The 70,227-nt window shown below is 46.3% G+C and overlaps 4 protein-coding genes across 7 annotated transcripts; 1 reads left to right on the plus strand and 3 right to left on the minus strand.

Moving 5' to 3' along the window:
- Positions 1-8,126: 8,126 nt before the first annotated feature.
- On the minus strand, positions 8,127-10,347 carry FOXL1 (forkhead box L1; the record flags this gene model as incomplete). The annotated part of the gene is made up of 1 exon (XM_081963496.1): positions 8,127-10,347. The coding sequence occupies one exon, from the start codon at positions 10,345-10,347 to the stop codon at positions 9,202-9,204; it is 1,146 nt and encodes a 381-aa protein (XP_081819622.1). The 3' UTR covers positions 8,127-9,201.
- A 2,256-nt stretch (positions 10,348-12,603) lies between these two features.
- Positions 12,604-40,767, plus strand: MTHFSD (methenyltetrahydrofolate synthetase domain containing). 4 transcript variants are annotated; one of them, XM_081963495.1, is made up of 8 exons: positions 12,604-12,709; positions 30,631-30,734; positions 31,294-31,407; positions 32,317-32,430; positions 33,342-33,432; positions 33,685-33,797; positions 35,803-35,928; positions 37,982-40,767. In XM_081963495.1, exons 2-8 carry the CDS (start codon positions 30,672-30,674, stop codon positions 38,477-38,479), a joined length of 1,119 nt encoding a protein of 372 aa, XP_081819621.1. In that variant the 5' UTR covers positions 12,604-12,709; positions 30,631-30,671; the 3' UTR covers positions 38,480-40,767. The 4 variants fall into 4 exon arrangements, with proteins under 4 accessions (XP_081819621.1, XP_081819619.1, XP_081819618.1 ...); XM_081963493.1 differs by lacking the exons at positions 12,604-12,709; positions 31,294-31,407 and adding exons at positions 29,561-29,690; positions 31,153-31,266; XM_081963492.1 differs by lacking the exon at positions 12,604-12,709 and adding an exon at positions 29,561-29,690.
- On the minus strand, positions 22,415-25,245 carry FOXC2 (forkhead box C2). The gene has a single exon (XM_081963474.1). The coding sequence runs from the start codon at positions 25,101-25,103 to the stop codon at positions 23,505-23,507; it is 1,599 nt and encodes a 532-aa protein (XP_081819600.1). The 5' UTR covers positions 25,104-25,245; the 3' UTR covers positions 22,415-23,504.
- An 8,755-nt stretch (positions 40,768-49,522) lies between the features above and the next one.
- Positions 49,523-59,489, minus strand: FOXF1 (forkhead box F1). Its single transcript, XM_081963491.1, has 2 exons — positions 57,758-59,489; positions 49,523-50,629 (listed from the first exon to the last, which is right to left on the minus strand). Exons 1-2 carry the CDS (start codon positions 58,827-58,829, stop codon positions 50,472-50,474), a joined length of 1,230 nt encoding a protein of 409 aa, XP_081819617.1. The 5' UTR covers positions 58,830-59,489; the 3' UTR covers positions 49,523-50,471.
- Positions 59,490-70,227: the final 10,738 nt, after the last annotated feature.

A 70,227-nucleotide genomic window follows, 5' to 3' on the forward strand; every position in this document is an offset into this window, starting at 1 on the left:
TTGGGCTCAATTGTAGTTGTAAATTGAAGACCACCTGTATATTACTTTGTTCATCACCTTGCTCAAATACCTTGTGTGTCCAATCACACCTGGCCAATAAAGAATTCTATTCTATTCTATTCAACTCTATTCTATTCCATATGCTATGCTATGCTATGCTATGCTATGGTTCTCTGCTCTACTCTATTCCAATCCACACCATGCCATGCCATTCTATATTCTATATTCTATGTTCTATGTTCTATGTTCTATGTTCTATATTCTATATTCTATATTCTATATTCTATATTCTATATTCTATATTCTATATTCTATATTCTATATTCTATATTCTATATTCTATATTCTATATTCTATATTCTATATTCTCTTCTACTCTACTCTATTCCATATTCTATTCTATTCTATTCTATTCTATTCTATGCTATGCTATGCTATGCTATGCTGTTCTATGCTATGCTACGCTACGCTACTCTACTCTATTCCAATCCACAGCATGCCGTGCCATTCTATATTCTCTTCTCTTCTATTCATTATGCCAGAATAATACATAGATTTAACAGTTTACTTTATCTCTTCAATGGGAATGGAATTACTTAACTCCATTCATGTTGCCAGTCCCTTTCTCTCCTCCCCCATCCACCCTTCTTCCCTCCCTTCATGGAAATCCACATTTTTCAAAACAAAACATTGTGTGCTTTCTCTCTTTCTAAGCAAATGTTGACACTTTTTTTCTTTCTCTCTCCCTCCCTCCCTCCCTCCCTCCCAAAAAGAACAAAGTGATTTTTCTTTTGAAGTCTTTTTATTGATGAAGGAGTTCTTAAAAAGACATCTCTCTTGAGTAGCTGCTTGGTCTCCACGCATATTCTGGACCACTTGTGGTGATGTGAAAAAAAAAAAAGGAGCCTTGTGTTTTGAAATGTATGGTTGCCTGACATGATATCTGTTGAATGTCTTTGTCTTCTTCTCCTTCATCTCAACAGATGGAAATGTTAAAAAAAAAAAGTGAGGGCTCCAACTTCTGCTGATTGCAGGTTGTAGGGAGGAAGGCTTGGGAGGCTTGCAACTCTTGTTGCTCAGACGTGGAAGGGCTTGGATGGAATCACTTTCTTGGATTCACAAAAGACGCTGGATGGAGTCCCCAGTTTTCCAGAATGGGATACAGCCTTAGGCATGGAACTCAGACGTGACAAAACTAGGCATCTGTGTGATTTCAGAATCCAGAAATATGGAACTGAACACAATATTTATGGTTATGCAAAATTCCAGCCTTGTTTTTTTTTAAAAAAAAATGGAAAGTACTACTTTTTCTAGAGAAAGTTGCTATAAAGTTGAAGCTCCCACAGTGCTATGCTTGTACATACCTGTATATTTCACCTGTATAGACCTATATATCTTACCTGTACCTTTCATATGTATAGACCTATTTCACCTGCACATACCTGCATATTCCACCTGTATAGTTCTTCTGTATAGATTTATACATTTCACCTGCATATACCTGTATATTTTACCTGCAAAGGCTTGTATTTTTCATCTGTATAGATCTGTGCATTTCACCTGCATTTACCAGCATATTTCATTTGTATAAACCTGTTTATTGCACCTGTCTGTATAAATGCATATAGACCAAGAACAATAATTTAGAAGATTCAGAAATTAAACAAGCATGGTACTTAAGTAAAGTACCATGGAACTACAACAAGCAACTCATATAATTACTTCATGTGTTTTAATGTTCAGAACATTAAAATTCTGCTTTCATATTATTGAAGCCTTCAAACATTGCACATTGGTTCTCCCAATCGGATGCCAAGTTTCTCCACCATTTTTCCTAGTGTATGCAAGAAAGACAGGAATATTTTTTTTAAAGTATCTTGCGCAAAATAAAACAGCAATATATATATTTTGACCTGGTTTCCAGAAATGTGGGAAAGTTTATTTATTTCTCCACGCATTCCTGATTTGCAATGTGCACTCTAAAAATGTCGATTAGATTTAGGCTGAGTGAGCTCATGCTAAATTTAGCAATGATCTTTTAAACAAACATTCTTTATGCTTTGCTGAATGGGCATTGAAGCTAGATTAAAAGTCAACTGTGTTTGCCTGGATGTTATTCACAAAGTTTCCTTTTTTTCTCTCTCTTTGCACTTGCCTCACTGGTTTGTAATCTGATGGAAACAAAGGAATATATGCCAGAAAAATCCACGTGACTTTAATCTTATACAGGTAAAAGGACATTTTAATCAAAATTGGCTGTCAAGCTTAGACAGCTCACATCAATCTGTAAATGTTTGTATCAAGAACTAGATGTTAGTCTTCTACACAGATAAACCTCCAAGTACTTCAATGACCCTCTAAAAGGATGCAAATGACCAGCTGTCTGCAAGGAATATCAATCCTTCCATTCCCTGCCATCCAGTCAGAGCTGAAGAAGCTTCTTGGATGAGAAGCGAAACGTCTTCAAAGAAAAAAAAATAAAGGTCCAGTTGCCTCCTGAAAAAAAGCCCCTTTAGGTTAGTCTTCTACAGTAGATCTTCAAAAGTAGCAACTTGAAGACTTGTGGATTTCAACTCCCAGAATTCCCCACCAGCTGGCTGGGGAATTCTGAGAGTTGAAGTCTACAAGTGTTAAAGTTGCCGTGTTTGAAGATCTAGTTGGCAACTCTGCTTCCATATTATGATGATCTTCCAGACCAGGAAGGGTTTGGACAATTTTCATTCTCCATTCTCTTCCTAACCCAATGATCAAAAATATGAACGACTGAAGTCTCCACTCAGTCTTGCTCAATTCTTAACTTTTATATTCCACCTCTCTTCAATTTCACTCTGAGCTCATTCTCTTAACCCTGTTTTATCTTCAGAAAAGTTCTGGAGATGATTAGGATGGTTGTGATGATTAACCAAGTCACCCAAAGGACTACCATGGTCAAATGAGAACCAAGGTCTCCACCATTCTACCATAGTCACAACTCTAGTCTTCCAATACATCCGCTCACCTCCTTTGTAGGATGATAGGTTACCACAGCTTGTGACCTCATAACCAGGCACAATCCAGCTACAATCAACACCCAATATTTCACATCTGAAAAACGGGGATGCTATTGTGCTGGTGAGACCTCACATCTTGCCTTTCTTCCTGCTGTTGCACATGTCCAATGGTTCTCCACCACCAACTGTCCTTTGTCTTCAGCGGGGGGACAGCTGCTGCTTTTCAAAAGTGGAGCACATTCATAGTCCAAAGAAACAGCTGAGGTTTTATTTTTAAGAAGATCCCAGCATGCATCCAGTGGTGTTTATTTTGGGGAAGTTAGAATTAAAACACTTTAAGGTAGCATTCGGCTTGTGCATTTTTCATTCTTTATGTGTATTAAAATAAAGAACATGCTGTTTTTTTTTCTTTTCCAGATAAGACTTAATTTTTGCAGAGGGAAAGGGAAGGAAGGAAGAAGGAAGGGAGGGAAGGGAGGAGGGAGGGAGGGAAGGAAGGAAGGAAGGAAGGAAGGAAGGAGGGGGAGGGAAGGAAGGAAGGAGGGGGAGGGAAAGGGAAGGAGGGAGGGAGGGAAGGAAGAAGGGAGAGAGAAAGGGGAAGGAAAGATGGAGGGAAGGAAGAAGGGAGGGAGGAAGGGAGGGAGGAAGGAAGGAAGGATACTAACAATAAGAACATACAATTTTGCAAACATATTCTAGCAATGTAAATATAATAATACATCCTCATTTTGAGTTCTGGCACCATCACACAATACACAGTGTTCTAATCCAAAGGAGAGAGAAAACCTAAGAGGCAAGGGATTATATTTTAAATTACATTTAAAGGAGATTTGTAATTGTCCAAAACCTCAGAGCACAAACTCTTCCCATCATCCGCTCACGCCTTGAGGTCCATGGGAGGATCTGGTCGATAGTAAAGCATTGAGCAACATCTCTGGATGGAGCACTTGAGACCTGGGAATAATGTAGATTAGCAGGAACAGACGAGACCACAGGCAGAGGGAAAACAAACTGGAACACAATTTTCCTTTATGCAACATTTCTTACTCACCGATTATCTCTTTTTTGCTCTTTCGGATAAGATCAAATGACTTGCCAGACTAACATCCTTAGTCCTAACAACTCAAGGGGAAAAGGTGGATTTGTGGCTCCTTCCTGGCCTATTTGCACAAATCTGATAATATAGTAAAATATTCTCTTGTAAAAAAAAATCCTACATATGAAGATTGGAAAAGGGAGAACAGGTCCAGGGAAAAAAATGATGGTCCTTTTCTTTGGAAAGGAACATGTTTTCCTTCGTATTTTTCATCCTTCAGAGGGTTTTTGGGGAGAAAGGGGAATGGGGAAGGCTACAGTTTTTCACTCTAAAGAGGTAGATGGTTTTCCCCCCACAGAGAAAGCAAGTTCAATTCTGGTAAAGGAACCTGCTGTTAAATTTAAGGGCACCTTATATTCTCAAGTATGTGTGATACCTTTTCATGGGATTTAAGTTGAACAGACTAACAAGAGTTGGAAGGGACCTTGGGGGTCTTCTAGTCCAACTCCCCATGCAGGAGTCCCTATATCATTCCAGACAAGGGGCTGTCCAGTCTCTTCCTAAAGGCCTTCAGTGATGGAGCAGCACAACTTCTAGAGGCAAGCTGTTCCACTGGCTAATTGTTCTCACTATCAGGAATTTTCTCCTTAGTTCTAAGTTGCTTCTCTCCTTGATTAGTTTCCATCCTTTGCTTCTTGTCCTGCCCTCAGGTGCTTTGGAGAATAGTTGACCCCTCCTCTTCTTTGTGGCAGCCCCTGAGATATTGGAACACTGCTATCATGTCACCCCTACTCCTTCTCCTCATTAGACAAACTTAGTTCCTGCAACTGTTCTTGATATGTTTCAGCCTCCAGTCCCCTCATCGTCTTTCTTGCTCTTCTCTGCACTCTTTCCAGAGTCTCTACATCTTTTTTTATAATATGGTGACCAAAACCAAATGAAGTACTCCTAGTGTGGCCTTACCAAGGCATTGTAAAGTAGTATTAATACTTCACATGCTCTTTGATTCTACCTGTCATGCCTGCAAACCATCTTTTCTTTTTGGACTTCAGGCCTGTCACACTTTCTACTGTGGGAAAATTGGAGAGTGATATGTAGCCATAACAGCATTCTTCTTAGAAAGCCAAGGTCATCTTTACCTGGTGTCTCTGCACCTGGCCGGATCTGGTTGGGAGGTATCTGTTTTTGTGGCAGTGGGAGATTGGACCATGGATGGACTTGTGGGTGTGGGGGCAGGATCTTGAAACTTTCAACTGGGTGGGGGAAACTGGAAGCTTTCAGATTCGGGTTTTCCCAGATGTGCCAACATGACATCTCTAATAAAGTGGAACTTTGAGGAAACACAAACCTCAGAGTTTTATTTCATCGGGGGTGTTTTTTGGAACCCTGACACTATCCCCGTTAATGGGACCTTGAATTTCATTGACTTTTTTGGCTGCTGCCATAAAAAAAGATACTAAAGGATTCCTTGAACCTACCAAGGTGTTCTCCTTCAGGACACTAGAATCACTCAATAAGAAGGTCCTTCAGAAATGAGATGAGGTTGAATACAAGATCATCTGAAGAAGATCTATCTGTCTGGTTGCTAAGAGCCAATAGCTGCTTGATGGCACCTAATCCACCAGGGGCTTGAAGAAGACATTCGAAACATGGACCCGTTGAGTCCTTAAAACACCTTAGAGTCTTGTTGTCTCCTAAGCTTCAGATGGGCTAGCCAAGCTCTGCTTCTAATCAGCTCAATCTGTATATTAGTAAATAAACACAAATCTCAGCAAGGCAAATATGCAACAACAATAAACTTTCGGTGGCCTTGTGACCACAGAAACCAAACCAAACCTTATAACACACACAGACACAGAGAGCAAGTTTCCACTGTTTAGAGACGTGGAGTAACCCGTCAATAATTTCTTCTGCTTTCTTTGTAGAGTGAGTCCAACTTTCTGGCAACTCCAGATGTTGCATGCATCACCAAGAGATGTCCCACCCACTCGTTTCTCTCTGAAAATACCACCTCCATCTTTACTCAAAGATCAGCCACCTGTCAACCGTCTTCTAGAAATCGGATTGGACCCAACACTTCCGCACGGCCATATTTCTTTGCTGTGAGTGTCATTTGGAAATGTCCGGGAAGAAATCCCCCTACTCACCTGTAGAATGGGAAAGGTAGCAGGAACAGATGGGCTCTGTTGCTGAGTGGGAGGTCTATATACAGAGAATGGCAGGAAGAAAAGATGGGATTGGGTTGCAAATCCAGCTGTTCCTCCATATGCAGATGTGTCCCCTGGGATCTCCCCTTTGCCTGCATGGTGGGTGGGCAAGCAGAATGCAGGCTCAACCTCTGACTCATGCCCTTCATCTTAGGTTATGGAAGGAGTGATGGATGATCCTTGAGGCAGCATCCTTTTCTCATTGCTGCCCTATCATCAGGCAGCAGACGGGAAGACTTCATAAAACATAGTCTATAGTTAGGTTGTTTCCTCCCTATCACTTTATAACAGCTTTTAATGTCATCTGACTGTGGCCATCCCTGTGGTACTTTGACTGTCAAAAGGACAGAGAAGTGGCTGGATGGCTCAGGAAGAAGTCATTGGTCAGGGAACAGCCTCACCTCTTTTGAGCTTTGCTGTTCTTTGGTAATCAGAGGTAGTGGAGCCAAGGACCTTCAGAGGTGGAGGAAATGGAGGAGGAGGAGGAAAGGAAACTGGACAAGTCTGGATAAGGAGAAGAAGAAGAAAGAGAAGAAGGGGGAGACTGGAGAAAGAGGAGGAGGAGGAGAAGAAAGAGAAGGAAACTGCAGAAGGAGAAGGAGACTGAAGACGTAGAAAGAGAAGGAGGAGGAGACTGGAGAAAGAGGAGGAGGGAGAGAAAGAGGAGGAGGAGGAGGAGGAGGAGGAGGAGAATGTTTAGATGCTGTCAGCTTCTCTTCTTGGAGACAAATATGGCCAGCATAGGATTAGGTTGTGAGCTTCATAAACTCATATCATAGGAGTTTCCAATCTTTCAGGAAACTACTTTGATGGGTTGAACTAGGAGTTACAGGACTACTTTGGATCTGGAAACCTCTGGAACTACAGGGGAAAAAAGGTTAAGGGTCAGATTGTAGACCTAGGTTTATGTATACGAAGTGGGGCAGTTTAAGCAAACACATGGATGGATGGATGGATGGATGGATGGATGGATGGATGGATGGATCTAAATTTTGCTTAGGAAGCCATTTTCAAATTAGGTTTATTTATTCAACCAATTTATATGGCTGTCCATCTGCCAGAAGGAACTCTGAGTGAATATTAGCTTTTGTGCATCTGAAGCTTTCATACCTACTTTGTGGCAAACCAAACTTTCCCAGGAATTTTCCAGGCAAAGATGTCCAGTGAAGATAAACTTCGTTATCGCCGCTGCTACAGGTTGAGTAAGAAGGCGAGGAGGAATGCCCACTCCATTCAGAAGGTGTTTGCAAATTGGCTGGGTCATACAGAATAAGACCCTATTATATTATAGGTTATACATTTAAAATAGAATGGCAGCCCTTAGCAAACCTCTGTTGATCTCAAAATATGAAGCAGGCTAAGATCTGATTTATCTGGGATGAAAAAAAAAAACCATGCAGGTTAGAGTGGAAAGTTAAGAAAAACTTCCTGAAAAAAGTCAGTAGTGGAAATTCTTCCACTTTGTTGCCAAGAAAACTGGACAGCCGAGTCCCCATTGGTCACCTAAATTAATCAAGAGTCATTTGAAAGAGAGCTTAACCTTTTAATATGGGATTGGGGTGGAGAGAGAGGGGGTCTCTGATTGGCAAACCTTTCCTCTCTCCTAGGCCGTCAGTACTCCAGGAGCCAGTGACCAAGCCCTCTTAAAACCATGAGGACTATCAACTTGAAGCAGCAGTGAAGGTGAGGTCCTGAGGACAGAACCAACTAGCTCCTTGCTGCCTATATGTGGGCCCACATTTCCATGATTCCCATTGTTATCCTTGCTTCATTTGGCCCTTTTGTTATTCCCTGCCCATCCCCCCTTCCTCCAGTGGTCCCTTGTCTCTATCCCAGAGTTTATTGGCCTAGAGTTTTCTTGCCAACCAGAACCTTTTGAAAATAGATGTTTATTTTATTGTTTTTAAAAGTATAAGACACAGGTCAACTCATATACAAAAAAAAAGCGCCTCTGAATAAGATATTGGTTTTTATGTAGGTTAAAATAAAATATATATATATATTTTAGAAAAAGAGCGCAGCTTGCTATTATTGTAAAGCTGCCCTCCGAATCGCAAGTCCTTTAATGTGGTCAGTGGCTTAATTAATGGCTAGAATAAGGGCCCTAAGCCAGGAGGGTCATAATAGCCCCCCCCCCCCAAAAAGGCACCGGTAACAGATGTTTTCTCTCTAAGCAAAGACACTTTGTTGATCCGGATTGCAAATCAAAAGGGGGAGAGAAACGGTGTGAAAAGTTCACCCCTTCCAGAGTCCCAAAGCTTCAACTTCTGCAGAAAAGAACGCTCTAGGTTCCGATTTTGTAAAATCGGGATTTCTCCCCCCCACACACACACGCCTGTAACAGGTTTCCATTGCAAACAAACCGCCCTCCTTTTTAGACTCATAGCATTAAAGCGCTATTTTGTTTAAAATTCCAGAGATCATCCAGTCGGGCCCGTTCCAAATGTCAGAGGCCGCAGGAATGACACAATAATAATAATAATAATAATAAAGCAATGCATAGACAGGAGGGCAAAAAATGGGGAAAGTTGTAGCTACTCCAAACGTCCCAGAGAATTTGGAATCTACTGGTTACGGTTCACTTGGGCAAACGGTCTTCCCTGAGGGATCCACTCCCGAGCCGCCTTTTCACCCCGGATCGCATGGTTTAAGCAGGCTCGGAAGGAAGTTCCGAAGCGAAGTGGGCAAAGGCCGGACTTACAATCCCAGGAATTCTCGGACGGCAAAGCCTGAAGCCTCGAACTGGCTGATTTGGCTGCGCGATCCGCTTCTTTCCAGCCCAAGCAAAGACACTGCGACATTCAGGGCCGAATGGACGGTGGGTCAAATCTCGAAGATCAAGAAAAACCTGCCAAGTGACGAGTTGGGCTTGCACGTGGGAACCCCACTTCCAGCGGACTCGCGGGAAGAAAGGAGCTTCAATAGGTGGGCTGCGTCTTTCGTGGCTGCGCGCGGAGCTGCAAGCGCTTTAGAAGTGAAAAACCGTCTCCGGGAAGCGGAGGGGCAGGTAGGAGAGGAAGGGGATGCCCAGCTGGTAGAACCGGCCGGGGAAGTGGGAATCCAGCACCAGCGAGGCGTTGAAAGCCGGGCGCGCTTCGTTGGTCTCGCCGTGCCCGCCGCTGCCCACCAGCTGGTCCAGTTTGGAGATAGCCGCGCTGGGCTCGCCTTTGGGCGGCGCCGCCAGGACTTTCCGCGCAAGGATGCTCTCGATGCTGAAGCTGCGAGGCTTGGCCGAGCTCCGCGGGGGTCGGAGCGACTCTGCCCGGTTGACAGCCGGCGCCTCAGCCCGCGGGGGCGCCTCGGAGCTCTGGAGAAACCTGGCGGCCGAGGGCGCCCAGAAGCGCGCGGCGGGACCCTCTCCAAGGCGGGGCGCTCCATCCTCGGGGCGCGGTCGGGAGAGGCCAATTTGGGACCCTCGGAGGGGCAGCTCGGCCGGGCCCGGCTTGGAGGCTCGGTCGCCCGCCGCCGTAACCGCCAGCCGGCTCCGCGCGTCTTCCTCCTCCTCCTCCTCCTCCTCTTGCTCTCGGACGCCGGGATTCGGCTTCAGCTCCTCCTCTGCGCCGGGCTGGAGGGGGAGGCGGGGGCGCTGCTGCTGGCCGCCGGGGGGGCTGCAGAGGCGCCTCTTGGGGGCTTCTGCGGGGGCGCCCTCCCGGTCGAGCCCGGCCTCGTCCGGTGCCTGCGGGCCGCCGCGGGTTTTCCTCTTCCTCCGCCGGTAGTTGCCGTCCTCGAACATGTCGGTGCAGCGAGGATCCAGCGTCCAGTAGCTGCCCTTCCCCGGGCGGCCCTTCTCGCGGGGCACCTTGACGAAGCACTCGTTGAGCGAGAGGTTGTGGCGGATGGAATTCTGCCAGCCCTGCTTGTTGTCGTGGTAGAAGGGGAAGCGCTCCATGATGAACTGGTAGATGCCGTTGAGCGTGATCTTCTTCTCCGGCGCGTTCTGGATGGCCATGGCGATCAGCGCGATGTAGCTGTAGGGCGGCTTCTGCGGGGACTCCTGCCTGGGAAGCACCCCCGCCGCCGGCCCGAAGCCCAGCGCGCCCGACAAGGCTCCCCGCTCGGCCCCGTAGAGGTAAACCATCGAGGCGGGCAGCTGGCCGGGGTAGAGCTGGCTCATGGCCGATGCGGAGTCACTCCGGCGCAAGGGAGCGAAGTCCAAGGGGAGAGCGGGGGACCTCCCCAGGCCTGGCCGGAGCTGCCTGCGCTTGGCCCGCTGGCGATGGCGCGTCCTGGCCTCTGGCGCGCCTCCTCTCCTTCTGCCCCAGCTGCATTGCGCGCGTTTTTCCCCCCAGAAGTGGGGAGGGAGAAAAAAAAGAAGGGAAAAAAAGAGGAGGAAGAAGAAGAAGAGGAGAAAGGGGGGGAGAGAGGAAACGTGCGATGCTTGTTGTAAGTTTGCGACGCTGTGTTGACTTAGGGCTGGAAAAGAAACGGGCTGAGATAAACAGCCGCGGAGCGCGCCGCAGCCCACCCACATTAATTAACGTTTCCCTGCGAAGGCTGCAGCCCTTCCACGTGGCTCGGTTCGGAGCGACCGAGGGCCGGGGGGGAACCCTCCCCCCGCTTGCGCCCCTTCATTTGTTTATAGCATTAGTCTGTTGATAAGTCTGACCACCCAAGTCGAATCAAGCTGTGTTTATTTGGAAAAATTTCCGGGCACCCAATATATAAACGCACCGATCTGATGTTTGAAAATCTCACGTCCAACCCGCCTCCTCGGCCGGGCCCTCCCCTCCTTCCCCCTCCCCGGTCCTTCCCCGCGCACCGCCCACCGGCTGGGTCCTTCCAGCGCCCCCGCCGTCCTGGGAGGCTGGAAGGGAAAGAGGGAGTCAGAGGCGCAGCTGAGCGCGGGGAGAACGCGTGGATTAGGTCCTCCCTCTCTCCCTTCTTCCCTCCCTCCCTCTAGCCATCCCCTTTTCCTTTCCTTCCTCCCTCCCTTCCCATTTCCTTCCTTCCTTCTTCCCTCCATCCTCCTTTCCCCTCCTTTCCTTCCTTCCCTCCCTCCCTCTAGCCATCCTCCTTTTCCTTTCCTTCCTCCCTCCATTCCCATTTCCTTCCTTCCTTCTTCCTTCTTCCCTCCATCCTCCTTTCCTCTCCTTTCCCCTCCCTCCCTCCCTCCCAGAAAGCTTTGTGCATTCTATCCACCACCCTGATAGCAAAGGGCGGGAATGGCTGGCTGGCACCTTAAACCAAATCTCTTCAAGATCTCTGGATCTTCTGTTCAAAATAATCTCTCACCCAGCAGCCCCGCACTTTCTGAGAAGCCTTCTCTTGTAACCCCTCCCAAAAGAATACCTGTCCCAGTGCCAGTCCCATCAGGCCGCAGTGGTACCATCTTCGGCCATCTGTCTTGATCGGTGGGTACCAACATCCACAGCTGTATCCCAAGGATGTCCAGTTTTGTTGCTTGGAAGGACTTTCAGGGAATGATGACTAGATCCAGTCTTAAAAAGCTGGGGAAGGGGGACAGGAAATCGCCCTCTCTTCCATTTCTCGTTCCCCTCCCTGACCAGGATAAACTGGGTTAATTGCTAACACATCTCGCTTATTGAATTAGCAGTGGGATGGATGCCTTGATCTGGAATGAAATTGCACTTATTCCGATGGTCATTTGATTGCTTGTCATCTCCCCCCACCCCCCACCCCCAGTGCTTGGAGTTAGTTAATTATTTAATTAGCTTTGTTTATTTCTACAGGGAAACCCCCAATAAATGTTTTCACTTGTACACAACCCCAAAGATGTTAGCACAAGGTGCACACCAAGGCCCTGTCTGCTCTGGGTCTTTTCCAGATCCAATCAAGTCAGCAGCAAATTTGAGGGAGATTTTTTTCTGAGAAAGTCTCCCCATCTCCTACTTTCATGAATGCTAAAGGCTTCAGGCAAAAGCAGTAATTCTCAACCTTGGCGCCTTTAAAATGTGTGGATCTCATTCCCCAGTTGGCAGCTCATCCGTAGCCCATCCATTTTTCATTTTGTGAGTGTCTTTTGCTCCCAGGAGAAAGCATGCTAAGATCATACTCCTCCTCATTTCAATTTGGGCCGCTCTTGAGATTATAAACTCAGGTTTAACCTCTGTCACAAGTTCTGCTGAAGAACGATGAACAATTCTGAATAACATGCGTTCAGCTCGGTAAGCCAGCTTCATCTTGGACGTCAAGTGAGAATAAGGTAGCATTAAAAAGTGGTAGGTAGGCCTTGTGTAGTAGGCCTTGTGGTTGAGAAGATTTCAAGGCAACAAGGTTATGAGCAATGCAAGATCTCCCTCTTCATATTCTCCCTCAGCTTTGAGTGAGTCTCCATTCCCTCCCCACTAAAGGGAAAGGATACTGCAAATTCCCCATTTCCTCCCCACTGCAGGGGAAGGATACTGCAAAATCTCCATTCCCTTCCCACTCCAGGGGAAGGATACTGCAAAATCCCCATTTCAACCCCACTCCAGGGGAAGGATACTGCAGATTCCCCATTTCAACCCCACTCAAGGGTAAGGATACTGCAAAATCCCCATTCCCTCCCCACTCTGGGGCCAGCCAGAGGTGATATTTGCTGGTTCTCCGAACTACTCAACATTTCCTCTACTGGTTCTCCAGAACCTGTCAGAACCTGCTGGATTTCACCCCTACTCCTGGTCCAGTGGGAAAAATCCTTGCTTGGAGGACAAAATTAAAATCCAGCCAGTAAATGATCTCTAAGGGGTGTCTTGATTGCTGTCAGGGCTGAAAGCAACCAAGTTTCTCCTAACTTGGAGAAGAAGCCACATGGCCTTGTCTGCTTCCATCATGGCCACCCAGGAGGCAGTTTTCTCTCCTCCTTGCAAAGCAAACCCAAGCAAAGTGGTCTCGTATGTGTTTGACATTCAGCCTCCTGCTATAATCCAAAGCTTTTGTGTGGAGAGAAGAGGAAGGTATCCTTTGATGGCATTTGAGGACAGATCATTATTTTTTTATATAATTACCTCCATTCCGGGGTCATTCAGGGATGGGGACACACACACCCCCAAAGTCATTAGAAAGAGAACACTTAGCAATGTATGCCCCCCACCCCAAAAGCTTGAGTATTTGTGATCTCCAGCCAGTTGCTTTACATTATGTACTTTCCTGTTTACAAGGAGGGGGGGACGGGGTGGATTTACAACAACTTTACAAGAGCACACAGCTGGATGGTGATTATATAAAGCTTCGGGGATGGTTAGCTTTTGTATAAACGTTTGGTGGGTCTGATATTTATCTCTGTTTTTATTTACTGGCGTCATAGGTTACTTCAAAGATGGTTGCAGTTCAGGGAAAAAAGGTGTGTGTGTGTGATAAATATGAGCCAGTTGCTAAGCATAGAAATGTTGATCAGGTGACTATGGGGATGCTGCAATGGTCGTAAACTGTGAAAAAACGGTCCTAAGTCATTTTTTTAGTGTCATAACTTTGAGGAGTCACTAAATGAACTGTTGGAAGTCGAGGAGTATCTGCATAGGAAGCCAACTCACACGTTCCTCACAGTCCCTTAACAATTCAATGTGCTGAGGGGATCTCCAAGGGTAGGTTCAAAAAAGCCAGCATGGCCAGCCCAAGGTCCATCAGAATAGAGCTAGAAGGGACCTTGGAGGTCTTCTAGTCCAACCCCCTGCTCAAGCAGGAGATCCTGCACCATTTCAGCCAAGTGGCTGTCCAATCTCTTCTTGAAAACCTCCAGTGATGAAGCACCCACAACTTCTGGTGGCAAGCTGTTCCATCGATTAATTGTCCTCCCTGTTAGGAAGTTTCTCCTTAGTTCTAGGTTGCTTCTTTCTTTGAATAGTTTCCGTCCATTGTTTCTGATCTTGCCTTTTGGTGCTTTGGAGAATAATTTGACCCTCTCTTCTTTGGGGCAGCCCCTCAAATACTGGAATATTGCTATCCCGTCACCCCTAGTCCTCGTTTTCTCAAACCAGGTGAGCCATCAACCAGGTGGGCCTTCTCATCGCTGCCCTGTGCAGGTTTTTGAGCTATGCCCTGCAGGTAATTCCGAGGACGGGCTGGGCGAAGATGCAAAACGGGGAGAATGCAGACAACCAGCACCAATCATGGCTTAGCCGGCCGACCAGCCAATCCTGTTCTATCCACCCTTGGGAGGGGACATCGGAAATCGCGGGCTAGAAAGTGCAGGAGGGTTGCAAGAAGCTAAGCCCGGCCCCTTTAAAGACTAAGTTTCAGTAGGGACGTCCTCCCTGGGGAAATGTTTTACACACACACACACACACTCACACACACGTCTCTTTCTAAACGCGATAAATCCTGACTAAATGGCTCAGTGGCTAAGGCACTGAGCTTCTCGATCAGAAAGGTCGGCAGTTAGGCGGTTGGAATCCCTAGTACAGATCTCCTGCGAGAGCAGGGGGTTGGACTAGATGACCTCCAAGGTCCCTTCCAACTCTGTTACTGTTAAAGCAGAAAAGGGAAAGACGCGAGTTTTTTTTTGGGGGGGGAGCAGCCCAGCCAGCCAAGAGAAACCCCACCGAGCCCTTGATAAGAGGTTGATCTCTGGTGAGAGGGGGAAACCCACGATCGTCCCCCGCCCAGTGAAAACCCACGCCCAGTGAAAGCTCTTTCTGACCTTGAATTAAATGATGGGGATCCTCCCCCTCTTTGGGGATAAAGACTCCCCGATATTTGCCTCGGCTGAGCCGAATGCCTCCTCTCCCCCCCCCCCCCCCCCACAGCGCAGCTTCCAATGTTAATTCGGACCTTCGAGACCCAATTCGGATTCAAAGATCCGGGAAAGACTGTCCCGCTCTTTCCTCCTAACCTTTCGCGAGTGGAACATTGGGCTGGGAATCGCCCCGGCTCGCCTTCCTTCTTGGGAACGATTAAACAAAAGTCCCCCCCACAGACCTCCAAAGCCAACGGGGTTAAAAGAATAATCCGCATTAACAGAGGGGAAAATAAAAATAAGGAACCGCAGGAGGAGGAGGAGGAGGAGGAGGAGGAGGAGGAGGAGGAGGAGGAGGAGGAGGAGGAGGAGGAGGAGGAGGAGGAGGAGGAGGAGGAGGAGGAGGGGGAGAAGGAGGAGGAGGAGGAGGAGGAGGAGGAGGAGGAGAAGGAGAAGGAGAAGGAGAAGGAGAAGGAGAAGGAGAAGGAGAAGGAGAAGGAGAAGGAGAAGGAGAAAGACGACGAGTCCGGAACTGGCCAAGGAAAGAGAAGGCAACGCGCGACGGCCCCGCACTTAAGTGATATACGGTATTTTTAGAAGCCCCAATCAGAAGCTCGCGAGCTCTTGATTGACCCCTGGGGAGAACCTTCTTCTCCATCTCCGAAATCGTCCGGATCGTTTCGCGGCTGAAAAACGAGAGTCCGCAACTGCTTCGCTTTTCCTTATTATTTGCCCGATAACTTGCGCTCCGTCCTTGATCTCTGCCCCTTTAGGATCAAAGAATAAGGTTGGGAAAGGGGAGGAGAGAACAGCTCCTGGGAGAGAGATCTGTTCACACGCGCGACTCTGGCAGCAGAGAATCAAGAATCGAGTGAGTGGGTCGTGTGAACCCAGCCAAACTTGATGGACTTTCCATCAAGTTTGGAGCTGAGCTGTGATTGGAATTTCAGCCTCTCTTGATCCAGGACTTAACTGGGCTCTAAGATTAAGAAGGAAAATTAGTTTAAAAGCTGTAAATTGGGTGTTTTAAGAAGCTGCGGCATAAGATGACACAAGGTTTGGTTTATCCTTGAATTACCTTCTAGCTCAAGACTGCAAAAAAGGAGACCTCTGTGGGGGTTTTTTACAGCTTCACTTTCGCAGAGAAAAGGGGAAGATTTTAAAGAGGATTTTAAAGATCTTCGGATCTTGCAAATATCCCCCAATGGTACTAATCCTGATTTTTTGTTAAAAAAAAAAAAGTAGTGGCAGGTACGTGGTCTCCAGTGAACTTGGGTTCAGGTGTGCTGCTCGTGGGAGCGGTTCTAACAGCCGACAATGGAAACAGGAGTGAAAATGTATTTGGGTATATAATGTTGTCTGCATTAATAACAGACGGGATGATCAGAAGCCTCTCTTCAATCAATATCCAAAGAGAGCAAGAAGATTTCTTGGCAACTTTAAAATATGTGGTCTTTAGCTTCCACCTACCCATCAGGTGACTGAAAAAAGATTCATGTGTTCATGTAATAAACACACAAGTGTGTGTGAGAGAGAGAGAAGACACACACAGAGAGAGAGAGAGAGAGAGAGAGAGAGAGAGAGAGAGAGAGAGAGAGAGAGAGAGAGAGAGAGAGAGAGAGATCTACGTCATGATTTTCTTTAAAAGTCTAGAGCCGCAATTTTATTTTATTATTTTATTTTATTTATCTTGCCTCTATTATTTTTTATAAATAACTCACGGTAGTGAACATACCTAATACTCCTTCCTTCTCCTCCTATTCTTCCCCCAAAAAAACAACCCTGTGAGGTGGATTGGGTTGAGACATAGTAGTTTTAGCTAATCAGAGTTGGCTTGTTTAGGGATGAGAAACCACCAGGAAACTCCAGGGCTGTTGCCTTGATTGGAAAACTTTTGGCTTTGGGTATTTTTTTTTAAGCAAGCAATGAAAAACCACCTTCCTGATGCCAAGAAAAATGCATGGATGTGACCAACTCTCAAAAGAGGCTTACCTTAATCATTGTTATTAATGGCCTTTCTTTGCTTTTTTTAGTGGATCTGAATGGATATTATAACTGTATCCTGCCAACCATCCAGAGCTGTTGGAAGTGGAGGGCATATGAATTTTCTAATTTAATAAATAAACAGATTTGAACTCTGCTCCACGAATGGGTAAGCCACAGACCACAAATACTGCTCGGTGGCATCCCTCGCTGGCCTCCAAGATGTTCTTGCTTTGCGCCTTTTCCAAGCCACCTTTCAAAACCAGGCTGTGCTTGAGAAAATGGGCACAGACAAAGGATCGCATACACAGGCACACTTGCGTATTTTACACAAGTGCACGTGTGCCCCCCCCCAAACCTCCAACTGGCACTGGCTGTCTCTGGTTTGGTCCATCCTGGACACTTTTCAGGCATTTCCCCATCTGCCTGTCACTCCCTGTTAACGACTACATTTACTTCAACCACAGTAACACAAGGGCTACCAATAGATACAAACTAAATATAATCCACTCTAATCTAAATTGCAGGAAAAAACGATTTCAGCAGTAGAATAGTAAATGATGGAACACTCTACCTGATCCTGTTGTTAGATCTTCTAGCTCCGTATTTTCACTTTAAGCTGTCTACTGAGGACCTGATGCGTTTCTTAAAAGGTTCCTAAGGGATTGTGCATAAGCGCACCAGCTTGCCTACCCTCCCTGTCCTATTGTCCCCATTGACATGTACTCTTTTGATGTGCTATGTTTTATTTATTGATATGCACTTATTTGTGCCATTTTTTTTCATGTGTCCATGACAAGGTCTGTACTGGCACTTGTTTCCTTGTGCTTGTTGACAAATAAATAAAATAAAATATATATGCTCATGTACCAAACCGGATGATCAGATCGCAGGGCCAATGGCAGTTAATGGTCTCTACAAATAGCCTCTCTACGTTTGAGATACAAACAAGCCAGCTTCAAACCAGAAGAACACCAAAAGGAGAAGGTTAGAGAAGAAGGTTATTAAACCAAAGAAAGACCTAACAGCCGCATTCCCACAGCAGGTGGAATTTGGTTAATTGTCAACTCGGGTGTTTTGCATGCATCCCTTGGGATGTTGCTTAATTTATGATACGTTGTGCAGTGTGAATCCAGGAAATAGGTTACGGGTAGTTCCCAAGTTCTGACCATTCGCTGACAACAGCACTAAAAATGTGACTTACAATCAGACCTCACACTTACGACCATTGCAGCATCGTGATAAAAATGTGGGCGCTTGCTAACCAACATGCGCTTGTGAAGTTGTCACATCTGGGGCTCCCGATTCCCTTTTTTGAGAGTTTCCCAGCCAGCTTCGGAGGAGCGAAATCAATTAAAAGCCGGATTAGCATAAGCAGCCATTGTGTGATTCACTTAACAACGGCAATGATTTACATTAACAACCACAGCAGACAAGGTTATAAACCTGGGTTCAATTCACTGAGCAGCCTACTGATAGGAATTGGGATCCCAGGTGTGTCATAACTTAAGGACCGCTTGTCCTTAAGCATGATGTGTGACTGTAGTTTTCTTCTTGGAGATCAAGAGGTTAGTGGAACCCCTTTGGTAAATAGTTTGGCCCATTTTTAAAAAGTCAGCAGAGAGGGGGGGATTTAAGTTCACCTACAAGCTCTGGTGTTTTTTTTTTTCCTTTGGGTTCATAAAATGATAAAAAGGGCCATTTTGCATTTTTTTAAAAAATCAAGCGATCTCAAGGCAAGTCCTTCCTAAAAGGAAGCGTGTTCATTTAAATAGCTGAGTTTTATAGGCAACTGTTAAAAACAGGGCATGCCTTTCGAAACCCAAAATAACGGGAAATTAGTGTGAGGTTTTGGTCCTCTCCATCAGAGAACTAAACCAATTTTCTCCTCTAACCACAGTGTCTTTCTGATCATTTACCTCGAACCTCCAAGATATGGAATGTAAGAGTTAGCTGAAAATTATTTCTAAAAAAGCAGAATGTGCAAAACACTGCTTGGAAACAGAAAAATAACCAAGGCTGGTTCCTTTCCTATCTTTCTTTTCTTTTCCTTCCCTTCCTTCTATCTTTCTTTCCTTTCCTTCCTTCTTCTATCTTCCCTTCCTTTTTCCTTTCCTTCTTCCTTTCCTTTTTCTCTTTCTCCCTCCCTCCTTTCTTCCTTCCTCTCCTCCTTTATTTCTCTCTGTTTTATTTCACACACCAAGTGAATAAAAGCCCTGAAGTCAGCTTGTTTACCTTATCAACTCTACAAGAAAATCTTTCCAACACCAGCCATAAGTCCCAATCCAAGCTAAGGCAGCAGCTTCACCCCCCAGAATAAAAAGGGGTTTCTAAAGGAGAGGCAGTATTGGTTATAGTGGTCAATCCACATTCAGCCATGACTTTGAATTTGCTCCTTTGCATAGTCCTTATTGGGGAGGGGGGGATAAGAGGCAGAGTTATGCTTGTCTTGAATTATTATTTTATGAATGGTGGGATTTTCATCATGAATAAAATCAGTGGATGCCCCATAATTCAATGATCCATAAAGCATTCTCTCCCCCCCCCCCAAATCAACTGCCATTCAGATCCCACCCCATCCTCCTGCCAGCTCAAAATGATCCTGCATGGTTGCACATTTGTTTTCCAGCTCATGCAAATTCTTTTCAACATCAAAAGAACGAGGGAAATTAAAGGCATCAGTCCTGCCATACTCCCCTCCCACTACACACACACACTCCCACCTTCCCAAGGGGTGAAAAATAAGTGGAAGAATTTAAGAAGAAAGATTTAGTTGAAATCTGGGCACCTGGACTGGCATTGCTTCCTCTAACTTCACCTTTATGTCCGGGGTTCCAGCCCATAAACCCAGACAGCCAGCTACAAGCTCAGGCCAATATAGACTTGAATTCCAAGCCCTCCGAAACCCTTTAGGGTAAGTCTGGCAGTCCTTGAGTTACAACTATGTTGCTTGGTTGAAACGTTTGTCGTGTGAGTTTTCCCCATCCTACGACTTTTCCTGCCACTGTGGTTAAGTTGACATTAAGCCTGTGACACAGTCGTTAAGTGAATCTGGCTTCCTTCCCCATGGACTTTGCTTGTCAGAAGGTCACAAAAGCGGATCATGTGACCTCAGGGGAAGACGGCAACCATCATAAATATGAGTCAGTGGCCAAGTGCTTGGGTTTTGCTCACATGACTATGGGGATGCTGCAACAGTCATAAGAATGAAAAAGGGTCGTAGGTCTCTTTTTTCACTCACTAAATGAACTGTTAGTCAAGGATTACCCTGTATTAAAAACACAGGGAATGGAGCAGCTCAGAAATAAGCCCTAGGTGAATGGAACTGTTTTCTTTCTACAGCGCGTAAAGATTTCTGAAACGCAAAGACTTTATGTTGGGAGAATTCACAGCTAAGTCAGCTACCCTCCTATGGCATCAAGCAGCCAGAAATCAGGTTTTCGACCTGTGTCTCTTGATGGAGGCTATAATTCTAGGAAGTTTTAAAGGGGTCCCTTGTCTTGTTCCAACCATTTTGCTTCCTTATTTTCTTAGACACAAACAGGGTCTAAACAGGGAAGAGAGGACCTCAAGAGATGTAGATGCTATCTGAGAATTACATCTTCTTTGAGAGAATTCCCCCACCCTCCCCCCCAAAATTAAAAGGGCCGTGAGATTATACTTTGATGGAGGAAGATGCCAAGCAGAAGCAGGAGGTTAACGGGTTTACTTAGGCTAAATTGGTATTCCAGTTTACCCATATTGTTAAGAACCAAAACCAAAAATTAGGCAAGATTGTCCTCCTTTCTCCAAAGCCGCAGAAGGCAGGACAAGAAGCAACAGATGGAAACTTATAACCGAGAGAAGCAACCTAGAACTAAGGAGGAATTTCCTGACAGTTAAAACAATTAATCAATTGCCTCCAGAAGTTGTAGGTGCCCCACCACTGGAGGTATTTAAGAAGAGACTGGACAGTCACTTTTCTGAAATGGAATAAGGTCTCCTGCTTGTCCAAGGGGTTGGACTAGAAGGCTTCCAGGCTCCCTTCCAGCCCTTTTATTCTATGCGGATACTCAAACCATACCTTTTGTATAAAGAGCGGTGTTAAACGGGTTGTTTAATTTCTTATTATAGTATCAGAAACAAAAGAAATATTTTTTGGGGAAAATGAATGTCTCTTTTATCTGGATGTTCACCCATTAAACATTCACCTTCCTGAGTGAAGAACAGAAGAGTCAAAGTGTGGCCCAGTTTACGTTCACAGTTAAAACAAAAACTGCATTTAATTAAGTGAAGGGCAATTCATTTTTGAGTGATGTCTCTAGGATCTTAGTGATAGATATGAAAATTGGGCTGAAGGCGATTCAGAAAAGCTATGACAGTTCCTGCCCTTCCCAGGTACCTTTTTTAGTTTGTCGATTTCTTTCTTTCTTTTCTTCTCTCTTTCTTTTACTCTTTCTTTCTTTCTCTTTCTTTCCTTCCTTTCTTCTTTTCCTCTTGTCTTCCTTCCTTCATTTGTTCATCAATTCCTTCCTCTCTTCCTTCTCTGCCTACCTGGTTTTCTTTTTCACTTTCTCCTCTCTCTCTCTCTCTTTCTTTCTTCCTTTCCCTTCCTTCCTTCCTTTCCTCTTGTCTTCCTTCCGTTTGCTCATCAATTCCTTCCTCTCTTCCTTCTCTGCCTACCTGGTTTTCTTTTTCTTTTTCGCTTTCTTTCTTTGCTTTCTTCCTTTCCTCTTGTCTTCCTTCCTTCCTTCCTTCCTTCCTTCCTTCCTTCCTTCCTTCCTTCCTTCTCTTCCTTCTCTGCCTACCAGACTATCCTAGCTAGCTTGTTCCCCTGGCGGGGCTGGGAGTCGAAAGGAAGAGACGCAGACTCTTCTGTTTCCACCAGCTCCCAATTCCTTTCCCAGATTAATTCACAATTCAAAATTTTAAAAAAGGTTAAATAAATCAAGCATTTATAATCCCGAGACCCGTAGGCGGAAGACGAGGATTTAAGCAGCTTCTAAAACTGTTTTTTTAAAAACAAAAAAACAAAACAAAAACCCTGATCTAGTCTAGCTTCTCCCGAGATTCGAAGCGGCTCCGGATTCCGCATCCTTCCAGCTTCTCGACAGCGCGGATTATGGACCCTTCCGGCTGGGCCTTATTGACAGCAAAGTTCCCCCCAACTGGGACAGAAGCGGCTACCTCTCCCTTCCCCCTTACTCTAACCCGCCTCAGGCCCAGATTCCCTTCGGTGGGTGGGAGGGAAGCCCGAGGCCCCCTTCCCTCTGCGCCGTCATTTGGCCTTGCTCGGTCGGGCTTAAACTTTTGATCTATATCGGAGGGTCACCGCCATCGGTGGAGCTCCCTTAAAACCGAATTAAGGAAGCGGCTTGTTTGAGATTGAGAAGGGCAATCTACAAGATCCAGTCTAAATATTTCGGCCAGTCTAACCTAAAGCTCCGACATTCCGCTGATCCCGCATCCCATCACCGAGATCCCTTCCCTGCACACAGGATCTAGTCTACAACGCCACAAATCTGCAGCTTCCCAAGACTGGGGAATAGGAGTTTGGGCCGGCCAGGAAACTGCAAAAATTCACACAAGAAAAATGCACTTTGGTTTCAAAGGAGAAATAAACAGCAACGGGTTTATTATTCTTATTTGTCCAAGGGATGGAATACAACAATTGGAAGACCACATAAAATCAAAGCGATGACTTTGGAAAGGCTCAAAGGAAAAAAAGGACTCTATTTTACAAGAAAAATAAAATAAATCTCACCTCTGCTCGCTCTTTCCCCACTTAAAAAAAGACATTTGGTTTTTCCACCTCACCACTTCTCCTATTCCACTTTTGGGAGACAGGAAATATTCAACAAGGAAGGGGAAAATAAATTATTCATATAAAAAAAAGACTAACTTTAAAAAGGAGTTTTTTTTTAAATGAAAGTTTGTACATAAAACTAAAGAAATAAGAGGAAAAGTATAATTCATTGGGCAGCTGGGAGGGGGGAAAGGGGGCTGAGAGAGGAATAATCCAGTGACCTCAACTTTAAATATTATATTAACGGCCCTCCACGGAAGCCTAATTCAAAATCCACACACATATTTACAACATGATAAATGGAATAATCCCCTCATTAAATCAAAACCAACCATACCAAGACATATACATTTATATTTATATAGCGTGTCCATTATTATTCTCCCCTTTTCAAAATTGTATAAGCCGTCCTTGTGGAATCAGCGATTTTATATTGCCCACCATCGCCAACATATTTAATATCCGTTTTTTGACTCATCTATTATTATTAATAATAATAATATTCTGTTCAAGAAAGCCCACACCCCATATCACTTTGTCCTTTTTTCGTTTCTAGTGTTGCCCCCCCCCAACAGAAATAACTGGACTGGAAAATGAGTCGTTGGGGCGTGGAACGAATTTTAGGGTCCTTTTTATTGACTTTGGACGGGAAAGTGGGGGAGGGGAGGTGGGTTTTTTTTTTTTGTCCTTTCTTTCTTTTTGCCCGTAAATCTGTTTTGGGGAAATAAAACCCAGAGTCAGTTTGGTTGGCTTTCCCCAACTAATTTTAAAAAACCAGAGGCCTAATTTTCCTTCTATTGTCCTCCTGCTGAGTTGGGGGCGAGGCCCCCTTTCCCGGGGTCTCTCTGTCCCTCTGTCTGTCTGTCTGTCTGCTTAACCCGGAGGCCAGTCAGTATTTAGCGCAGTCGTAAGAATAAGGGGCGGAGTGGCGGTAAATGGAGGGCGGAGCCCGGTAGGACAGCTCGCAGGTGGTGGGGCTCACCTGTTGCTCGTTCAGCGCCGTCGAGGTCTCTAATCCCAGCCGGTGAGTGTTGAACATTTCCCGCACGTTGGGGAAACTCTGTTGCTGGGCGCCGAAAGTGTGGCTGGGGAGAGGCTGGTTGATCTCCGACGCGTGGTTGAGGTACCAGGAGGCGGCGGCTGCGGCTGCGGCCGCGGCGGCGGCTTGGCCCGGAGCTTGGTGATGCGGCAGTGGATGATGGTGTTGGTGGTGGTGCGCGGGCTGATGGTGATGGTTGCTTGGAGGCAGGGACGTCTCCTGCTGCTGCTGTTGCCCCCCTTGCGCCAGGTTCAGGCCGGACAGGGGCGAGGGGGCCCCGTTGGCTACTTGCGGCGGAGGCTCCGACAGCGAGCCGGTGGCCTCTTCCAGCGGCCCGGCACCGCAGAGATGCGCGTTACGCTCGCCCGTGTAGAGGCTCATGGCGCGCATGCTGCACTGGTAGCTGCCTCCGGCCTCGCCCAAGCCCCCCTGGCTGCAGGCCTGGCTGTAGATGGACGAGGCGGGCGCCTGGCCGTAGCCCAGGGGCAAAGAGGAGCCGCAAAGGCCCGGCGGCGTCCTGCCCACGGGGCTCAACTCGCCCCCCGGCGAAGTCCGCAGGGTCATGATGTTCTCCACGCTGAAGCCCGGCAAGCCGTTGGCGCCGGCGGCCGAATGGTGGTGCGGGTGAGTTTGGTGGGGCTGGTGGGGCTCACCGGGCAAAGAGCCCTCGGTGGAGAGCGACGGCGTGGAGGCCACGCTGCGCGGGCTGTCCTGCAGGGCGCTGCCGCTCTCCGGGCTGAGCGTCTCCACTTTGGTGATCACGGGCAGCTCGGGCGAAGAGGCCTCGCTCTTGATGACCACTTTCTTGTCCGACGAAGGCGGGACGGGCGCCGAGACCGACGGGGGCGGCTCCTTAGCCAGCTCGGAAGCGGCCTTGACCGGCTCCTTGTGGTGTTTCTCCCGCGGGCTCTCCTCCTTCTCCTTGGAGACGTCTTTCTTCTTGAAGCGCCTCCGGCGGCGCAAGAACGAGCCGTTCTCGAACATGTTGTAGGAGTCGGGGTCCAGCGTCCAGTAGCTGCCTTTGCCCGGCTTCTTGTCGTCGCGGGGCACCTTGACGAAGCACTCGTTGAGCGAGAGGTTGTGGCGGATGGAATTCTGCCAGCCCTGCTTGTTCTCCCGGTAGAAGGGGAAGCGCTCCATGATGAACTGGTAGATGCCGTTGAGCGTGATCTTCTTCTCCGGCGCGTTCTGAATGGCCATGGTGATCAGCGCGATGTAGCTGTAAGGCGGCTTCACCAGGTCCTTCGGAGCCTGGACCGGCTGGTGGCCCGGGTAGGGCCCGTACGAGCGTCCCAGGCCGGCCGCGTACTGCTCCGGGTGGCCGGCGTAGACCCCCAGCGAGCCGGCCATGCCTCCATAGGTGCCCGCCGTCCGGTAGTAATTCTGCTCGCTCAGATAGGGTACCACTCCCAGAGCGTTGGGATCCGAGACGGAATAGCGAGCCTGCATGGCTGTCCCAGCTCCGGGAGGGCGAGGAGGCCTCCCGCTCCCCCGCTCCAAAAGTCAGGTCGTAGAGAAGGAGCCGGCAGGAAAGGCGGCCCCTCTGCCAACGGGGCGCCCTGCTCCGGAGACCCCCGAGCGCTTCCAGGCTCCTCCGCCGAAGGCCGCCTCCTCGCCTCTTGGTTAACAGGCCCGAGCTGATCCCGTTTGGTTCATCTTTATATCTTTCGCAAAACGGTCGGAAAGCTCCAATCTCAGCTCCTGGCCCGCTCGCTCTCCTCCTCCTCCTCCTCCCTCCCTCCCCCCGTCGTAAAAGGGCAGGAGGAGGGCGAATGTGGCCTGGTTAAAATGATAGAGGGAAGGAGGAGATGTAGATAGAAACCCCGGCAGGTCCGAAATATCTAATCTGCTCGCGCTGCCCCAAAAACCGGGAGGGGGGAAAATTCTCGCAGAAAAAATAAAATAGCAGTCCAAAGGACGAGGACAGAGGCAGCGCGCTGGCTGGCTGGTTGGGTCTCCGACGCTTTTGACTCGGCCTTCCCCGTCCTTTCCGGGCGAAAGTGAAGCGCCAGCGGCGTGTAAACAAAAACAAGCGCACCGAATCAAAAATAAACGAGCGTGCGCGCCTCTCCGGAGCCTCGGCAGCGCCCCGCGCGAAGCGAAGTCCCGCATCCAGGGCCGGGGAAAGTTTTCCAAACTTCTCGTGGGCAAGGCCAGTTTTGACTCCTCGCTGGCCCCTCCCTCCGCCGCCGTCCAATGGCAGCCGGCTCGGGGTCTGGCTCGGCCAATGGGCGAGGCGGAGGAAGGCGCCGTGAGGACACCGGGATTCCGGGGAGCACCCCGGGGTTAGGCGCGGGGCTGGGGAGGCCTCTGCGGGCCCCTCGGAGCTCTTACGGGGGAGAAAGAGGCGAAGGGCGGGCGAGAAGGCAACGCTGGCTCAACCCGTCCTTTGCGGGACGAGGGCGATCCTCCCCCCTCTCTGCCCCAAAGTGTCACCCTTATTAAACCATCATCATCCTCGTTAACCGCCGTCAGGACCAACTTTCCTAATCGGGGATGGAATCTCAGCCGCTCAATGCGAGGCGGAGGAAAACGCGCAGAATTGGCCGCGCGAAACTTTTCTTAAAGAGAAAATAAAGGTCCAGGCCGGCCCGCCGGGTTTTCCCACGGGACACACCCCGTTCTTCGCAGGAAACCCCGGTTCTGAAACGTGTGAGCGAGCGCCCAGGCTCTTCCCTGCCGGGCCGCCTCCCGCAAGGAACCCAAATTCGCTCAGCGGAACTTGCTCAGTGGGGTGAAGAATTCCGAAGAAGCTTATTTAGCACTTCGGTACTAAACTCAATTAGCACCTCCGTCCTAAATACCTGGAATTAAGGGAACGGCGGCGGGGGCTGCTGCCGAGGAAGGATGGGTGGGGGGCAAGGAATTTCGCGCAGAGGATTCGCGCCTGGAACGAAATGCGCTGCTTGGTTTTTCTTCCACGAAGGCGACGAGGCTTAATCCTTGCACAGATAACGGGGGCGAAGATTACTTAATAAAGTTGGCCTGCATCTCCTCCTCGTCGCCTTTTCACCAACCTTCCTTTCCTCCCCCTCCCCCCACGGCCCCCTCCCCCTCTTGATTATTCCATTAGAGACCCTCAAGGGCCGGATAATTAACCCGGTGTGACTTTTGTGCCTTTGGCGAGTTGGCAAGAACTCCGTTCGTTTGGCTGGCGAATCCGGGGTAGAGAAAAGCTACGGCTGAAAAAGTGTTTTACACCTCTTCCGCGTCCTTTTGTTTTTTAAAGAGGGGAAGTCAGGAGAAACTGGAGCCGAATTTTTGGAGGTGACCCTATTCCAAAGTCTTCCCTATATGTATATATTTTTGCAAACATTTTTAAAAAAAGAACTTTCCCTGGCTTTTTAAGCAAACGAGGTTGGGTGAGGTGATGAAAGCGCTCGGAGGCGCATTCCTAAACTAGGAATATTGTACATTCTGATTGTGTGGATTTTCTGCACGGATTGTGGCCCAGAATTGCAACATTTTTCAAAAGGGCGAAAGATGAAACGGAGGGGAGGCGATGCCCGATTGCTTTCTGAGGGTTTCCCCAATTTTAGAAGCAGCGGTTTTAATCCACTAAGGGCATGCTTCTAAAATGAAAACCAGTTTAAAATGGTCTATATGCCTTTTAAAATGTTTTTATTTATAATAAAAGGAACGGCTTTTTTTTAACTCATGAGTTCAGAGTGGTTTATATTTGGGGAAGCGAAGCTGGGAAACTGCAACGCTTTCAGTAATGAAAGTTACAAAGGGGAAAAAAAACAGCTTTGGAAAAACTGACTTCTTTTGGGGAAGAACGCCGAGGAATATTGGTATTTTGAAATGCAGGGAACTGAGGGACAATTATTTAAACTAAAAGGAAGTTTGCTGAACTGATTGGAAAATCCCTCCCAAAAAATAAAATAATTCTTTTCGATTTTTCTCACTTTTTTTCAGGAGGGAGGGGGAAGGAGGGGGAAGGAGGCGTCCTTATTTGAAAAGACAGAGCAAAGGGGTGAAAAAAGTTTAATAAATTAGTGGTGTTAAATTAAATCAAGAAAACGTTATCTTTGTGGCATTCTGAAAGCTCTTCTTTGTGTTCTACTTGATGATAAGGATTAATTCAACCTTTCAATGTCTAATTAAATATTGGTCGAAAACATGAATTGAAATAATCGGTCCGGTTTGGGATTTAAACTAGAAGAGACAGGCAGAAATGGTGGTGGTGCTGAGATATATTTATGCATTACTTTTTATCATAATACGTACTATAAAGAAAGACCTTATAGAATTTTCGAAGGACAAAGTAACTTTTCTTCTCTTGGCGAATAAATGATCTTACTTGCTCTACCTGCATTCCTGACAGCTAATTTACTGGAAAGGACATTTGTATTAAATTACCCCAAATAAAAGAAAGATATTTATTGCTTTCCCTTAAATTACACGATCAAAAAAAAGCCCTTTGTCTTTTTAAATAAAATTCCTGCAGACGCATGCATTCACCTAATTATTGATCCTAAATGACACCACCCTGTCTTGTAAATTAAAAAAAATACGGGGAAATGTGGACCTTTCGCCGCGAGAGCAAGTTTGCCTAAAGTCTTGGGCAAACTTTCCCCTCCTTGGGGATGAAAAACACGCCGCCTGGGTCCACGGCATTTAGCATCTTTACGCACATCGCTTCCTTTCCATTCCCTGCCCTGTGAAATTGTTCCAAGAATGCAAAGACCTCAAAAGTGATGGGCGAGGACAACCGCGCCGCTTTGCCCAAAAAACACCCCCCCCCCCCCCCAGAACTAGGTAAATGCAGCAGAAAACCGTCAGCGGAGCTGCCGCGATTTCTCAGCAATCGTCACTCCCTGGAGTGTACTGCCCTCTAGAGGTCAAAAGAATGAATTGTAACCTCTCTCTCTTTTTTTGGAAAAAAAGTTTAGTCTCTTTGAAGACAGCGCTGCCTTGTGCATGGACTGTGATAGTACACATACACATGCTTTTGGGTATAATGATGTATAAATAAATACGGACGTGATTATCTGTAGTTTCTTCCTATTTAGAGAACAGAGTTTCTCAATCGTGGCAACTTTAAAATATGTGGACTTCCACCTACCCATTAGGTGATTTAGATGAAAGGAGGCCCTAGGCTATTCCACTTATGGGGCCCTTTCACCTCCCATTTTTAAGTTTGTAAATTACATGAGAGATAATAAAATACATCATTACTGTGATATATATCAATATATTAAATGAAACATGTTGTAATTGGTACTAACCTTTATAAAAAATGTGGCACGGATAATAAATAAAAATAAAAGGCCCCTCTTGATCTTGAGGCCCTAGGCTGAAGCCTAGTTAGCCTATTGGAAAATCCGGCCCTGGTTACAAAACAGGACTTCACTTTTCCGAGCCAGCCAAGGTGCGAAGAGAGGAGGGAGAAGGCAAGTAATTTGTGCTCCCTCCCTCAAAAAAATGGGGCTAACTTTGAAATGGAGAAACCCCCCAACCTCCCCCAGAAGGACTGGGCTATAGCGTCCCATTCCGAATCCCAGGCAGCATGGCTTACTACCCCATGAGGACTAGCAACTCAAGGAATGGAGCAAACCCCAGTAATCCAATTTGAAGGGACTATTACTACGGAGAGGAATTGAATTGAACGTGCTTCCTTGAAATGTCTATCCTTCTCCGTCCATTAACTCCCAAAGAAGGAGGATGGATGCTTTGAGAAAGGAGGGAGGGAGTGAAGGAAGGAAGGAAGGAAGGATTGATTTAAACTTCGCAGGACCTCCTTTCCCAAAAATCTAGAGGTCCGCAGGAGGAAAAGATGCGGACCCTATTGAGAGCCGCCCTTTTCATCCAGCCCAGCAGTCCTGGGAGGATACTGAAAGGCAGGAGACGCTCGGTGCCTTGTCCCCCCTCGGATGCCGTAGTCAGAGCAAACACGTGGCCGAGGGAGCTGAGAGGAGGCGCTACAATGTAACCGATGGGTGAAGCGCTCTGATGCAATGTAACTGACTTCCGAATCTTTGCTCTCGATCTGGAGGTTGCTGCCGATAAGGAACATGGAGCGAATGGGCTCCGGTAAGAGGAAGGATTTTATAGGAAGGGAAGGGACGGGAACCGATCTTTAGCTCGGCAGTCAGAAGATTTGGGGACTGACCCTCCTCTCTGCCCGGGTTTGGGTGCATTCTCACGAACTAGCCTGCTACTGCATCGGAACTATGCAGCCCCTGTGGGTGAACAGCTGATGGTTGCCCGAGTGAGGTGGCTTCCATTAATTCAGAATCAGAATCACAATAGAGCTGGAAGGGACCTCGGAGGTCTTCTAGTCCAACCCGCTGCTCAAGCAGGAGATCCCATACCATTTCAGACAAATGACTGTCCAGTCTCTTCTTAAAAGCCTCCAGTGATGGAGCACCTACAACGTCTGAAGATCGGTGTTGTTCCAACAGTTAATTGTTCTCACTGTCAAGAAGTTTCTTCTTAATTCCAGGTTGCTTCTCTCTTTAATTTCCATCCATTGTTTCTTGCCTTCTGGTGCTTCAGGAAACAAGTTGACTCCTCTCTTCTTTGTGGCAGCCCCTCAAATGCTCACATTCAGTGTGTTTTCCAACCTTGGCCACTTGCAAACATCTGAACTTCATCTTCCAGAATTCCCCAGCCAGCAGGGGGGAGAGAAGAAGACAACGGCCTGTGGAATTCTGGAAGTTGAAGTCCGCTCGTTTTCAAGTGGCCACAGTTGAGAAACACAGCATTCATTGACTGCTTCATCCTTTATCCTTTACTAAATTGTTGCCTTCCTAATACGGTAGGATTATATGTCCCATCATCCCCAGCCACAGAAGAAAATGCTTTGCATTCCAGAGAGAGAGAAAAAACAATTAAAAAATAATTTTTAAAGTGTGCTAGGGGCAAAATGATAGTGAATGATAACCAAGCATGCAATTTAAAGCTAACCCCAACAGGATTTGAAAAACGTAGGGGTAATTTTGGTCCCTTTTCTTCTTCTTTCCCTCATGAGCAGTTTCCAAATGGGACATCCGAAACAAAATTTGGGATTACATGGAAGCCAATAACCTGGCTGATTTTCCAAGACCGGTCCACCATCGGATTCCTAATTTCAAGGTATTTCTCTTGACAACTTGAAGAGGCATAGCAAGAGCACATAAACATATACCGCTGTATAGTGCTTTTACAGCCCTCTCTAAGCGGTTGACAGAGTCAGCCTCTTGTCCCCAACAATCTGGGTCCTCATTTTACCCACCTCGGAAGGAGGGAAGGCTGAGTCAACCTTGAGCAGGTGAGAATCGAACTCCTGTCAGTGAGCAGGGAGTTAGCCTGCAGTACTGCATTCTAACCACTGCGCCACCAGGGCTCTGTGACTCCGGGTTTTTTTTTCTGCCTGGGGAATTCTGGGAGTTGAAGTCCACACCTGTTCAAGATCTGAAGGTTGAGAAACAGTAGCCTAGATAAATAAGTAGAAGGAAGACAGTGTCCCTAGTTGTATGGATCCCTCACTGATGTCAGCTGTCTTACCCAACAGGGAGCTTCTCTCGCCTGTGTGGGGATTTCAGATTTGGGGGAATTCCGGAGTGCCAGGACGGTCAAAGCCAACCCTGATTCTCCCCAGAAGGACATCCGCTTTTTAATTCTGGAAGTGAGTAACTCATGTTTTGCCTTGCAGGGATCTTTCCAAATGGGTATGTCCATCAAAAGCTGGGAGGGGTTTGATCAAGCCAGGGAGGTGAAGGTGGATCCAGACAAACCTCTGGAGGGGATCCGTCTGTCCATGCTGCAGGTAAACAAGTTTCCATTGCTCAACAGAAGCAGACCAGAGATCGTCTTTTTTCAAAGGTCGTCCCTACCTGATGCAGTGCTAATCGTTCCAAACATGTAGTCTACTTAGTCATTGCAACCATTGCCCGCCATGAATATTCTCCTTTTCTGTAACTTCACTTGTTCCATTCTTGTGGTCTTCAAAATTGTCCTCACTGTCTCGTTTAAGGACTTCCATAAGTCCATCATGAATGGTGTGAGGACTTACTTCCTTTTGATTTGTTTTATCATTTCCCTACTTCGTTTTGAATCTTAAGTGGGGGAGCGTTACTCAGGGTTGAACTGCAAGCTCCCGGTTGTTTACCTTGGCTGGTTCTTTTCTTGCAGACATTTTTATGACCCAATTAAGGAATATCATCAGTGCTAGAAAGGAGTAGGGTATGAGGAATGGAGGAGGAGGAGGAGGAGGAGGAGGAGGAGGAGGAGGAGGAGGACTTGATATTCTCTGACTTTGGTGGTTTTCTTGCAGGCGTTTCATGACCCAACTGGGGAACCTCATCAGTGCAAGAAGGGAGTGGGGTGTGAGGAATGGAGGAAGAGGAGGGGGGGTCGATATTCTCTGAACTTGGTTCATTTTCTTGCAGACGTTTCATGACCCAATTAGGGAACATCATCAGTGCTAGAAGGAAGTGGAGTTGAAGAGGAGGAGGAGGACAACGACTGTGGGGTTTTTAGGGCTCTCTGAGCTTGGTTGCTTTCTTGCAGACATTTAATTACCTAACTAGGCATCATCATCAGTGTTAGGACTAGTGATGTTATCTAGTTGGGTAATGAAACACCTGTAAGAAAACAAGGAAGCAATCAAGTTCAGAAAGCAACCCACGGGTATAATTGGAGGGCTGGTCCATTGACTTGTTCCCTTTTCTTGCAGAGCAGGAAAACCCTCCTGGTGCCCACCCCACGTTTGCGTACTGGGCTGTTCAACAGAATTGTGCCTCCTCCTGGGGCCATGAAGGAGACACTAAGAAAATGTGCTACCTCCCAAGTAAGTTATCAGAAGCAAATGAGGCAGGATTGCATCGTGTTATTGGTCTACTTCCACACGGCACTCTGCTGCCCTCTTGTGTTGAAATGACAAATCAAGCATTTTTATAGCAGCCTTTGACCAGCCCTTAGAATAATAATAAAAAAAGATCGTTTGGCTGAATTCGCTCTTAGGAAAGGGAGGGGGGGGGAATAGGATGATAAAATGACATATCTAATTAAAAGTTTTGCCCATTTGTATAATTTGGTGAAGGTATTTGGGCACCTGACATGTGAATATGGAGCTGGCATCCCTTAAAAAACAATGGTGATAAAATTTATGAGTCTGATCCTCAAATTTAGAGATGTTTGAGGAGATCAGAGCACATCCTGGAGCATCCTTGAAGGACAATGTAGGAGGACATCTACTTCCCTGGATCCAGAAGGGCAAAGTCCCTGGAAATACAGAGTCCCGCGAAATCTTCCCACTAGTAGAATTGATGGGAGGACATCACAGCAGCTCCTGGAAAAGGCCAATCTATATTTGCTTAGATAGTACTGATACCCCCCAGTAGAAGGTTGGTGTGGAAATGACAACATAGATCAATGTTCTGTCCTAATCATATTGTAGCCAAAAATCAACCTAGAAAATTGGAGCATCTTAGTTGCTAACAGATATTATGATGTGAGGTCCAGCGATGGCTCCTACTTACTTGAAGGCATGAATTGTTCATGTCCACGTACACCAGGGTGTCCAACCTTACCAACGTTAAGACCTGTGGACCTCAACTCCCAGAATTCCTCAGCCAGGTCTTAATGTTGCTAAGGTTGGACACCCATGATGATGTTGACGTAGAAAGGGGAGATTTCAGAAGTACTTTCCTTCTCCTGATTATCATGTCTGTTCTTTGTTCTCTCTCTCTTTTTTTTTAGGGTGTTAGAGATTATAGTGTCCCCGTAGGGTTAGATGCAAAAGTCCACGTGGATCTGATTGTGGTGGGATCTGTGGCTGTTTCTGAGGAAGGTTAGTGGCTCTCCAACCTGGGAACATCAGGGGCTTCTAATTTCTGTGCACATTTGAGCTTTTCCCAGCAAAATGATGAGCTACAGATCCCTGAAGGACAATTTCAGAGGGGATTTGATGTGATATTTGCATATCAGGAGGACTTCAAATCAGTTTGGAGAAAAGAGAAGGGGTCTCTTCTTCCTTTTGGCCCAGCTGTGACTCAGTCTTTGAATTCCTGATTTAGACACGTGCTCCTTTTTCTTACTGTAGGCTGGAGGATTGGGAAAGGAGAAGGCTTCGCGGACATCGAATATGCCATGATGGTTTCTATGGGGGCAGTAGGGCCGAGGACAGTGGTCATCACAGCAGTACATGATTGTCAGGTAATGGTTACGACAAGGGAGCTAAAAACCTTTGTGTTCTGACCTAGGCTTCCCCAAAAAGCACGAGGCAGAGTCCTGGTCCCGACAAAACCCCTTTTATTAAACGAATGTGAATTCCTCTCATTCCGATTCAGCAAAGGCCTGGTAAACCATCTTTCAAAGGAGTATTTATGAGCACAGACCTTATCTATCTTGGAAAGCTGCCATGTAAATATTTTCCAAATGAGGTGCTGTGCAAGGAAAGATTTGACACAGAGTCTCTGAGATTCACGGATGGATCTTCACACTCCTGAAACTAAACTAATGAATGAATTGTTTCCTGCAAAAGCCCACTCCCCTTTCACTCCTCTTATTTCCTATGGGAGGGGACAATCACCTTCTATCTGTGACTTTACTCCCAAGTCGACCCTGATTTCTGAGCTGTTCTTTTCTTCTGGCAGCTCTGCGCATGGGCACACTGGGAACAGGCTCCAGCTGTTCCTCTGCCTCACTGCTTCTAGCTCCGAAGGCAACTGAGAACTGCCAGAAGGCCCTGGCCCCCTCTCTGCCTCTGACGCAGAGCCCTCATCAGAGTCTTCCCCAGACTCCAGGACTGGCCCATGTTCCTCCCCAACCTCCTCACTGTCCGACTGTGCTGCCAGCTCTGCTGGCTGCTGGCAAGCCACAACACTTTGGGATGAGGGAGAGCGATTTCAGACAAAGCTTCCCTACCTTAGAAACTTTGGTGTGTGGGTTTTATTCTGTTGAATTCTGGGAGTTGAAGTCTTCCCTTCTTAAAGCTGGTGAGGTTGAGGAAGCCTGTGTCAACTCTGAAGCTGCCTATCCGGGGCTTATCTTGGAAGCTTCAGTGTTGCTACAATTGTGCTGAGGAATAGGGAGCGGGGGAATAGAGATAGCTGGGGACTTTGTAGCCAAAACAAAATAGTTCCTCCTGAGAATCAAGGACGTTTCCCCCAGGTGGCTGGAAAGAGGAGGAGTGAAGTTTCCAGGCAACCGGATTGGACCATGTGACTGATTGTTTGGGAAAGGGGGGGAAACATTACCTTTAATTAGGTGAAAATCGTGGGAACCTTTAGAGTTGGTTTTCACCAGCCTGTGCCAATATAATATATCCAATAAATCTGTTCGTCTTTCTTGCCTTGGAGTTCTGTTTGCTACGGGTGTATTACTTGAAACCCTAACACACCGATCTAAGATAAACATTTCTCATTAAAAGATGTGGTGATACAGCTGACTTTCATCAGTGACAAAGAATAGCCCTCTTCTCAATGGCTTCCAGAATATCACCAACACACTAATTTGATGTAATCTAAAGAGTAATCTGAGATCAGGACTCCATTATCAGCTGCACTAGCTCTAGTAAAGGACTGGTGTTCATTTAAGTAGAACATCCAACACGATTTGTCTCAGAAGATCCCATGTTCTTGTTTGCCATGCTAGAGAACTTTCTTTTAATGAAGGGAAATCATTCTGAGCAATGTGGACTCCAGTCTGGTTCTGTCTCTAAAACAGCTTCATCTACTGTCCAAATTCCTGGGCCCAAGTCACAGTTGGTGCTGGTGCTGATCCTTAGGATCTCAAATCAGCCTTCCCCAACTTGGAAACCTTCTCAGGTGGACACATGAAAATCAACTTCCAGAGTTTTGGAAATGGCCAGGATGACTGGGAAACCCCAGAACTGAAGTTCGTGTTTCTGAAGGCACCCCCAGATTGTAGAAATGGGGTGAGGGAAATGCTTTGAATAAGTGAAGAATGTCCTTTGAAGCAGTGGTGAAATTCAATTATTTTTTACTACCGGTTCTGTGGCCGTGGCTCGGTGGGTGTGGCAGGGGAAGGATACTGCAAAATCCCCCTTCCCTCCCCACTCGGGGGCCAGCCAGAGGTGGTATTTGCCGGTTCTCCAAACTACTCAAAATCTCTGCTACCGGTTCTCCAGAACCTGCTGGATTTCACCCCTGCTTTGAAGGTACTGTATGATTATCCTACACTTTGGCATCTCTACTAGGTAGTGGATATTCCAGAAGAACTTCTCGATGACCACGATCTAACTGTGGATTATATCCTTACCCCAACGAGGATCATCAAGACAGAATGCAAGCGGCCAAAACCTTGGGGGATCATGTGGAATAAGGTAGGTCTGCTCTGCAACTCTATGGCTGGCTGGAGAATTCTGGGAGTTGAAGTCCAGACCTCTTAAAAGTTGCCAAGGTTGAGAAACACCAACCTAGCTAGATTGTCTAGGTGACTTTCATCCCATTTTTCCTATTTCTACCAAGAATGCTACTGCGTTCAACCATGGACATTCCTGTCTCCCTTCCATTTCTCCCTCCCTCCCTCTCTCCCCCCTCTCTCTCTTACACACACACACACACACACACACACACACTCACACACACACAGAGGGAGGGAGGGAGACACACATGGTGTTGGAATTCAATCTCCATAAATTCTTTTCTTGGTCATTTTGGGCTCCCTGGCCTCTAATGGCAAGAGAAATCTGCCAGCTTCTGGCCAAACCTCCAGAGACGCTTTCATCTTGGTGACAATTTTGACACCCCGGCAGACAAGATCGGTCTGCAGCCGAGCCTGCTTATCTGGCCGATCTTCACTTATCAGAGAAAATGAGATGAAAGCTTCCATATTCTGCCCGAAGGCAAAAGATTCCTCTCCAGGCGCTCCCATCTGTTTCTTTGATTGGGGGGGGGGGTCCTTTTTGATCCCAGAATTGCTACCTCTCCAGATGGGGATCTGGACCAGGATGGGAATCTCCCATGAAGTCCCACCCCCACTCTAGCAGAGAAGACAGGAGGGAGGAAGAAGGAAAAGCAAAATACAGGAACTTTGATTGTGATGGCATATGCTACCTGATGGGACATCAGAAGAATTCTCAATATACCTAACCCTGGGGTGGTTATATTTTTTGAAAAGGACCTTCCCTTCTTTATTTTTATTCCCCTGTATAAGTTTTCACAGCTGCAGAGGAACTTATTACCTTCTTCACATTCAGAATTGCCAGTTAGATTTCAGGATTAGGACAAATGAGTCAATGATAAGTAGACAGTTACAGTATGTAAATTTGATTGGGGGGGGAGGCAGGCTGACAGAGATGATAGATGATAGATAGATAGATAGATAGATAGATAGATAGATAGATAGATAGATAGATAGATAGATAGATAGATAGATAGATGATAGATAGATGATGATAGATAGATAGATAGATAGATAGATAGATAGATAGATAGATAGATAGATAGATGATAGATAGATAGATAGATAGATAGATAGATAGATAGATAGATAGAGATAGAGATATGATGGATGCATGGAGAGAGATGGATAGATAGATCAATAGATAGATAGATATAGATATAGATATGATGGATTAATGGAGAGAGAAAGAGAGATGGATAGATAGATAGATAGATAGATAGATAGATAGATAGATAGATGATAGATAGATGATAGATAGATAGATAGATAGATAGATAGATAGATAGATAGAAGATAGATAGATAGATAGATAGATAGATAGATAGATAGATAGATAGATAGATAGCCAGCCAGGCTGGCCGGCTGGCCGGCCGGCCGGCAGGCAGGCAGGCATGATAGATGGATGATGGATAGATAGATAGATAGATAGATAGATAGATAGATAGATAGATAGATAGAGATACGTAGATATAGATATAGATATAATGGATGCATGGAGAGAGAGAGAGATGGATGGATAAATAGATAGATGATAGATAGATAGATGATAGATAGATAGATAGATAGATAGATAGATAGATAGATAGATAGATAGATAGATGATATATATATATATATATATATATATATATATATATATATATATAGATGATAGATAGATAGATAGATAGATAGATAGATAGATAGATAGATAGATGATAGATAGATGATAGATAGATAGATAGATAGATAGATAGATAGATAGATAGATAGATAGATAGATAGATAGATAGATAGATAGAGGCAGGACAGTTGGTCAAACTCAGAGTCTACACACACACACAATCCTTCCTGGCATCATCTTGTTCTTCAGACTAATTGGCCTCCTCTTAAGCATTTTTTGATGCCCTCATGATGCTCCTGGAAAAATTCGGGTGGTAGGTATAATTGTTACCCTGACATTTGTTTCATTACGTTTCTATTGCTTTTAGATCAGCCGGGAAACTCTGCAGAAAATCCCAGTCCTCAAGATTCTTCACGACCGAGAGAAGCTGGAAGGCAAAGATGTCCTCCTCAAAGATGAACGGCCTGATACTTTGACCGCTGAGAAGACACTGAGAGTAGCCGGTGAGACCTTTCCAGGAGGCAGTAGGTCGCAGGCGGAGACCAACTTGGCCCAACCAAGGCGAGAAGGAGAGGCTTTACTGGATGAAAGAGGCCACCTCAGTGCTTCTGCTACTGTCTACGTGGGCAACATCTCCTCTGGAACCAGGGTGAGTGACCTAAAGGAGGCCCTCAAAATGCACCATGTGACTCCAGCAAGGCTCTCCTGGCGAGGCGCAAAACATCAAGCGTTCCTCAGCTACGGTGATAAATCCAAGGCTGAAGAGGCCATGATGGCGTTGAAAGGCTTATCTCTCCAAGGCCGCTTGTTGAGGGTTGAATGGGCCAGGAACCAGCGGGGCAAAATGGCGTCTGGACCCCGTTGACGGAGAAGGACCTGCTGAAAGAGAGTTCAGTTTGACGGTAAAATGGCAGCCATTTGAGATGCTGAGGTGGCCTACTGGAGATGAGGATGGGATAACATCTGGACGGTTCCGATTATTTATCTGACAGCGATTCTCTTGGCCTTTTGATGTTTTCCACACCATTTGGGGGAGGAGGTGTGGTGAGGAAGCTGTAGAGCAGGTTAACGCAATTGTCTGTAATCTTCTGGATAGAGTTAAACCAACGTCCTTCATAGGTGGTCACGTTTGCTAGAGAAGGACGTGAAGCAAAATGTCAAAATTGGCATATGTCCTCACACACACATCACAAAGCAGCTCTGATTCGTTGTGTCTTGTTATCCATGGTCCATAGAAGATGAGAAGATACCAGACCTGGGATTTTGCATCAAGGCTTGAAGAGGTTAATATGCTCTATTGGACTGCAGAAGGGAAGGTCCTCTTTGGCCTTTGGCTGGCCTCTACTTTCGGCCAAGGGTTTGTTCCTTTGCATAGCACAACTCTTGAGTAAGGTCTATCATTTGTTGGGGTGGCGCTCTCCATCTCAGATCCTTGTTGTATAACCTATAGAAAGGCAAGTGTTACCGAGTTGATCTTTAGCAATCAAAGAGTTCTTGGTTTGCCAAAAAATATATATTGTAGCTCAGGGTTGAACTGTGGAGTCCTTGATGCTCTCTGAGCTTGGTGTGAACGTTTCATGACCAACTAGATACCATCTTCAAAATATTACTATATTCCACAGTCCTCCTCCTCTTCTTCCTCCTCCTCCTCCTCCTCTTCTCCTCCTCCTTTTCTCCTCCTCCTCCTCCCTCTTCTCTTCCTCTTCTTCCTCTTCCTCTTCCTCCTCCTCCTCTTCTCCTCTCCTCCTCTTCTTCTTCTGCTCCTCCTCCTTCCTCCCTGCCTCCTCTCCACGCACACCATTTCTTCCTAGCATTCATCATGTTACCTAGCTGGGTCATGAAATGTCCACAAGAAAACAACCAAACTCAGGAAACAGCTAGCCCCCGCAAAAACAAGTTGTCCGTACCTTTGTTCACTACAGAATTATTTGGGAAATCAGAAGGAAGGGCAAGTCTTACAGAGGATTTTTTTCTCTGCCCCTCCCTTGCTAAACATGGCCTCCTTCAACTGGGTGCACCCCAGGTTGTTAGGCCTCCAGGGCCACTGTTTGCTCCCCAGAGGGCATTCCAACTAGTGTGGGCTGTTGGATACTCCCCTGCCCTCTTGACCAGGGAGTCTCAAGCCTCAAATCATTATTTTCTCTGCAGGGAATTGTTGAGAGAAAGCCTAAATTTAGAAAGCCCTGGTGAACACTTAGGCAAAACAAAAGCAAAGCTGTATGCATGTGAGTGTGTGTGTGTGTGTGTGTGTGTTTCTTCTTCTTTGCTTTGTTGGAACAAAAAATTGGATTTGGCTGTGCTTCTTTCTCAACAGAAGCTCTTTCGCAGCTGATCTCAGGCAAGAAGTCAAAATAAGCAGTGAAATGTTTCTTTACTTTAAAATCCGAGAGTTGGAAATCTTTTTCGTATCTCCAGGGTGTGCTTCTAAGTGTATTTTAAGTATATTATTGTGCCTCGAGAGAGACGGACCTTTCAGAAAGCATTAAAATAAACCTTCCCAAGGTTGTAGAGCGTTACTGTTTAAAAAGAAAGAAAAACTCGTAGATGGATCTACTCTTATTCTTTTCCTCTGCTGATTTCTGTCCTTTACTCCCCGAAAGAAAATCCAGAGTTTGATGCAAGGGTTTGAAAAGCCGCCAGCACCATAGGAGAAACAGAGAAAAATATTCTTCCTTCCCTTCCTTAGATTATCCCTGCCAGATAGAAGGAGGAGGTGTCATTCACAAAAGGGCTTGTTAAGATTGCCACAGAGAAGGGCTACACAGATTTTTCTGTCCTTCAGCCATGGTTTGTTAAGCATGATTTAATATACAAGCTACAAGTGCCTGCATTCACACAGCATCATGATTTGAGAGCCATGTAGCACAAACCACAGTTCTGAGTCTTATTAACACAGTAAACTAAAAACCAAGGCAACGGTGTGAAGGCTTATGCAGAATCTAACCCGAGTCAATGGTTTGACTACCCAACATTTTAAGAAATGGACTTGCACCAGGCAGGCTGAGATGGTCTCAAAGCAGATGGAGGAAAAATGATGGCTGGATGGATGGATGGATGGGATGGAGGAAAAGAAAGGAAGGAAGGAAAGAAGGAAGACAAGAGGGAAGGAAGGAAGAAGAGGGAAGGAAGGAAGGATGATGAGGAAAGGGAAGGGAGGAGAGGAAGGGAAGAAAGAAAGAAGGAAGGAAGGCAAGAGGGAAGGAAGAAGAAGAAAGGAAGGAAGGATGATGAAGAAAGGAAAGGGAGGAGAGAATGAGGAAGGAAAAACGGAGGCAAGAGGGAAGGAAGGAAAGTAGATGAGGAAAGGGGAAGGGAGGGAGGAACCTCTTTCAGAATAAATTTAGTTATTAGAATCTCAAAAGGTGATATTTGCTTTTCAGACTTCTACCATTTTGGACCGTTTTTTAAAAAGCAAAATTTTCATCTCAAAAAGGAAATTGCAAGACAGGCTATTGAGAGCCGTGGGGTTATTCTTTGCTCCTGCATATAAACAGGGGACGAGAGTCCTATTGTACATAATAAGCTGCTGGTTCCTTGCAAATCTCTGGGGAAGCATTATTAGATCCTGTCCCTCCAGGTGTCGGGTGGCATTCCGGGCCTTGAGATTCCCAGCCTGCCTTTCCACTGTCATGTCTCAAGAGCCAGGAGCTATTTTCAACATTTCCTTTTCCACGTGAGGCTCAGAATATGAAGTGCCCGGAAAGCAGTCCAGATCTTCCCTGAAATGGTTTTACTGGAGTGATGTGGCTCAGAAACTTCTGAAACTTCAGATTACTCAAATGAAATACGGCAGGGTTTTTTCCCCTCTCCCTAAAAACTCAACTTAGTAGAAACAAAACATGCCATAAACTGGGCTGGAGATTGCTTGCCATCAAGTATGCAACGTCCAGCAGATGGCACATGTTCTGCATGAAACAGCACCTATAGGAAAGCAGCTGCCACCAACCAGATGTGTTATCATTGATTAGCCTTCCCACATGCGTTGCCACTAATCTTCCCATTATTACAGGTTATTTCTTTTTTTGCCTGCAGTTATTTTTCTCAATACCTGTTCTGACCTAGGCTTCCCCAAAAAGCACAAGGCAGATTCCTGGTCCTGACAAAAACCCTTTTATTAAACGAATGTGAATTCCTCTTAGTCACATTCAACAAGGCCTGGCAAACAGTCTTTCAAAGGAATATTTATGACTACAGACCTTATCTATCTTGAAAAGCTGCCCTGTAAATATTTTCCAAATGAGGTGCTGTGCAAGGAAAGACTGGGCACAAAGTCTCTGAGATTCATGGACGGATCTTCACACTCCTGAAACAAATCTAACAACCGAATGAATGAATTGTTTCCTGCAAAAGCCCACTCCCCTTTCGCTCCTCTTTTATTTCTTCTGGGAGGGACCATTCACTGTCCACCTGTGACTTTACTCCCAAATCGACCCTGATTTCTGAGCTGTTCTTTTCTTCTGGTAGCTCTGCGCATGCGCACACTGGGAACAGGCTCCAGCTGTTCCTCTGCCTCACTGCTGTCTAGCTCTGTAGGGACCTGATCACTGCCAGATGGCCTTGGCCCCACCTCTGCCTCCGATACAGAGCCCTCGTCCGAGCCTTCTCCAACCTCCAGGACTGGCCCATGTTCCTCCCCAACCTCCTCACTGACCGACTCTGCTGCCAGCTCTGCTGGCTGCTGGTGGGCCACAATAATACTGAGTATTTAAGTTGAGAACATGTCCACGGTGTACAATCATCTAGAGAACTTCTTGAAGGAAAAGTTGGGTCACAGACTTTTGGGGCAGAATACAAAATAACAAGTTTGGAAGACACCAGAAGACAATCGATTTCAGGAGATTATTAGAAATCTCTTGGTAGTGGGCCTAAAAAGGCCCCAAGACAAACTTTAGCAGATACATTCACCAATGTACACAATTGTCATGGTTGAATTTGGATTGAAGAAAGAAAAAAACCAAGCCAGCAATTCTTGGGATGTTTGCAGATTCTTTACAGTAGAGCACAGTTGCCTCTTTGTGATGTTGCTTCAATAATAAATATTCTCTTGACGCAGAGGTGTGGATTCTTGCTACCGCAGAAATAAAGCTGCAGGTGGGATGGGATTGCATTACTTTTTTTAAAGAAGTTCCAAAAGTGATTATATGAAATATTTCTTCGCTGTTACTTTTGGCCTTCAGCTGGCTGAGCAAAGGATGAATCAGAGCGATGGAGTTTAAATCAAGGGAAAAAGGCTTAGTGGCTGCAGTGCAGAAGCCATTAATTTTGATGGTTCATTGCAATCTCGGCGTTTGGAGGCCATGTTCAGAGAAAAGGAAAACATCTCTGGGATTAAATTATGTTTATACATTTCCTGCCACTGTGGACTTTTGGTGCTGTTGAATCTCTACAAAACAGCACCGAAGCACCACAGGATGAAAGCGGAAAGCAAAACAAAACAAAAAGTTTATGAAAAACAATCCGTTTGTAAAGTGTTTGTAAAGCCACTGGGGAATTTTATTGTCATACTGCAGAGTTTAATCTGGGTTTTCATTGTATGGATGTGGTTTTTCTTTTTTTCTTTTTCTTAGCCTTCTTGATGGTCGGATAGATTGAGATAAATACGGTAGCTATGGAGATTCTCAGCCATCCTGGTTGTCCCAAAGGTGGATTTTTTTTCAAGAGGCAACTGGACTTTCTTCAGCTTCCCCACCATCCAGTCAGAGCTGAGGAAGCTTCTTGCATGAGAAGCGAAATGTCTTTTAAAAAAAAACCCCAATAAGTCCAGTTGCCTCTTGAAAAAAGCACCTTTGGGACATAGATTGAGGTAGTCATCCAATACAGGTAGTCCTCCACCTACAACCACAACTGAGCCCAAAATTTATGTTGTTAAGTGAAATATTTGCTTAAGTGACATTTGCCCCCATTTTACCACCTTTCTTGCCATGGTTGTTAAGCGAGTCATTGCAGTTGGGAAGTTAGCCACATGTTTGTTAAGTGAACCTGGCTTCCCTGTTGATTTAGCTGGTCATAAGATCACAAAAGGAGATCCCTTTCTGACTTCAGGACATTGCAGCCGTCATAAATGTAACTCCAAGTAGCCTCACGGTGAGGTATCTGTGCTACTAATTGCTTTAGTGGATTCAATTGATTCTTTCTCTGTAAACAGAGCAGAAAAAAAATTACTCTGTAGCCTAGAATAATCAGCTTGGGGGAAAGGAATAAGTAGATTTCTAGAGACTTTCCAAGTGTGGTGGATCCAGAAATCAGGAAAAGAAAAAAGAAAGAAAAGAGGGGAAAAAAACAGGCAGGAGGAAAAGTGGGTGTTACTAATTTTATGCTAGCCAAATTACAGCTTTATCACAACAGCCTATTCAAAATATTTCCTAAAAATTACTGAAATGTAATTATATAAACCAGGGATAATAGTAGAATGATGCAAAACATACCAAACAAGAAGCAAAAGAAATTATGTTCTGTTTGGTATTTTGGCAGCAATTTAATTTCTTTTTCCTTGCAATGTTTTGGCAACTTTTGCAGTTGTAAAAAAATAAATGGATAACCTTAGCAGCAAATGGGTAAAAAAATTGAAAATCCTTCCTGTGTATCAATCTATAATTAGCATCTTTAACAATATTGCAAACCACAGTTATGTGAATATCGTAGCCTGGGGAGAATGTGAAATAGATACCTTAAGTAGAAAGAGTATTATAAACAATTTCTTTTTAAATGAATAGGAACTGCACAAACATGTAAAATTATTTCTCTGTCCTGGCATTATTTCTGCCTGTTGATTTATTGCATAGCTAGGGAAAAAAAGTTATTTTTGGCCAAACAAATAGGTAAGTCACTTGTTTCAGTTAGGGTTTTTAAATAGCTTTTTAATATAGTTATTAGTTTACTCTTTAAGATGTATTTCAGCTTCGCTAAGCTTCATATCTCTCTTAGCATTTTAAATAAAGAATCCTGGGTTTTAGGGAAAGAAGTAAATAATACTGAATTAGAACCAGCTCTCGCCGTATTTAATCCCCTTTGGAATAACTTCTTCCCCAAAACAGGTATTTCATAATGTTGTCTTTCTAAGTATTGCTTCCTGCTTTTGCATCATTAAAAAAAATTTAGAGAAGGCTAAGATGGAAGGAAATGAGCAGTGATTTTTTAAAGAAGAAAATAGACATTTCACAGCTGTAATTCTAGTCTGCTTTCAACACCAAATTTAAATTTCAAATAGTCTCAGAACCGGGGAACATTGTCATGACCCCATTTTTTTTTTTTTTTTTTTGGTGCTGGGAAAAACACAACAAATTCTGAAATAGCCCTAGAAGTTGAATAACAAGTGAATTCCTTTCATCACCTCCTCCTGACTCAGTAGTTAAAGTCATCGGCTTAATGTGTCATTCAAAGCTAGAAGATTTCTCATTTTGGTTTCTGGGAGCCAGAAATTAGAACCAATTTTGTAAAGCAGGCTGGCGTGACAATTCTGGGAAGTAAAGTACACACATCTTCAAGGGGCCCAGTTTCAAAAAAAGAAAACGGCCTTAAAATCTAGTTGTTGTGACCTGCATTTTATAGTTTGCTCTCAATTTGGAAAGCACAATCAACCTTTCATTAATTTAAAGAAGCACACGCCACTAGGAGATGCAAAGATATTGTGTAGTTTGTCTAATGAAAAGAAGGACTAGGGGTGATCATAGCAGTTTTCTGATATCTCGGGGGCTGCCACAAAGAAGAGGGAGTCAAGCTATTCTCCAAAGCACCTGAAGGAAAGACAAGAAGCAATGGGTGGAAACTAATCAAGGAGAGAAGCAACTTAGAACTGAGGAGAAATTTCCTGACAGTTAGAACAATCAATCAGTGGAAGAACTTGTCTCCAGAAGTTGTGAATGCTCCAACACTGGAAGCTTTTAAGAAGATGTTGGATGTCCATTTGTCTGAAGTGGTGTAGGGTTTCCTGCCTAGGCAGGGGGTTGGACTAGAGGACCTTCAAGGTCCCTTCCAACTCTGTTCTTCTCTTCTCGTCTCATGTAGTCTAGTCTGACATGTCGTGTTAACCAGACTTTGGGGCAGTTGGTCATAGATCAAGATAAGATACAAAACAGATAAATAAATACAAGACTATCTGAGATGCAAATGAGACTCTTAACCTCCCCTTTTATGTATCGTCTTCTTTAGACATGTCCATGGGATGGAGTCAAAATAAGCCTAGGTGGCCACCACATTAAAGTTCTACCTGTTTTTTTTAATGAGCATCACAATGCCCATAAAAATGGCCCAAGCATCAAGCACTCTGTTCTGAATGCCAGCTTGAGTTTCTTAACCTGGATGACTTGACTCTTCCTGGCCAAGAAGATTGACCAGGGAGTGTTGCCCATTGGGCAGCAATTGCTTCCACTCAATTCAAAGAAGAAAGCTAATTTCTTACAAGAACAAACCGGCTAGAGAAACAGGCATCACTGGAAATAAACCACTGGCTAATCTTTAAGGCTTTCTTTCATGTTAACTTCAGCCAAGTGGTCATTTCCTGTCTTTTATGGATTGGGCATCGCACATCTGGGCTGAAACAGCATGCCATATCCCTGCATTTGAGTAAACTTGATGAAGGTATATATTTGCTTAACACAGATTCAAAGGGCATCATGAAATCCGGTGAAAGTTTGTTTGCAGATTGAATTCAAGGCAATGAATTGTTTGCAGATTGAATTCAGGGCAACTTACCCCCTAGGAAGCCCTAATGCAAAGCTTATCTGTGGTCAGTGAAAGCGGCTGAAATCAGCAAGGCTATTTAATTGGGATGCAAACCCCCTTGGCTTTCATGGAAGCAAAACCTGATTATTACTGTAAAAAAAAAAGAGTGTGTCAGCCATTTGAAAGTGGACTACCAATTCGGCAAACCCCCTTGGCTTTCATGGAAGCAAAACCTGATTATTACTGTAAAAAAAAAAGAGTGTGTCAGCCATTTGAAAGTGGACTACCAATTCGGCAAACCCCCTTGGCTTTCATGGAAGCAAAACCTGATTATTACTGTAAAAAAAAAGTGTGTGTCAGCCATTTGAAAGTGGACTACCAATTCGGACTCGTAAAAAAAAAATGCTACCGGTTCGGCAGAACTGGTTTTTCTCTGACGATCAGCTGTGACGCGCAATTTATATTTGCTAGAAAGCAGGATTTCCTGCTTTCTAGCTAATGTAAATTGTGTGGCAGAGCGGATTCCCCTTCCCCTTGCTGTTTGCTTACTTTACCTTTTTGACACTCTGCGCATGCACGGGAGGTCCTGTGCATGCACGGAGGTGGTGCATACGTGCTCACATTGCTACCGAACCGGTAGCAAAAGTAAGTGGATTTCATCCCTGGTCCAACCTCAGCAGATGAAGAATTGGTCCATCATCTGCTTTTAAAATAAGGATTTACTGTGCTCATATCTTTATATTTAGAGAATTCTATGCGTGTATCAAGCAAAATGTTGCAGTGTGTTTCCCATGTAGGTAGTCCCTGATTTATGACCACCTCAAAAACGGGGACTATAGCGACCAACAGTCAGGCCACCTCCTGTTCAGGCTACCTTAATGGCTGTTTGCAGCATCCTATGGTCACGGGATTGTGTTTTGCAACAGTTTTGCTGAAAAGTGCCACATCTGCAAAACCACACCCACAGCGAACCACGGACTCTCTTCACCACTGTGGGATTCGCTTAATGAAAATTGTCACAACAAACATTGTAAAATTGAGTTGGTCATGTGAATAACGCTTTTTACGACTGACCGTTGTGACATACAACAGTAATAGGCAGGCTCCATTACAATTGATCGTACGTTGTACTTCGTCAACATGGAATGCAATTTTTCAAAGTACGTGTTAGATGAAAGTCAGCATAACATTGGAGGAAAGAGAAAAGGGGTTACATACAAAATTTCCAAGCATTTTCCCCCTTCTTTGGAATGTTCAAAATTGAGACTCTAAATTAACTACTTTCTTTATAAAGGCCTCTTTGGTCAGACTTCTGCGAGTAAAGTTTCATGTTTAATTTTTCTCACTGGTATGGGTAGAATAAAATGGCTTCTCAGAGAAAGCAACCAACGTTCAAAGCTATATGTCAAAAAAGCTGAAAATTCAGGAAATGGTCTAAAAAAAATTACCTGGGAAATTATCATCACATTCCCTGCAGTGATTCTAATTCTGCCCAAGACATTTTCCAGACGACCCAGGTGTTACTTTACTTGTTTAGATGACTGGGTTGGACACTGAGAAATCCGTTATTACAGCAGTATCTCTGCCATCCAGACAAGTTCTTACTTATAGCATTTTTTAAAAAGTGAAAATAACAAGGAGACATTTTGCACCTGGATCCTTCATTTTGGATGCCAACGTGGTCTGATCAACCAACCGTCCTAGCCCTGATTGCAATACACTGGGTGTGTTGAATTTTAACAATTCTCGGTCCACGTGGCCCTTCTTAACCATTGCCCCATGCAGTTGCATCTACAGATGGTGAATTGCAACATGCGTATTTACAGGCTGGAGATGGTAGTTGTAGTAGACATTCACCAAAGCCAATATGAATAACATTGTGGACCATAATACGACTTCTTCAGACTCAAGGGGGTGGGGATGCGTACAATTTCAGATTGCATCCCGTTTTAAGACAGAGACAGAGGGATATTATGTCCCTGGAAATGAACTCAAGCAAAAGCAATCAGCCACTGAGAAAGGACATACAAATAATTATTCCATCATGCAAGATAATTCCACTCAGCAAAACTTCAGCTGCATTATCTACGGGAGGGTAGGGATTGCATGGTTTTCCCCCTTCCACCCAATTCCTTCCTGAAGTTATTCTATCCATCCTTTCACCTCAGCATTCATAAGTGAAACTCAACCTACTGTCACTCTGAATGAGGCAAAACAGATTCCAGATCTGCTTATTTCCACCTACCAGTAGGTAGAAGTTCCAGGTTTCATACCATTGCCCACTTTAAAATGTACAGAACATCTTATTTACCGGGGGGGGGGGGGGGGATGGACAAATTCAGGAAGGAAGCTTTGAATATGCCAACTCAGCTCACCAATAGAGTTTAACCTAATCCATGCACAAATAGCAACTTCATTCACCTAACTTCCTTTAACCTAATGAACAACTTGGTTTGTTTTCCATCTTACAATGGAGAAAAACACACTCACACCACATAGAGAGAGAGAGAGAGACAGAGACAGAGACACACAGAGAGAGAGACAGAGAGAGAGACAGAGAGAAGGAGAGGGACAGGGAGAGATACACAGAGAAGGATTAGACCGAATTCCTGTGAAAGAACTTGGATGGAGAAGGGACCTCTTTTTCACGAATGAAGGCAAATATACAAATATGTATGTCCCAGGATAATGTCCCAGAATAAAAAGGAATTATTTTCCTTTGACTTTTATTCTTAACATGCCATTATGCAGACTTCTACTTCACGCTGATTTATTTACAGTTTACACAACTTGTGTCCCAGGTGTACGAATACCACACATTTTAAAAATTTTTTGCATTCCATTAAAAAAAAGAATGTACACAAAAAATGGGGGGGGGGAGTCTAGACCCCTTCTGCCATAATTACATTTTTTATACAGTGCAGAATAAAATTTAAAATCAGTGTGTCCTCTAAGTTCTATTCTCAGGCAAAAATAAAATGAATGAGTTGATTCCCCCCCCCCAAAAAAAAACATCCTTCATTTCTATAAAACGCAGGGGTCATTGTGCCTTACGGCTGTTTGATATTTGAAACATTTGAAACATACATTCCCACTTGCAAGCACACAGTCTTTCTTCATCCATACAATTTTCACAGCAAATATTGCCGGCACATGAACCATTCCAATATTGCTGGATCAAGGCTACTGTTGGGGTTTATTAAAAAAAAAGAAGTTTGAATAAATAAGCATGTGAGCCTTGTTAGTCTTTTTATTCCCATTTTCAACCTTTATTTCTCAAAGTGCTTTTGTAATTTTGTACTTAATATTTAAAATAGGCTTTTTTGTATAGCCGGAAGGAAAGTGAGTTTCAGAACATCTAGGCCCTTGTACCAGGTGGTCCCAATCCTACTGTGTTTGGTGGTGGTCTGCTTGGGGGCTTGTCTGTCCGCGAGGCTCCTCTTTCAAAAACCTCACCAACCCTTCAGATAGAGAAAAAGCTGGAAAACGAGACATGGTTTTGGAAGAAAGCCTTAAAGGAATTATTGGGGGATTCATTTCTCCGTTGCTCTGAACGAGGGCTCAAAGACATCGTGAACGGAATATATTTTCTCCTTAGCGCCAAGACCAAAAAGTCAGAATAACAGGCCAACCTTTGCCAAATGAAGAAACTGCCCCCCCCTCAAAGTCTCGCCAGTTGCTGCCATGGGAACTGTTCTTCAAGCTGTTCTTTTCTTGTAGGGTGGGATCTTCTCTGTCCCCCCACATCTAAAATCCATCCTCATCCAGACTCATTAAAATGGAACATTACATGCTGGAGCAGGGAAGGGGCAGGGTACAGCTTTGGAAAGAGACTGGATTTAGACCCTGGAAGAAGGAATCCGAAAGTGGTTCTTGGACAGGGGTGTAGGTCTCGGGGCTGGGAGAATTTTTTTGGGGGGGGGTCCTCCCAAGACGAAAGAAGCAACGCTGGGCATTTGGGGGTCTGCCCCCCCAAAAGGCGCACGAAATGCGTCACCTTTGCCAAAAGGCAGAGTGTTCCTTCCATGGACATCTTGAATATTTATATACCTCATGAACAACTAACAGAAGAACTTCTGGGACGTCTTGTGGCTCCCAACGAAGCGCGTTACAGCAGGAAGTCCTACATGGTTTTCACATGGATCCCTCGGGATTCCCTCTCCTCCCCAAGGGAGTTGGACTCCCCAGCCTCATTGTCACATCACGCAAGGCTTGATGTCTTGATATGTGACTTGCTGGTGGTAGTAGGAGCCGCTGCCTCCTGAATGCATGGAAGACGAAGCCATGGCGTTGATGGAGAAGACGAATTCTTTCCGATCGCACATACTCGGGGACTGGGAATGGTACCGGATTCCTGGAAGCAAAGCAGAGAGAAAGTTGAAGGAGAGGAAGAGAGAAATGGCCTCACCCTGGAGGCTTCCTGGTTCAGCATGAAAATTACTGGATTAGAGGGTGATTTTTTTTTTAAAATTGTGTTTGCTTTGGACAAGGATGAAGACAATATTTTTTGTTGCAGCTGACAATAATAGGAAGGGATTAAATTTAAGTATGAATATTCCTGAGGTTGACCAGAGGGCTTCTTTTAAAGACACACCAACTTTAATGACTAACTCTATGGAAAGACAGACAGAAGGAGGGAAGGAAGGAAGGAAGGAAGGAAGGAGGAAGGAAGGAAGGAAGGAAAGAAAGAAAGAAAGAAAGAAAGAAAGAAAGAAAGAAAGAAAGAAAGAAAGAAAGAGCATTCAAATAGTGTGGGAGGGAGGGAGGGAAGATGGGTGGATGGATGGATAGATTGATGGATGGATAGATGGGAGGGAGGGAAGGGAATAAAAAGCAGCCAACAGTTTTAACCTGTGGCTAGACAAAATACAGATGGATAATATCATTGAGTGTATCCATTAAATTATAGTTACTCCTAATAAAAGTCTTTATCCAATTATTAATTTCAGTTGAATGCATCATCTGTATGATTTTCTGTCTATAATACATGGAGCCACAAACTACTATCCATATTTCAACCCAACGGCCATTGTTGATTAGTTAGTGATTGCAAACCCAACAAATTGGTTTAAGGCCTTTGAGTCAACCATGGTTAAGCCCGCTATGACAACGAGTGTGGGAATACAAGCCTATGGCTGCCAGAGGTTTCAAAGCCTCAAACTAATGCGTTTTTTAAAATGTGGAATGGCCAAATGTTCCCTCTCCTTGGACAGTAGAATTCAGTACCATATCACAAACTGCTCATAAACTCACAGCCCATTTGATAAAAAAAATCGAATCTATTTTTGTTCCCCACCAAAATGCAGGTGGGAAGCATGGGGGGGGGGGAATGAGTTTTGCAAGTCAGTTATGTGAAAAACTATATGACTGATTCATTAGGAATTTAAAAAAACAGAAGATAAACGAAGTAAATTAATTAATCAACTCTGGATCCCTGCAAGATTGTTATTTGTTTTATCTTCCCATGTCAACTGGCCCAACTTCTGTTCCTGGATGGAAAATTTTCTGTTCCAGCTGTTAAATCCAATTAGATTAAATTATTGCTCCCCCCCTCTCGTGTGTGTGTGTGTGTGTGTGTGTGTGTGTGTGTGTTTGGCTTAAGGAAATTCCCACTTGTTCAGAATAGGAATTTTGTCCAATTGCAAATTGCAGGATGGGATGGGACTGTCTGTTTCCTGACTGGCCGAGGAAGGAGAAAATTTGGAGGGGGGTGGGGTGGTAACTCGTGTGCCTCGCTTTAGCTTTCTTGACGAACTGGGGGGCTCGCTTCCCTCCAGCTCGCTGAAAAACAAGCCCTTGATTTCTTTAAAAAAATGTTTCTAATGACTACATGATTTCTGCGCCCTACGGAAGATCTACAATCGATGTAAAGAAAGCTTTTCCAAATCCTGGACCACAAACAGACCTTTTACGAAAAGCAGAGCTCGACCTTGAGCTCCTTGCTCGGAGACCTGCAACTTTTGCATGGTCGAGGCTGCAAAAATCAGCCTAAGCCATAAAATAATTTCTGGCACAGATAGTTACAGATCTGCAGCTGTTGACAGTTTTTGGAAATATTAAACCCAAGTAAGAAATCAAGCTGGAACATCAGTTTCCAAGCAACTCTTCCCACTAGGACATTTTCTAGACTGTTATGCATGTCCAAGGAGGAACCAGATATTAATTTATTAGGGTGTTTGTCCCACCCAATTTAGTGGGGCTTCCTTCTAAGCAGACAAAACTGCCCTGCTCCTTATTCCTCCTACACCTTAACCTTCCAAAAGAGCCAACTCCCTTCTCGTTTGAACTAAACAGCACTCCAAGGACTGTCCTGCCTGCCAAAAGAATCGAAGTCTGCGAACTAGAAACTTGACCAATTAAATTATTTTAAATAATATTTCGAGGTAGCACTTTGCAGGGTGTATTATAGGATTGAGCAAGTCCACAGCGAGATTCTGAGATAGAAGCAGAGCTTAAACTCGGTTTATTTATTTTCTTTTTAGAGATTTTTTGATAAGGTAAAACTGTGCCCAGTCACACACCACTGCCAAAATGCTTTTTTAAAAAGTAGTAATAGTAGTTTTTGCCTTCATTCCCATTTCTGTTTGGAAAAGAGTTTCTCTATTTTCTAAAAATCAGGATCCATCCAGTAGCACGTTTTCCAAAGTAGGAAATTATATTTGTTAGTCGGAAAAGGCGCTATCGAGTTTTTTTTCTGGAGGGTTTTTTAAAAACCAAACCAAAGTAAAAATATTACTTTGTAAATGAAAATGTTACATGCACCCGCATTTATTCTAGCTCCTCGACATTTTGAAGAGGTTCCTATGCCCAAACTGGATTTTTTATTAAAAAAAACCAAACTCCAGGTCCTTTCACACCTCTTTAAAACCTCCTGGCCAATACATTGCTAAAATGGCGGAGAGGTCGGGAAGCATTAAGAAATTGAAATGCTGGCGGTCAATTCCTCCAGAAAAATACATTAAAAAAAAGTTTCTCTCTTTTTCCCTTCTCAATTTTTTCCCCTTCAAGCAGTTCTGCTTGTTTGGTGTCCTTTGTTAATAGCCTGGACGAAATCTGAAGATTGGTGGGATTAACGGATCGCTCCACTTAAACCAAAGCAGAGACCAACCACACCTTCATTCTGACGGACAGATATGAGGGGGGGGGAATAGGGGGCTACCTGGAATAATTGCCCCTCAGTCATGCTGAGGCGTGATTTTAACTTCTTCCACCCCTCAGTAAAACTTCTCTCCCTTCCAACCGGGTTGGTTGGTTGGTCTCAGAAGCGTCGCAATTAAAACAAGGCTCACTACATAGCATAACAATGAACGGGTAAATAAAAAACAACAACCAAGATTAAGCTGTGTATTAATTAAATTAAACAGATCTTGCCCAGAAACTAGCAACATTAACTGCATTCCGCCGGGCTGCCACGAGATCCTCAAACTTGCACTGATGGGGACACAAAAGGGAGGAGACACATATGTGTTGTCTTGAGTGTCACCACAATCGCAAAGGCGTCAAATGTTGAATCTGTGCGCCATCCACTCATCCTTTCCAATGTAGAATTTCATAATTTCCCGATTCCTACTGGGTAAACCAGCCCGACGGAGTTGGAGATCCTCTCTTTGACGCCTGGTTTTGATTCCGCGCAAAGGACGCGCAGGCAACGAGCTGACTTCTCTGAATTAGAATTCTCTAATTGTTTTAAATCCGATTTAAGAAGCGGGGGAGGGGAAACCCTGTGCCTGCTAGGGGGGGTCCATCTTTGCGCACACGGACCACCCCGAGGCGGCCGTTGCGGGGCCTCGGTCGCAAAGCGGCCTCCTTTCAACTTTGCGAACCTTGCCCCGCACGGACCCTCCCTCAATTCCCCCACCCGCGTTCCCGCCGCGATTCTAAAAAGATTCGCAAAGCGGGGCTCGCGTGTTCCAGGCGGACGAGGGGAGTTCTGAAGGCTCCTTGTCTTCGGGTGAGGGTTTGGGTTCCCCCACCCACGAGGAATTGAAATGGGGTGGGGAATCAAAACCACGCGAGGCTCCACCGCTTTTCTTTAGGCCTCGCGGCTCCCCCCACCCACCCTTCCAAAGACTTGACAGTTTCGCGCTGAAGGCCTGGTCAGTTTCCAAGCGCCCTTCTCACCACTTCAACTGTATTGAGGTCTTACTTAGGTTATCTCTCCCCACCCAGAGATAAACCGAAAGCGAGGTGGGGTGGGAGGGAAGGAAAAACGTGGAAAAGAAGACATTTCACTTTCTTTCTTGAAAACCAGCACTCACCAATGTATGGACCCCGTGAAGTCCCTGGTGTCTCCCTCTGCTTAGAAATTGAGTGGATTCCCCCCCCCCCATCAGTAACGGTAGGACCCTTCCACCCACCCCCTCTTCATCTTCATATTTTTGGAAGTAGCCGAGTTTGCAGGAAGACAGGGAGTAATGAATCCTGATTCAATCGGAGTTTGAGGATGCTTCGGTTGGAAAGCGAGGAGAAAGTCACAACTCCCACCACCCACCCCAGTCCAACAAACAAAATTGTCAGGAGTGGGTGGGTGGAAGAAAGACGTTTCTATCTTACAAGGCAGACATCAAAAGGGCTCCAGATTTCTCAGCGGGGACCTATCTGAGGAGGGACCTTGTCAAAAAGGCGATGTCTGCAGCTGTTTTAAAAGGCGGTTCTAAAAACAGTTGGAAAGGACTTGATTTTTATTTTATTTTTGGGTCTCTGAATGCCACGCATTGAACGGCGCGCGTTTGTAAAAAGACCAGCTCGATTTCATGAGGAGGAAAATCAAATAAGCGGGTCGGGGGAAAAAATCATTTTAGCGATCAATTAATTGCAGGGGATATTTTTTGTAATTAACTTTGCAAGGAGGCTTTGTTATAAGGAATATTATTATTCTCGCGCTTAATGGCATTTTGCTCTGTAAACCAAGAAAAAGGCAGACGACAAAACTAACAGTTTTTGACGTTTTTGAAGCTTTTTAAAATAGGTGCCCAAAGCGAAATGGCCCGGCCATCAAAAGCTCTGGTGGCCAGCTGGAAAGGGCCTATTTCAGGTGCCTCGACTCTGCTCCAGCTGCATTCATAAGACACTGTTTAACCAGGGAAAAACTGAGCGTTCAGATGACACAATACATTTTGCTGACCTTAAAAATGTTGTTTCTTTTGTTTTGTTTGGGGAGCTTCCTGGGTTGTGTGAATCCAGAAAATAAGTTAATCCTCCAAGAAGGCTAAGAGTGTGTGGAAAATGCTACTTCACACACTCCGAGAAAAATGGGCTTTGTATGATGCACATAAAAAATATGATGCAGGATAGGGAAACGACCAAGAAAAAAAAATTTTTTTTAAAGGATTACACCTCCATTTTATTCCTATAGAGGTTATTCCTCCACCAATAATCTCATAGTAGATAAAACCAAATTAAAAAGACTAACTACCAATTTAAGGTGAAATCTGAAACTTAGTCAGGACTTCTTACTATCTGCGATGGGGATTTCTGCTACGCTGCTAATATCCGTTGTCTTTCCCGATAATTAAAATATGTTTCAATCCCATTTCTAAAGCCACTTGTTTCCACGTTTTAAAACTGTTCCTGTTTATTTGGCCACCAGAACAAGGAAATCGAAGTGAAAGAATGAATTCTCAATTATTACTCTCCATGGCCTTCATTTTGCATTATCTGGGATAATCACCATAATAATAAACATCTGGCTGACTGTGAGACCAATCATAATAATAATGCTGGACAGATGCATAAAAATGCCAGCCATAATTAAAATGTATAGAATAATAATAATAATAATAATAATAATAATAATAATAATAATAATAATAATAATAATAATAATAATAATAAGAACAACAACAACAACAACAACAACAGCAGCAGCAGCAGCAGCAGCTCTTAGGTTCTTCATTAGAACTTGAACTTTTAAATTTTTACCAGTCCCAGCCTGTGAATTGAACTGAAGATTAAATCTTTAATTATAACAATAGTAATATTAATACGAGTCTTTGGACCAATATCCAAAGGGCTGCCAAGATATATGGAAATTTTGAATTTATCAGACCTGAATATTCTGACTTCGAAAAAAAAAAAAACACCCCCCCCCCCCAAAAAAAAACACCCTATTAGGAATTGCCTATCTTCTCAGACATTAACTTTAGGTCCTTGATTAAAACTTCAACTGTTAAGTTATTACCAGTGAATCGAATTGAAGATTCAATCAAAATAAATAGGTGGATAAAAATGCCACCCATAAAGATAATAATGTTAGAGACTCGACAGATAGGTGGATAAATCCAGTCTAAACATCTGACTGATTGTGCGACCAACCCAAACAATCATTTCTGTCCAAATTACATTTGCATAAAATGTAGGCTGCAGCAAATATTAAAACCAAATGGAAGCGTGTCGGGATTTCAAGCTATCTTTCGTTCCACATCGCGACCCCTCAACCGCGGATTTTGCCGAGTTATCCTCCCGCGTCCACGGCTTCTAAGAAATATTGCAGCGAAACCCAGAATAATATCCACGCGTGGCGAGGCTCTGACATCACCCGCGGTAGGATTGCCAGGACGGAAAAAGAGACGGTTAAATTCTTTTCCCTCTTCGCCTCCCTCGATTTTAGCCCCTTAAATCGGAGGGAAGCGGGACAGTTCTAAGGCTAACGAATGGGGGGGGGGGCAAAAGGGACTCTTCAGCCTAGATATTTGAGCTTTGCTGCGGGGGGGTTCTCGTGTTTCGGGGCGCCTTTTGCATTTGTTTTCGGATTTATTCGGGGTGGGAGGCAGCGGTAATTGAGCAATTTGGGGAAAGCGGGAAAATCCTGGCTGCTGCAGGCAGGGAGCGAGAGCCCTTCCCTTCCTGGCGCCGCCGGGTTGATCCACACCTCGGCTGACTGGAGACCACCCCGCCGATCTCCCCTTCCCCCTGCGACCCTCTTTCTTCTCCCCTCCAGCTTCGTTTCTAAAGAGTCGCTTTTTCATTAGGGCCCTCCGAAACAAGGGGTCCTTGTAGGAACACACCCCACCCACCCACGCCATCCTCTCGCGGAGGTCTCTCACCTGCCTTTGTGTGTGGGGGGATAACCCTTCGCTCCCTTCCCCACGGGAAAGAGACTGCAATCTCTTTGGCCCACGGCGGGGGGAAAGGCAGGGGAAAGGGACCCGCGCCAGCAATAACGAGGTTTGTCCCGCGGCCAGCTATTCCCTACCAGAGGCACAACCCGGAATTGCTCGGAGCGGTTCTCGCCTTCTTAGCCTCCCCTCCCCAGGCCTGCCACTCCCTGCGCGACCAGCCGCGTCCCTTCTTCTCTCCTTTCCCCCCAGCTTCTCCAGCCGCCCATTCTCCGGATCCCCGACTCGCTTGGCCTTCACCTCCGCGGCGTAAGCCCTCGCCCTTCGGCCGCTTGCCTCCGACTTTCCCGGAGCCTTGAACCCGTTGCCCCCACCCCACCCCAAGCTCGGGCCCGCCCGTCTCCAGCCCGTCCCCGGATCCTTACCTTGGAGTTCGGCAGGGTTGTGGCTGTTCTGGTGCAGGTAGGGCTGTTCCAACGAGTGCGAAGAGAGGCCGGACGAGAGCGGGTTGGCCGCTGGGTTGCAAGGCGAGAGGGGCTGTTGTTTGATGTAGGAGGCGCCGCCGTTCAAGCCGGGGGCAGGCGAGGGCGCCCAAGCCGAGGGGCCCGTGCCGGAGTAAACCGAGTGCGGCTCCATCACCCCTCCGCCGGGCAGCAGCGGGGAAGCGGGCACCGAGCCGTCGTGGTGGCCGTAATCCCCTCCGGCCGAGGCGGCCCCGGCTCCGCTGCAACTGCTCATGTAGGCGTGGTGGCCGCCGTTGGAAGGCAAGTGGGGCACGGAGTGGCCGGCCAGACCCATGCCGTCCACGTTGACCATGCCCAGGGCGCCCCCGTCCAAAGGCAGGCTGCTGGGCGGGCAGGAGGGTCCCTGGAAGCCGTAGCTGTCGGGAAGGTGGTTGAAATTCAGGTTCATCATGCTGTACATGGGCTTCAGGGCCTGGCACTTCCTCCTGAAGCCGCGGGGTCGCCGTCGGAAGGAGCCTTCCTCGAACATGAACTCGCTGGCCGGGTCGATGGTCCAGTAGTGGCCCTTGCCCGGCCGCCCCAGCCCTTTGGGCAGCTTGATGAAGCACTCGTTGAGCGAGAGGTTGTGGCGCACCGAATTCTTCCAGCCCTGATAGGAGCCGCGGAAGAAGGGGAAGCGCGCCTGCAGGAACTGGTAGATCTCGCTCAGGGTCAGCCGCTTGGACGGCGAGCTCTGGATCGCCATGACGATCAGCGCGATGTAGGAGTAGGGCGGCTTCTCCGGGCGGCGGATGCCCGCGTTGCTCTTCTTGGTCTTGGGGCCGCCACCGCCGCCGCCGCCACCACCACCGCCGCTGCTGCTGGGCGTCGAGGAACTGGTGGATGAGGCGGCCTCCATGGCGGCGGCGGGTCCGAGCGGCGGCTGGGGCTTGTCGGAGGCTGCGGACATAGCAAGCGCCCTGGCCCCGGGCAACGGCGGCAGCGGCGGCGGCGGGCGAGAGGCAGGAGCGCGCAGCAGCAGCCCTGCGGTCATCGACGGCTACCGAGCGCCCCCTCCCCACCCTAAGGACAGGCTCCGGAGTGGGAAGGGAGGGGGACTGGCCTCCCCAGGGGCGGGGGCGCGCACCCGCCTTCCGCCGCCGAGGGCCTGCGATCCCGCGGGGCGGCTCTTGTTCTCCAAGCGCCGACTGCGTCGGGCGGCTACCTCGGAGGAACCCCGGAAAAGAAGGAGCAGTGACGCGAAGGCGCGCCCCTCTTGGCAAGGAAGGGTCCAACTCCCGCCCCCACCCCGGGATTTATTCCCGAGGATCCAAACTAGCAGCGGTTGCTGCTTTTCGGCACAGGGGTCTTTCTTTCTTTCTTTCTTTCTTTCTTTCTTTCTTTCTTTCTTTCTTTCTTTCTTTCTTTCTCTTTCTTTCTTTCTTTCCTTCCTTCTTCCTTCCTCCCTCCCTCCTCTGCCTCTTCCTTTTAATTTACAATCTCCTTCCTCTTCTTCCTCCTCCTCCTCCTCGCCCTTCCCCCCTCCGGATTCCTAGGCTCCGCGGAGGATCCGGCCTTCTCTTCTTCCCTCCCCCCACCACCCCGCTTTCCCCGCGCTTCCTCCTCCTTCCAGTCCCCCGGGTCTCTGCCAGTCCGGGAACTGCCGCCGCCGCCGCTGCTGCTCTGCGTGTTGAATCGCCGGTCTGCCCCCAGCCGAAACGGCTGCCTTTCACTTTATCGCGAGTCAGCGGGCGCCTGGCGGCTCTTGACAGCGCGACGTAAGAGGCAGAGGGAGCAGGCCCCGCCCCCGCGCCCCTTGCCCCTGCTCCCCCCCGCCGCCGCCGCTCAACTCAACATTGGTGAGCGCGGAAAGCCGCTCCTCCTCTGCTCCAACCCGGAGCTGTTCTGAAGCGGTTCGCCCTTCCCTCCCGCTCCCTCCCCTCCCACATCCCCACCGTCCACTTTGGCCTGTTAGAAAAGAAGGACTTCGCCGCTGCCGTCCCGGGAAGGAAGGCAGGCCTTCACACAACAACCTGGAACGCGTGTTCGCCCTCGGAAGAAGCTCGCTCGGCCTCCGCTCTTTCGGGGAGACCGCGAGAAGCCAAAGGGAGACCCCAATTTTCTCCCCGGGGAAAATAGGGAGAACATTTGTCCTCCTACAACTGCTACCTTTCCCCCCGCCCATCTAAGGGAATGTTGTAGAGTTACAACTCACTGTGAGTTGTATTGTTTGTGTGTGTGTGTGCGCGCGCGCACGAAGGGAGGCTCAGCCAATCTCATTGTACACATGTTGTACTCTGACATTAAAGGTTTGAATTGAATTGAACTGATTCTAGGCCTCGGTTGGGCGGCCCCCTCCCTCGAAAGCTTGTGGCGGGGGGGGGGGTAGCGGGGGAAGGCGCTTCTCCAACCAGCGGAGACCTTTCCGGATTTACTGCAGTAAATAATACAGTCTTTGGGTTAGTATGGAGCCGGCTTAAGATGTTAGTGAATCTCCACTCAACATCTAGCAGACCCTTCCCTCCTCTGCCCCCACCCCCTCCTCCGTCCATTTTCTTCAAGATTTCTCCTTTTGGGAGGGGGAGGGGGAGGGGGAAGAAGATACGCCCACGTAAAATACTGTTACCTTGTAGGTCTGTTTTTTTTAAATGCCACCCATTCTCCGGTCAGATGTGACGTTTGCGGTATTTATTTGTAGCCGAAAAGTTGATTCTTACGATGGGTTGGACTACCGCACCCCTCAGATACTTCACCCCACCCCCACCTCGGGGAAAGCACTCCCGCATGGCTCCCCCCCCCAAATCCGCAACCATTGCAAACGTGTATTTGTGCATTGGTGACATTCACCTCCTAGATGCATGAAATTGGGGGGGGGGGACCCCACGTTTTAGAGACGTTGATTCGGGGGATCCCCAAATGAATCAGCCCCTCAGGGGAAAAAAGAAAAAAACAAATTAGCCCACAATGGTAATTACACAATATTGTTTACGAAAAGGGAGAAAACGATATAATTGATGATCTTAAGACTCTCTCTCTGTCTCCCTCTCTCCCTCCCTCTCTCTTTATCTCTCTTTCTGCCTCCCTTTCTTTCTCTCTTTCTTTATAAAACTAAACTCACCCTTGATTTTATATATATATATATATATATATATATATATATATATATATATATATATATATATATATATATATATATATATATATATATATATATATATATATATATATATATATATATATATATATATATATATATATATATATATATATATATATATATATATATATATATATATATATATATATATATATATATATATATATATATATATATATATATATATAATCTCAAGGGTGAGTTTAGCTCACCCACCCACCCAAAAAAATGAAAGGAAAGAAGGAAGGAAGGAAGGAAGGAAGGAAGGAAGGAAGAAAGAAAGAAAGAAAGAAAGAAAGAAAGAAAGAAAGAAAGCCGGCTGTGATGCCTTCGCGAGATACAGACAGACAAGAAGGATGTTTATACAACGCAACGTAAACACATCCCCGAGCCTTCTTCAATAGAAGTCCAGAGGCTTCTCCCCTTCCCTCCCTCCCCCCCCCCGCTCGGGGCTCCGAATGGCCCACACAGTTGAAATTGCTGTTTGTTGGGGCTTTCTCCCTTTCTCTCTCCCCCCTCCTCTCTCTCCCCCTTCAGTTTAAACATTTTCTTCTGGGGGAAAAAAAAAGAAGTATCGAAGCGTTGGTATTATTGGATTCTCTCGAGCAACGGGTGTCACACACGCGCGCGCGCGCGGGGCCGTGTTTGTTCAGCGCGTCCACGCAAACAACCCCTGAATAAAGCGGGTGGGAGAGCCCAAAACCAGGATTTTCCTGGTTTCCTTCATCCTCCTCCCTCATTTAAAATTTTTTAATGAACACCCTCCCCCCCCGGAAATCCTTTTCATCTACTCTCCGGGCTCCAAGCCATTCAACAAGGTAAGCCACTTACCGATTTTCCCATCCTCTTTGCTAGCGCGCCTGGTAAATTTGGCACCATTAAGTTGTTAAGGGGGGCGGCGGAGGGCAGAGGTGGGGAGCTTTAGCTTCAGCACCTAATGGTTGGGGGGGGGCGGTGGAAGGAGAAAGATCAACAAGTCTGCCCCCCTCCCTTCCCCCCCTCCTGTTTCTTTATAGTTTAAATGCTGAAGGCCTGGTGTGTATAAACTGAACAGCCCGCCGCCACCAAAGGCGACCCCAAAAAAGACCAAAAAGGGAATTTTTTTCTCTCCCTTTAGGGAGGGGGAGAGGACGGGGGTGAGGGAAGACATGCTTTTCCTAAGGCCTTTCACTAAAAGGAAACTTTGATTTTCGGGCCGGTTTTGGGATCCCCGCTGCGAACGAGGCATCGCCCGTCTGCGGGGCGCCTCGCACGTCTGTGAGATCACCCAGAGCTATTTCACTTCACAAACCGACTTATCTGCCCCCCCCCTCCCATAACAGTCTTTCTTGTCTCCATGATAAAAAAAGAGCGGGGGGAGGCGACAGAGAGATTTCTTCACACACACACACCCCATCAAATTTCTCAATCGCAGCAGAAACAGGCCTTCCCTTCGGATCCTCGCCGGCAGGCCGAGGAAGGGACCCGCGGAGCGAAAAAAAAGGGGGCTAGTTCTCTAGTCGTTTTGCAACCCAGAGACGGGGGGAGCAACCGAAAGGCTCCGCTTGCGGGGCTGTCCTCGCACAAGACTCGCTGTGAAGAGTATTGGGGGGGGGGGAAATGCCGGGGAGGGGCGAGACATATTGCCAGCTTGCGCCTTCCTGTCAGGGACGTTTTTGGTGTGGGGAGGGTCTAAAGGGGAGTGGGAGGTGGGGAGTTTTTCTGCTCAGGTTCTCAGGCCGAGGTCTGGTTTAAGGCCGTGACTTGATGCCAACTGCGGGGGGGGGGATGCGCGCGCGCTTGTGTTTGTGTGTTTGTGCCTGGGGGTCGAGGCACTCAGGCGTACAGGTTTCCCCCGGCTGGGAAACTGCAACTTCAAGTCTTGCTTTACTCGTCCCGCGTTCTTCACCGCAAAATTTTCTCTGCCGGGGCTTAGAACAGACACGGGCGCCTGTTCTGCAACCGGCTGGAGAAGAAAAAAAAACTTCTCCAGAGGCCCCGCGAAGGAAGCCCGGTTCGCGGGGAGGTGGGAGGAAGAGAGGGTGGGGGTTAAAGCAAGGGAAAGGTCGTGTGAAACCGCCTTCCTTTGCGTGTAGAGAGAGGGCTGGCCTCCCCAAACCTCCTACGCGACAGCCGGGGGGGCCTGCATCCCCACGCGACTGCACGCCGTTCGGGGCGGAGGCCTCTCTTCCTTTCCCTGCAAAACGCCAAGCAGTGGATGATGGGTCGCTAAGCTGCCTCCCCCACGAGTTTCGGAGCGGCAGGACTTCTCCCGACCCGAGCAGGTGGGGTTGTTTGCAAGCCTCTCTTGGGTGTCAGAACGCAGCAGTGCTCGGCAGAATCTAGCCCGAATCTTCCCCCCTCCACCATCACTGACACCGTTTCCCCCTTCTTTCGCTTGGCTCGCCTTCGCTTTCCTCCTGCAGCAAGTTCGCGAAACATAGCAGCAAGCGGGTCCAAGCTACCGCCCCACCCCCACCCCGCTGTTCTCTTTTCCCTCTTCGGTTGCCAGGGGCTAAAAAGCAGCTCCGGTGAGCCAGCTTCTTCCCTTTGAAAGAGGTCGGAGCGTTTTCGGCGCAGGGAAAAGGTATCTCAGCTCCTCGGGGCCTCCTTGGGCGGGTCCTGGGAATTGGAGGCCGCTGCGTCCTGGCTGACCTTCCTCTTCCTCTCCTTCACTCTCCAAATTTCAGCGCCCCGCTCGGGGATCTCTCAGCAGAAGACCTCCGAGGAGTAGCGCCGTGGGTTTGGGGTATATAAGGTTGGTTTTAGCCAGGAAGGAAAGTTTTCTTCGGGGTAGTAGGCCCTTGCAAGTAAATTTTCCCCTATTCGCCCGACAAAGTGATTCGGCTTCCCAGGGAGGATCGGGCAAAATCCAGGCAGGCACGGGGGTTAGACATGATCTCAGCTGGATAAAGTTGAATAGAATGGAGTCACTAAAGTCTGTGTTGGGCATTGGCCCCCTCTCTAATATTCCCTTTCCTTTGGAGATCAGGCCTGGTTTGTGAGTAGGCCCATCTCTCTCTCTCTCTCTCTCTCTCTCTCTCTCTCTCTCTCTCTCTCTCTCTCTCTCTCTCTCTCTCTCTCTCTCTCTCTCTCTCTTCCCCCCTATCCCTCCTCTCTTTCCCTCTCTCGCTTTCCCCTCTCTTTCCCCCCCACTCTCTTCTCTTCCCCCCCCTCTCTCCTCTCCCTCTCTCCTCTCTCTTTCCCTTCCCCTCTCTCTCTTCTCTCCCCCCCTCTTCTCTATCTCCCTCTCTCCCAAGGACTTTCTCCCAAGGAAAGCTTAAGGTGCATCCCCGGATCCTGTTTTGGGATGCCAAGTGGGTGGGAGTGGGGTGGGTACGTGAGATTTTAAAAAGTGCAATAAAATCCCCCTTCTCTGGTCTTCCTTCTTTATTTAATGCTAAAGGTATTGCTTTCGCTGCAAAGAAAGGAACGCAAAACAACCTGTGGCCTTTACCAACAGCCTTCTTGCCTTCCTTGTTTTTAGTCCATTGACGTCGGGCGTCTAACACAGATGATAGATAGATAGATAGAGATAGAGATAGAGAGAGAGAGAGAGAGAGAGAGAGATAAATAGATAGATGATTGATAGATAGATAGATAGATAGATAGATAGATAGATAGATAGATAGATAGATAGACAGACAGACAGACAGACAGACAGACAGACAGACAGACAGACAGACTCTTTTAAAGCCGCAATTTTTCTAGGCTGGGTCTCCCAAAATCGAACTACATTCAGACAACCTCTTTTAAGGGAAGGGGAAAGAGAGGAGGCACAAGCTGTTGTGTCCCCCCCCCCTATTTTGACAGGGTGTCAGGCGCTGTACAGGGATATGGGAAGCGGGTTGCCTGATCCTAAGAGGAGACTCATTGGAGGGAGCGGTTGGGCACTCCAGATTGCAAGAAAAAAGGCGCAATTTCAATATATCTTTTTCCTCCCTTGTCGGAAAACCGAGCGCTCTTCCTGGCAGTTCCTTACCGAGACTTTAAAACCTTGCCGTTTTAAAGACCTCTCCTAAAGGAGGAAACCCCGCCGGGTTTATTGGGAATGGTGGAGCAAAGTGGGCCATCCAGTTCTTTATTGGGAAGGGAGAGAACAAGGTGGCCAGAATTACCCCGGTCGTTATTCTCCCCAGTTCTCCGAAATTCACGTTTCCCTTGATTTTTCCAGAAGCCCCTTGGGAGAAGAGTAAGGAATTTTGCGTGTGTGTGTGTGTGTGTGTGTGTGTGTGTGTGTGTGTGTTATACATGGATGCAAAGCCTCCGTAGCACCTGAGTGTTTGTTTTCCTGTGGAGTCTCTCTCTTTTTTCTCTTTTCCTCTTTCTTTCTTCTCTTTCCTTTTCCCTCCCTTCTTCTCTCTCCCTCTTTCCCTTCTCTCACTCCTTCTCCCTCCCCCTCTTTCTCCCTCCCTCCCCCTCTCTCTTCTTTCTCTATCTCCCCCTAATTCCTTTCCTCTTTCTCCCCCTCTTTCTCTTCTCTCTCTCCTTCTCCTTCTCCTTCTCCTTCCTTTCCTTCCCTCCCTCTCTTCTTTCCCCCCCCCTCCCTCCCTCCCTCTTTCTCTTTCTTTCTCATCCAAATTGTTTGCACAACGAGCCATCTCGGGGAGAGAGGCGGAAAAAAAGGCGCGTATGATCGCGTTGCACGCCGCCTATTTCGTTCGTTCTTTTTCAATCCGCGCGCGCCCTGCCGCTCTGAAAGGAAACCAGCGGGACACCTATTCGCCCGTCAAATGTTTGCAACGTCTCCCGGTCACATTTTGGCTTCGAAAGAGTCGGAACGCCGTTGCCGTATTTCTTTTTCTCCTCTCTCCTCCCGCGTCCCTTTCCCCCTGCGGGTATTTTTACTGGCTAATTGCTTAAGCGAAAGAGTCTTGGCCGGAGAGAGCGGGGTGGGGCCAGAGGGTAATTCGAAGCTGGAAATGTATCTGGCTACTATGGTCGAAAAAAGAAGCAGACTTCGCAGGCGGAGGAGGAAGGCCTGGGTTGTCGGGAGCGGGGGGGGGGGGTCTTCTCTCTGGAAAGGGTCTTGTTTATCAAAGGTCAGACCACCCACGGGGAGGACGGAGTCGGACGCGCGTCGGCGCTCACCCCAGCCTTTGGCCCTGGTTTTCATTAACACTAAGGAGCCAGGCAGGGAAAGAGAGGACCGGCCTCCTATGCGGCTCTTCCCCTGCCTCGTGTACATACACACACACACACACACACACACACACGGAGGGAGGGAGGGAGAGGAGAGAGAGGGGGGAGAGAAAGAGAGAGGGGAGAAAGAGAGAGAGAGAGGGGGAGGGAGGGAGGGTGGAAGAGAGAAATCCTCCGCCTTTATTCAAGCCAAAGGCGAAAGGAGTGACAAAACCAGGTTGGCTGGTTGTCGCGTGTGTATCCCAACCCCTAGGTGTTGACAAGAGGTTGTGAGGGAGCGAGCTGTGCCGGAGGTAGCGGGTTAGGCGGGGAGGTAAGGGGGGGGGGCAAATTTTCGGCAGGGCTCCTTACGGGCGATTTCCTATTATTAGTAGCAACGTCATCCGTATCATTTGCACACCCTTTGCCAGATCTCGTTGAAGTCTCTCCGTCCCTCCCAAAGGTGTGTTTGTCAAGAGGCAACTTTTTGCTTCTTTCTTTCTTGAAGACGTTTGACTTCTCATCCAAGAAGCTTCTTCTTCAGAACAGAAGAACCTTCTTGGGTGAGAAGTGAAACGTCTTCAAGGAGCGGGGGGGGGGGGGAATCATCTTTGCGACAACCATGACCTGGATGGCTGAGAAATTCCATACACAAGATTCTCCCATCCTTCCCAAGAATTATAATTTGCGTTCTGTTAAAAAAAGCAAACCCCAAATCATCCAGCAATCTTTAGTTCGCTCTTACTTTAAAAACAAAACAAAACACCGTTGTATTGAGATCTCGTCCATTCCTGTGTCCACAAGTACTTTTTTCCCAGATTTATTTACTTCCTTATTTGTTTATTTATTGAGATGGCACCAAGTGCGCCAACCACGATATTGGCATCTGGGCAAGTGTCAAGTTTTCTTTTCGACTCCCTCCTCTTCCTCTTTTATCGTTGTTAGGTTGGTTGTGTTGTTCACCCAGCCTGCCAGATGTTTAGACTGGATTTGGCCTTTCTCTCCACCTATCGGATTATTTATTTATTTATTTACTTACTTACTTATTACTTATTTCCTCATTTATGTATCTATTTATTTATTTATTTCTGCGGAGACGATGTTCGCCCCTTTTCTAGTGATCCCTTTTGGCTTTTCAAAGCAACCAGCCGCCCTTGTAAATCCATCCAGACAAAGGAGTTAATCCGAATCAATAGCACTGCTTGACTCAATCTAAAATCTTCGTGAAGCTAAACCGGAGACAAATATCGCAACAAGCTTTCCTGCAACCGAGTCAAATCAATTCGCTTTCCCCCTCACTTTCCAGGACAGTTTTTTTAATCCCCACTTCTCAATTTATCTTCTTTTTCAGATTTCCTGGAAATCTTCAAACTAGCCACACACCAGCACGCTCACCTTTTCCAAGGCTGGCTAAGTGGTTGCTCCTCATCTGTTCTCTTTAGGGTGAGGGTGGTGTGTAGGCACACACACGTTCGTTCGTGTACATCCCTCTGGCTGATGATTTTTAAAACGGATTCAGTTTTATTATTAAAACTGATTTTAGCCCTGGACGCATGGCTTGGGAAGCACGGAGGGGGTTGTTGCAGAAGGAACAATTTATTTTGAAAACCCTTAGGAAAAGATGTTGGAGGGCTTTAAGCGTCCAGGCTGGAGAGGTTTGAACAGGAGGGTTGAAAGGGACCTTGGAGGTCCTCAAGTCCAACCCCCTGTTCAAGGAGGATACCTTTTCTTTTAGAATAACAGAGTTGGAAGGGACCTTGGATGTCTTCTAATCTGACTCTCTGCTTATGGTATTTTCATGAAATACCATTTCATGAAAAATGGTTGTCCAATCTCTTCTTTAAAACTTCCAATATTGGAGCATTCATAACTTCTGGAGTTAAATTGTTCCATTTATTAATTCTCCTAACTGTCGGGAAAGTTCTCCTTCATTCTAGGTTGCTTCTCTCCTTGATTAATGTCCACGTTGCTTTTTTCCCCTGTCTTCAGGTGCTTTGGAGAATAGCTTGACTCCCTCTTCTTTGTGGCAACACCTGAGATATTGGAAGGCTGCTATCATGTCACCCCTGGTCCTACTCTTCATTAAATTAGACATAACCAATTCCAGGTCTGCCCACCCCCACCCCCACTCCCTTCTCATTTCTGAAATTGCTGCTAAAAATCAGCACTCTGTTAGCCAAACCTTTGATGACCAATGGCTAAAAGTTGTGTCCCATTCTTCATCTTTTACTCCTTCCGAGAAAAAACCCTTTGCCAGTTTTGAGGATCAATCCCACCCACCCCCCCACCCCCGGGCAATTCTCTAGAATTTGAGTTGACACCAAGTAGACACCAATAATGCTGCAGAACCTTACTCTGAATAACACAGCTCGTTTCAGGAAGCAGCTCGTTTCAGGAAGCTGTTGGTCGTGTTGGCTGGGGAGAATAGGAAGTGCGATCCAGTTTGTCCGTGGGTGGGCGTGCATTAGGGGTTATCAAGTCCTGATACTCTCTGAGCTTGGTTGTTGACTGTTGGCTGTTGACAACTAAGCTAAATTCTGAGCGACAAAGATTCTCTTCTCTGGCTATCAAGTCCGGTTGGTGTTCTGGTGGACCCATGGTCAACGCATGGTCAATACTTCAATGGTCATATACTAAGGTGGAGTTCATCCAAAGATGTTCCTGTTATGATCCCTGTCATCTAATTTATATGTTGCTACTGCTTTCCATGTGTCTCATCCGCCATCCACTCACATCATTTGCCCATTTGGTCAATCTATGCATATCAAGGACCTGGTCAGCCTCGATTTATCTAGGACTGACAGTCTGGAGGTCTTCAATCTTTGCTTTTAAGAACTCAAGAACTTAAGATCTGAAACCATCATCCAAAGATACCTCTCTTCTTATTTTTCACATTCATGGTTTTGAGGAAAACAATATTTTTTTTTAGTTTTCAAGAAAAAACAAACAAACCCAGAAGTAAATCCGGTTGCCTTTTAGAAAAGCATCCTTGGGACAACCATGACCTGGGAGATTGAGAATCTCCATCCATAGACATCGTTGTTTTATTTTTATTTTTTTTCTGATCTTCACCTGTCATAATCTCAGCCTTCTCAATCTTGGGTCAGTCTTGTCCGCTGCTTTTCTGCCAGGAATCTGTGGCTGTTGGATTGTCGGAGATAAAGTGACCCACCTTAAAAACTGGACTTTAAATCTGTCTTTTGAGTCAGCCTTATGTGCCTTTGAAGTTTTTTTTTTTAAGTCCACTCATTTTTGAATTTTGTATGACAGCCGCCGCCTCCCACAGGCGTTGCTGTGATGGAATCCAACTTTTTATCTGGATAAATTCATACGCAACAAACCTCTACACTGAAACACACCAATTTCATGCCCACGTAATTACATATGGATACACGTGGATGTGAAAGTAAAAAGGGGAGGGAAGTAGGAGTGAAGCTAAAAGCCCAGTTAATGAAAAAAGTAGAGTTGGTTAACCACTGGCTAATCAGTTCTTATTTTTGTTTGATTTAGGGCACCTCATCCTGATGCTTCAGGATAGCACGCATCAGTTCTTCCTAACTTTATACCCACGAGAGGCGTGGGAACTACGATTCCCAGAATCCCTTGCTGGCACAGTTCTTGAAGTAAGCTGAAGTCAACCTTCAGACCGTTCCAAGAACTGATAGCTGGTGCAAACGCGAAAGTATTTTGCAGATAGATTGATTAGAAATGCGATCGCTGGATGGCAGCCAAGCCCAGCGACCAGGTTCAGGCAGAGAAATGGGGTTTCCCCGGGGTGTGTGTGTCAGGAAGCCAGCATTATCTGGGGTTTACACAAACACAGAACATCAACTGAAGTGGTCTTTCCACCGTATCCATCCCCTTCCGCATCTGGTGAATTCCTGCGTGCAGGTCGAGCGGAGGCCTGACCTGACAATTGGGCTGGGCTGGGGAATCTCCAGATCCCCGCGGAGAGGAGTGGGTCCGCGGAGGACTGATCCAACCCCGGAATGGGTTCTGGGGAATCAGGGATGTTTTAGAGCCCTGGGTTTGAAGAGAAGATCCGGGAAGGCCTCGAAAAGCACCACACACTTACAACACCTCCTCACCCCCCAAATCCGGGGTAAACTCTTCTCTTTTCTGGCTAAACCGGGGTCCCAGCTCCTGCGGGGCCCTTTGCCAACTCTTCTTTCTCCAGCCCATTCGAGGAACCCTG

The sequence above is a fragment of the Natrix helvetica genome (genome assembly GCF_964273705.1).
Source record: "Natrix helvetica genome assembly, chromosome: 10".
Taxonomy (NCBI): Eukaryota; Metazoa; Chordata; class Lepidosauria; order Squamata; family Natricidae; genus Natrix; species Natrix helvetica.

Coding starts and splice junctions, on each gene's coding strand:
- FOXF1 (XM_081963491.1), bottom strand. CDS start 58,829: ATGACCGCAGGGCTGCTGCTGCGCGCTCCTGCCTCTCGCCCGCCGCCG. Junction 50,630..57,757: donor CAACCCTGCCGAACTCCAAG/GTAAGGATCCGG, acceptor CTTTGCTTCCAG/GAATCCGGTACCATTCCCAG.
- MTHFSD (XM_081963493.1), top strand. Junction 30,735..31,152: donor ATCGGATTCCTAATTTCAAG/GTATTTCTCTTG, acceptor CTTACCCAACAG/GGAGCTTCTCTCGCCTGTGT. Junction 31,267..32,316: donor TCCGCTTTTTAATTCTGGAA/GTGAGTAACTCA, acceptor CTTTTCTTGCAG/AGCAGGAAAACCCTCCTGGT.
- FOXC2 (XM_081963474.1), bottom strand. CDS start 25,103: ATGCAGGCTCGCTATTCCGTCTCGGATCCCAACGCTCTGGGAGTGGTA.